Source organism: Dermacentor andersoni, chromosome 1 (genome assembly GCF_023375885.2).
Source record: "Dermacentor andersoni chromosome 1, qqDerAnde1_hic_scaffold, whole genome shotgun sequence".
NCBI classification, from domain to species: Eukaryota; Metazoa; Arthropoda; class Arachnida; order Ixodida; family Ixodidae; genus Dermacentor; species Dermacentor andersoni.
Window position 1 is genome coordinate 338,219,319 of NC_092814.1, and position 72,089 is coordinate 338,291,407.

Below are 72,089 nucleotides of genomic sequence, written 5' to 3' on the forward strand. Positions count from 1 at the left end.
GGGTGTGCATTCAAAGAAGAGGCGCTTGCAGTAACCGAGGACCACACTGAAGTCGTCCTATTTTGCGTCCTTTTGTTCTTGCATGGGTTAAAGCGTTGCGTGCTTGGGCGCACGTATATATAATCGCAAGCGGAATAAAGGTTTTGAATCAGTTGCTGATCGTCTGACACCGAGTCACGTTCATTACAGTTGGCGACAACGTACCTTGCGTAAAAATTACGTAGACCGTCCTGTTATATAAAAAACGGCGACATTCTACGTATAAAAAAAAAGGCGGACGTGAGCTCTGTGTTTGAAATACGGAGCACCGTCCGTAATTTCACGTGGAAAGCAATTGAACACGTTAAGGGCTAAAAATAAACACGCAATGAATATAAAGAAAAGATCCTACCCACTCTCACCGGCAGTTACATAATATCACTATAGGTAACGCTCCTTGAACATTATTCATAGGTGAATCGTAAAAACACACAGGTTTTTAATGAGTAGCTGATCGTCTGGCTCAGAGCCACGTCGATCACATTTGGCGACAAGGTAGGCAGCGGACCGGCGCAGGCCTGACCAATGCGCGCGGGGCAATGCCAGTCAGCGGCTTCGAGGCGTACGTCGCGGGTAGAAGCGCGACATGGGACGGGTACGCAGAGAGACTGGAATTCTTTTGCGAAGCCAACAAGCTTTAAAGCACGCAGAAAAGCGGTCGGTTTTGCTCAGCTCCTGCGGAGTTGAAACGTACAGTCTTATTGTTGCACTGGTCAAACCCGCTAGGCTGACAGCTGCAACCTACGATAACATCAAGAAAGCGGTCCGCGAACGCGTGCATCCGAAACCGTGGGTACTGGGCAGATGATTTTTATTTTCGAAGCGTAACCAAGCTCATGGTGACAGCGTCGGAGACTACGTGACACCGCTGACAAAACTGGCTGAAAACTGTGGTTTTGGAGACAGTACGCTTCCATTGGTCGAGATGATGAGAGACCGTTTCGTCTTCGGCATCAGCAACGAGGCGGCGCAACAACGCCTACTGGCAGAAGGGAACGTAACATTCGCTGTGGCGTACGGCTTGGCTCTGACAGCGGTAGCAACTCAGCGACAGCAACGAGAAATCAGGACACAGAGCCACAGTGGCGCGAGCTGCACGGATGACGCGGCCGTCCACGAAACTCGCTCAAGTCAAGGCAACCGGCTTTGACCACAGAAACCGCCTGCTACCGATGCAACGGTAAGCACAGTTCTAAAACTTGCAAATTTGGTTAGGCGGCATGTCATTACTGCAAGAAAACAGGCCATAGAGGACACTCTCCAGTCTGCAGCCACCCTGACCAAAAATCATGCAGCCAGTATCGGTCTTTCTTGCTCCCCAGAAAAATCCGAACTACTACTCATCAGACCTCGTAATCGCTGCTCCCCATGCTACCGCATAACGATCGAGCTGGACGGACGCCCAGTGCCGGAGGTTGAAACCCTCCGCATACTGTGACTCCATATCCAGTATGGTGGTAAAAACACCACCACCCTGAATAAACTCAAGCAGATTGCAGGTGCGATTTCACACCTCATTCGCCGGGTTTCAGCCCACCACGGAGGCATGAAGGAGCGCGACCTATGTCGCCTCATCCATGCCTTCATCCTCAGCCGTGTGCTTTACACAACCCCAAATTTACACTTATTCCGACACGATACTAATGCCCTAGATGCCTTAATACGCAAGGCGTACAAAGTAACACTAAATCTACCCCTTAACACACCCACAGACCGACAACTCGGCCTGGGCCTCCACAACACTATCGGGGAACTTGTAGAAGCGCACCGACAGGCGCAATACATTCGCCTGACATAGACACCACTGGGCAGCACATCCTGGATTCCCTCGGGATCCGGATACCGGCCAACGACCCTACACTACTCGCCACCCCACGCCACATCCACCGGGAGCTGCTTATTAAGCCGCTCCCGAGGAACATGCTCCCACAACATCACGAGGAGCGCCGCCGAGCTCGAGCTAAGGCGCTCCATCGCTATTACGGCCCCGAACCGGACGCCGTATGGGTGGACGCCGCATGCATGGGAGAGCAAGCGGTTGCCGCCGTGGTGGACTCCTCCCTCTCCCCACTCATCAGACTACCCCTCCCCCCCCCGCACTTCCCCAGAAGCTGCAGAGGAAGCTGCGATTGCCATTCCCATCACCCATACGGAAGCCCGGTACATAATAACAGATTCAAAAACAGCTATACTAAATTTTGCACGAGGCCGAGTCCATGTTCCTGCTTTTTACATACTGTACTCGCCCGTTACACCTCCACCCCGCCATGCGGAGCTTATACGGGTGCCTGCGCACTCCGGGAATCCCGGAAACGAGGCTGCCAACCTTTTAGCCCGAGGTTCTATTAACCGGGCTCAGGTGGCCTCCGATCGGGGTTTCACGAAGGAGCGCATGCACTTTTTCAGCGATCCGACGCAGGCTTATAGAGCCGCACGTCAGATCTACCCCCCACCTCACCCATCCCTAGACAACAGACATGCGACAATTTGGAGGCGACTGCAGACCCACACACTCCCCTCCCCTGTCACCCTATCCCATTACCATCCCTCTCTCCCCACCCCCACCTACGCCCTCTGTCCCGAACCGTTCGCATCCGCCATCCACATCCTCTCGCTTTGCCCGGCGGACCCTCCCCCGCGGCGCCTGGAGCACCTGACATCGTGGGAGGACTGGGAGAAATCGTGCTCCGCTCTGAGGACCCGGCAACGCAGACCATCGCAACCAGCCGGGCTGCCAGTGTTTTGGACCTACGGAACATAAACACTTGAGTGGAGTACGGTCGTGCGGGGACCCAGGGGCCTGCGTGCCCCGAACACCTTTGTTTGATTAAAGTTTTTAATAACAACAGGCCATATCGCCAGAACTTGTCTCTTCCGAAAGTAATCGCAGTCAAGTCTAAAGCAGACTGCTCTACAGAAGCAAGGGGAAAAACCAGGCAAGAAAGCAAAACCAGGCAAGCAGACCTCTTCACGAAGTAGAACAGCTTTACTCTGTTTACGAAGATCACGAGCTCGCAAAGTTTATCGCCATTATACTGATTCAAGAAAAAGAAGTGTAGATGAAAGTAGACTCAGGGGCGTCACACAGGCTGGTCAGTCAAGGAACGTTTCGAGCGATCGAAGGTAGCCCCGGCAAAATTCCACTTCAGAGTTCTTAAACGCACCTCGTGACTCGGACTGAAGAGCCACTTGAAATGCTGGGAATGGCAATAGTAAAAGTGCGCTCTAAAGAAAAGTGTGTGAAATAGCCATTACTACAAGTGAGCAATCAAGGCGGTAAGAAGTCTGCTGGGAAGAGGCTTTAAGGCCTTAGGAATCGAAGTTGAAGAAATAAATAATTGCTGGCTCTCCCAAAATCGAGAGTTGATGCAAGCATGAAATGTCAACCGGCAAAGCAGATTGGTTGGAGAGGATAGCAGCCCCAATCTTGAAATGGGTGTTGGGCATAGTCGCAACGAAACACCGCACCACACCAGAGCATACGAACCTGTTTTGAACTGACTCTCATTGCGAGTGTCGTCTTAGCCAAACAGCCATCCGCGACACGCAGGACGCTGCCGGCTTGGTCACACAGCGTGGCGCGTGACCAAGCCACGGATCTCTTCAGTCGGCGCATGACCTGCGCCACGGAACTCACGGACCGCAGGACACCCTGTCTCAGCGCCAATGGATGACTAGTCCGACAAAAAGACAGCATCCTCAGACTCGCAGCTGCCCGATCCACGGATAAAATCAGCCGCAAACGCAGCGCAATCCCGCGAGATTTGCGATCTATCGAAGCGCGCGCGCCGCCACCTCGAGGCGGCCATTTTTGCTTTCTACTTTGACGGTCAAGAAACCTCGTAGTGCGTTAAAAAAAATTAATACCTTGTGGGGAAAAAGCGGACTGCTTAAAAAACAATCAGACTGGGATACATAGCGCAACAAAATATGACACAGGGACAAGCAGAACACAGGGGTGCTATGCAGGATGCGCCGAGTTTGGCGAAACTCGGGATCTTCACGAACTCTGGCGACACCCGAAGATGAAAGCACGAATGGTACCGAGACACAGTTTATCTTTCGACAAGCCTCCGGTTTCATTGGTTTATCTGGATTCACTCTGGCTGGCTATCATTCCTTGGGCGTTGCCTTCTGGGCGGTCGACAAACTGGGGCTCACGTGATCATACCGTCGGTGCATGGTCGTGCCTTCTTTCACTTGTTTGTCGTTCCACCGAGTGCATTAAATACACAAGCGAGTTATAAAGCAAACGCATTTAGTACAATATTATTACTTAGTTTAACGTGGTTTAGAAGCATTTTAAAGCTTACAACATGTACACCGAATACGCATTAATTTGTAATTTAGTACGCTTCGCATTATACCACGAGGGAACGCTCTGGTGGCGTCATCACATCCATTCACCGGGCGAGCATGGCGGCTAAGCATCGGAGGCGCACAGTGTAAACAAACTAGTACAACGAGCTTGCAGTGTGCATAGTGATCAGGCTCGACGATGACCACTATTTCTTGGATAGTTCTGTTCCTCCGTGAGCAATCTTTCCGTGCACGCCGAAAGACTGCCAATAGCTTCGGCGATTTTGCAGATCGCAACGCGCACCTACTGTTCACGGCGCAGTGCTGAAGGAACAACTTGTCCGGTGCTGCTTCTGCGAGTGCGCCGAGTTCCTCCACTCTGCGTGACTGCGAGCGTCATGAATATTACATAGTGTGGGCAAAAGGTAGACATCCTATATAGCTATGATGCGACAAGGAGGTGGTACCGACGATGGATCTCGCTACCAACACAGTGAAGGCGACTTCAACAAACTGCAGATAAGCATATTTCTACTGTTTCATATTTAGCATAATAAGAGTGCATGGATTAAGTCACTTTCGTAGTAACGAACTGAATGTCCAGCAGTTTAAAGAAGGCAGTGAGAACCAATGAGTGCTCGTGCTTTTACATGCAAGTGGGCCCGCGAAAATATGGAAAAGATGAAGGTAACCTTCACTAACTTGGTGAGATAACAGAAATTCATGAGTGACATTAAGCCCGCAAAATTTATGGAAGAGTATCTTTATCCAGGTGAAATATCAATAGCAGGTACTGATATAAAGCAGGAAACTTATATAAAAATTTCATGGGTTGAACAGCACATGGAAGGCATTACCGAATTGTGATCGCCACGTTACCGATATCCTTGAAAGAAGTTTAGAGCCATTGCACTCTACCGGTTATGCAATATGAGACATAAACCTGGAGGTTAACCAAGAAACTTGAGATGTCAAGGACTGTGCAGAAAGCGAAGTAAAAAAAATTGTTGGAGATACCATTAAAGCAGGAAGACAGTGGCGTAGTAAACCGTGGCAACTGATATGCTAGTTGAGACTAAGAAAAAAAAAGGAATCGGCAGGCAGGCCATGGACGTATTCGATGACTTGGTGCCAATTCATAACAGGTGATTACATAAGCGTGTCAGAATGGATGTCAAGGAGAGAGAACTACACTTGAGGATGGTAGAAAATTGCGTAATGGGTCAAAATATGATGTTTGTAGGCATAGGATGCAATCAGCTGGTATAAGTCGGGATTGTAGGGTGAGGCATTTGTTTTGCAGCGAACAAAAATAGGTTTGTAGTGCTGACAGTAGAGACTCGTGAAGGTGCGGGGCCACCTCAGCTGCTGGCGCACTAATCAACATGACAATTGGCTCTGAAAAAGAAAACCCTAGTTATGAAAAATAAAGCAACGTTGTCCCAACACATTGTTCTATTATGCATACTACACTAAATGCTTCCACAGTTAAGGGCACTTAGTACTATTAGTGCAACGAGCATTTTTCTTTGTAAATAATGGTTTGTATGCGGCTGATTCATTCCAGTACACTTTTTTGCAGGAAAACATTCTGCTGCTGGAGGCACTCAACCGCCTGGTGGCAGTAGGCGAGCGCCAGGCACGTGCTCTTGAGAGTATGGCAGAGGTCCAGAGAGCTGCTCTGCAACAGTAGTATCGGTGCCCTCACTGCTCTCCTGTTGAGCCCACAGAAGGCACCTTATAAAGGAGCTTTCAGTTTAATATTTTGTTTATTATTCAAGAACATGAATAACATTATTGCAGTAAACATTGTGCTGTGCATATCAGGAGACTTGTAACATGCACTTGGTGTCCCTTCAAAATAGGCAGAAACGTAAGACAACCTGTGCCACTCTTGGACCATGTAAATAAAAAATACACTAATGCAGCATACACGTCATTGTGCTGTTTGTTCTTTTTATGAGCAAGAATACAGTGCGTGTTGATTAGCCACAAGATGAACCGTGTGTAATTCACAAGGAAGACAGGAAACAGCAGGAGCTTAATAATGCTATCACCTATAGACTGTGCATATGACTTCAACACTCCCCGATTCAAATGTGCCATTACATGCATGTTCGATACCACATATTCTTTAACATTGTCTTATAATCGCATGTACTATATTTCACACATCATAGCACACTTCTGATGTATCCATTTCATAGGCCAAATAATTGTACACTTTGTACTTTGTGTTGTATGAAAAGCAGCATCCTTTACAGTCGGATAAAACTTCAGAAGACAGGAGAGGCCCGGCCAGATGACCAAAGCGCAGCAGCCGATTGTCTCCACGTCTAAAGAAATAGTCCCTCTCCACGAGCAGGTATTAGTCTGTCCGGCGGCACGATGTCAGTCTAGAGTGCGCGCCCATTGGTGCAGGTTTGTGTTCACCTGCCTTAAAGTGCAGTTTCCGCAGCCTCATAAAGTTGTATCCGACTATAAAAACACGTAATGCCTTGCACCAGTTGCATAGACTTCTGCAACTTGATAGCACACAGTGCAGGAGCAGAAATCTATAAAGGCATCCAAGCAAAGCTGGTTGGCCACACTTCCATTATGAGGCGCTGTAAAAATGGTCTCGCCAAATATTCCCATGACGTCCTTGAAAAAGAGGTGGTGTTTGGCACTTCTTTAGAATCAAAAACAGATTACAGTGAATGTTGTGTAGCACGTCAAAACAAACTGAGCTTGGTTATCTGCACAGCATGTAATGGGAGGTTGTGCTTCACATAGGAAACAAACTGCTCTGTCCAGTACAGTATTGAGGCCGGTATGGCACCTAGTATGTCAACAGTGTCAATATACAAATTACACTTTTCACAGGCCATTGATTTCACCATTATTTTTGTATGATGGTTGTTTCAGTCAGTGCTTGTATTACATGAGCAGGTGGATTTGAAAGCAAAGCTTTGTTTGCAAACCTTCAGACTTCCATAATTGTGTGGCAAGGCACTGGCATGTTGTCGAATAGCTCACACTTCCTCGGTCCTGCACCAAAGAAGCCCAATGCTCTATTCGAAGTTGGATCGCACAACAATTCAGCGGCACACAAAGAAGAGTAACACACACAGCAAAGCATTCTGCTGGTGTATTTCTCTTCTTTGTGTCCTGTCGAATTGTTGTGCAATTAAACTTCAAGCTTCCATACCAATACACCCAGTCTTCAACCTCACCAATGCTCTAGTTATTAGGCCACAATGGTGCACATCTTTGAAATTTCCCAGCACAATTTAGCTCTCCAAAAAATCACAAATGTTAAGTTTTGCAGCACAGGTGTATGTATGCTGGTGCCATATTCTTTACCACTAAACTCGCAGGAATCAAAGGGGCAAGCAATAACCAGCCTTGCTGCTGCCGTTACCATTATTATCATGGCACCAATGAAAAGACAGTGCCACGTTTCAGTAAAGGGAGTACCGGAGGGAAAGGTGTGATAGCGAAGGCTTACAATAAATATAACAGTTACGAGACATGTTCAATGCCAATACATGCCGCATGTCGCTCAGCCTACTTTGGCATTGCGGCAAGCGTTTACTCGTTTGAGCATATCACGTTTTGTGTAATCATTGCTCTAAAGCTGTACAAATGGTCTATCTGCTCTGCAATTTTTATTTTTAATCATAGTGGGTTAAATACCCAATTTTTATTGGCATCTGCACCACATTTCTCCCAATATGTAATTTTGCCTTGGTGGTTCATGACATCTTCACGTACAGAGAGTTCTGCAGAGCATTCGATGTGCATTGTTCTACTGCTTAAGAATTAGAGCCGCATTATGAGACGAAAACATACAATTTATCCATCCAGATTAGCGCCGCCCCCCCCCCCCCCCCCCCCCCAAAAAAAAAGAATATACACTGACCCTCTGGCACATGCATCGACATTGAACAGAGCAAACAATCTGAGGTATTTTCTTCATGCAAGCCAACACACTAAGATTCTCAATGCATTTTCATTTCGCCACAAATGCATAGGCACAACCGGCTTGGCGCAACATCCACATCTCGCGCTGCAACAAATTGTGCAATGCCTCGCTGTTTCATAGTGCGGCCGATAGATTACGCATGCCAAAAATTCAGCATTGTGCATACTAAGTAACTTCACCAATGAAGAACCCCAAGTTCTTTATGAGATTAGGATTCATAGGTTACTTCACACAATTTGTGATATCCATTTATGTATTTATACTTAATTAACCTCTTTCCCAAGTGAGCCATTTGGAAGGCACCCTGACAGACAAGTATAACAATCGGCAAAAAGTCATCAACCAGCGAAAAAGTCAGTATCATAAGCAGCCGCATGTGAGATGTCGCTAACACAAAATTTAAGTCGGCTACACAAAGGTGACAAACTTGGTAATATGGCGTGTCTAAACATTGCTTCAATGTTAATCACAGTAACGCTGACATTGAAGGCACCTTAATTCCTACGTACGCTCCGTCCACACACCCGACTACGTTCGTAATGTTCCCACGAAGTAGGAAGCATTCTTTTATATATGCCCGCTCAGCCGCAGTATTCTGGAAAGCTAGCCACCGCTTACGCACTGCCGCATCGATAAGCGCGTCAGACACATCTCTGACACAGTGGCTAACAGTAGTTTGATGGCGTCCAATGTAACGCTCGGCGCCGACGTTTCCCTGAAAATTCCCAGTCCCGTAGAAACGGAGGGCACAGATGACTTGCTCTACGACATTGAGCGAATGAAGCCCGCCACACTGTCTCCGCAGACGAGAGTCTTCGCCTAGCTCGTCACACAGCCAGCGCAGTGATGTCTTCGACAGGCGAAGATGACGCTGAAACTCCCCGTCGGTCATGTAGGTGAACGGGTCCGGACGGTCATACTGACGCTTGCTGCCTCTGGATGCAATGAAAGAGGCTGCTGCTGCCGCCGCCATGCTCCCGAGTTGAACTCGGAGGGGGTTTCGCGATGTACGAGTTTAGCACGAGTTCGCCTGTCAATCAAAACCAGAGGTCACGCCCCGCGCGAGGCATGTAACTCTTGCGCGCGCACCCACTACAGTCGGGCCACGCCCAACTTATCTTCCGGCAACAGCGACGCGGTGTCGAGCTGAGAGGCATCAACAATCTTGACCGCCGACATAAAACACGCACAACGCACTGTCATCGGTCATGTACTGAGCACCACTATCAAAAACAAAGCGTTGACTGTCGCTGGCTTATGCATACATTTTCTCGGGCTGAGATGGCCGCACAACACGGTTTCATTGCCTGCATTGTGGCGCGTAGCGCACAGTAAATAATTATCGGCACGTCACTGTAGCTGCTTGCAAGGCGTCGATGCGCCGAGTGGGACGACGATGCTGAGGAGTGCGTATTGCAGCAGTCGTTTGAGATGGCTGCTCTGTCATCGGTGATGAAAGGGAGCCACAGCGTCGTTAACACGATTAGCGTCCGAGAATCGCTCGCTCCTCTAGACCCAGTGCAATGGCATTTCCTCATCACAAGCACTGCGCACTCAACAGTTCCAACACCTCTCTCCGTTCGAAATCTGATTTCATACCTGCACACAAGAGCCCTCACCTGCCAAAATGCGAGTGCTGCGGTGTCGTTACGATATCCATCTGCGATCGCTGCTGGCTCCAGCAGAGGTAATCCGCAAGCATCTTCGACTGCACAACACACTCATATACTGCGTACATGCGCTCAGAGGCACCTTCACTGGGCAAGCGATGACAAGCGATGAATTGTGTCGCTGGGGAAGCACGCACTTTTCGCAATGTATCACAGAGGCTTCGCGCACAAAGATAAACTGGTACATTTTCACTGAACTGCGTCACTACGCACTCTAAAATAACATACCGCCATTTCGCAGCGACAGCCGTTGTGTCGTTTTTAGTTGGTAAAGCGGGGGCCTTAATAGCCTAGTGAAGCGCCTGCGATGAACAGCCGTACCGCGGCGCTGCGTTTCTATTCCCCTAATAGAAAAAGAGTGGCCGTGACCCTCCATGGGTCATGACCGACTTTATTGAGAATAGCACTGCAGCGCCCCTAGGCGCCTTATCACCGTATGAAAGCCCTCGTGCGTGCGACCGCTTCAATGTACGCTTATAAGCTTTCGCGTCACTGTCGCCACTCGCGGCAAGAAGTGCAAAATTTAATAATTTGCTCGATCTGCGTTTGTCATCACAAATTTCTAGCGTTGAAAACAAAAAACAGATACTAAAAGAAATAAAAATGTTCGTTATTCTATTTGTTGTATTTTAACGTATTCATTTGAGTGAAAGTGTAGGTGCAAGAATGCGCCCCATGTACTCTGTTCGCATTCGATGGAGGATAGAAAGATAGCGCCCGAAAGAAGAGGCCCGCCCTTGACGCGCCCGGGAAAGGCGTGGCAAGCGGCTCACGGCAAGTGTGCAGACAGACAGCGAAACAGTCACGGTATTGCTAAGTTGCGATAATCCGTTGATAACTATACGCGGCGCTGGCGCGTTTCGTTGTGCAGCCTTCTGCGCTTGAAACGTGGAAGCAGCGTGCCGCGCAGGGTGCGCTCATGTTGTCATTCGCGGTTTTTTGTCTACATATTTTTTTGCCTGCACCTTCGGCGCGTTTCGGGCTATCTCCGTTCACTGACTGCCGTCGAGCAAACTCGGGTAAAACTCGGGTGAACGAGAAACTCGGCGCATCCTGCATAGCACCCCAGGTCCTGTGTTCTGCTTGTCCCTGTGTCATATTTTGTTGCGCTATGTATCCCAGTCTGAATGTATCCCACCAACACGCCCAAACTTCTTCTCTGTTAACAAACAAAAATATTATTATTCACGTCCTTTGGCTCAGAGTGTGTGTGAGCGGCGCGGAAGTACTCGAAAGCGGCGTTTCAAACAATCGAGAGTGGGTGCGCATTTTTTCTTGCTACTTTGACCATCTTGAAAACTTCGGAGCGTGTTTAAAAATCTCCGCCTGGGGGAAAAAGCAAACTGCTTAGAAAACAAAAGAGTAGTTATCCTCCTTCACGTCCTATGGCGCAGATTGTCTCGAAATTCTGTGTTTCGGAAAGTCTCGAAACTGGCGTTTCAAACCATCGCTAGCGAGCTCTCTATACACCACAGTGGTACACTGTCCGTATATCAAAGCGATCCCAAAGCAATAGCCATTTTGTGAACAAATAATAAATAAAAAAACAACCAAAAGAACTTTAAAAATAAAAAAAGGCATTGAGTATGTAATTTACTAAAACAGCAAACAAGTCGTGAAAAAAACGAAATTAATCGTGATGTGCATCCTTTATTTTCAATCAACTTATTTATTATCGACATATTTATCACCATATCAAGGGCTTTCCAGCTTACTTTAGCGACAGTTTTGAAGTATGCGAATGCCGCGTAGCTGGAGAGAACCAAGGTAATGTTGTTTGCCTTCGCTTGGAGTTTCTGAAATTATTTTTTTCAATCCGTCAACCCCGACATTTATTCATCCGACGATTGTAAAGCGTGCGGAGCCAGAGCGACGCTGCAGTACATGATGTGGGAATGCACTGGTAGCGAGCACCAGGACTCCCCGACGAACGGGGTAGATATAACAGTCTCGAACCCAGTGGCGCGTTGGGGGATGGCCCTGCTCAGCCACGACCTCACTGATCAACGGTGAGCCGTCCGGCACGCCGAGGAAGCCGCCCGTGTCCAAGGACTGGAGCCCGTCACCTAGGCTGGTGTGCTTATGGCCCCACCCCGCCGAAATCGCCGGGCATTTAGAATAAAGTTTTCGCTCCGTCTCATTATATAGCTAGCCTTCATTAATTAATCAACTTCTCAAATATTACCATTAGATTAAAAGTGCCAATGAGAAAATCATAGTGCGACGTGAAAAACTCCCTATACAGCTTTATCTTGGTCAAAACGTGCTACATAAATGTGTTTTTCCGAGCGTGAAAGAAGCCCGCATATGCACGGAAAATTGCCGTGCGGCTGTCCACTCGAGGCGCGTTGCGTGTATTCGCATGGTTATGATTTAAGAGACAACCACACAGCTTTCTTGGGTGCGCTCACCTACGCATTTCCATTACGCTTTGGACGTAAATATTAGTGAAAGAGCAGGAACGTTTCAGACTTCCGAAATATTCTCGTGTGTGCATATTCTAAGCCTTGAACTATAACAATGCATCAAATTTTTTATTCTTGTAAGTTTATGTCCTTCTTTATTGTTGTTATTTACCAACGCAAAATATTTTTTTCTCACTTTACGGTCACCCTAGAAAAATTACGGTAATTTTTAGGGGAAATAGGTCCCTCAGACGAATTGGAATCTCCAATAAAAAAAAGATTGACCCTGGGTGGTCGCATATGCCGAAAAAAATCGACCCTCATACGGTTAGTTCAGGTGGCTTCTCATCTTTCTGTCTTTTTTTTTTTTTTCGTTTAACTTCACCTACTGCGGGGGTTTCGCGAATATTTGTATGCTATACGGAAATGGCAGTTAGTGCATAAATTAGTGAATCTTATCAGGAAGAAGTGAATAAAAAAATGACGTATGAAAAGGTAAAATAATCTCACTGAAACAGCTATAAATTCCTCAACTTCTTCCCGTCTCAAACTTCTTTTTCTGTTCCCTCCTTCCTAAAGAGTAGGCAGGTGTTTTCACCTCTAGATGGCTGTTGCCAGCCTGCTCCATAAATATTTCCTTTTGCGTGCAATGTATTTGTGTTTTCATATCGATAATTATAGTAATAGTAATATTTATAATAATGACAGTAATAAGAATAATCCCCTGGAGAAGAGGCAACTGCTCAAGATATTTCCTAGAATGTGTTCCATGCGCGTGGACAGAAGAAAATGAAGAACGCAGCAGCCAGCTCTCTCGTGCACTGCGCATCCGGCTCCATTCTGCGGCAGCAGCTGGGCTTCTTCGTTCCGCAGTACCTCATCTAACTTATCCAGCGAGACTTTAGGGTCCGGCAAGTGGGAAAGCCTTCTCTGCACCCGAGTCACTGTCAACGCCGATCAGTACTCAAGCGAGGCCTCGTGTTTCATCGTGATACAACGGCTTCAGTCCGATTCTAGCACCTTGCACCGGGATACAAAGATGACTGGCCGCGGATTTCGGCATGCAGCTCAGCGAGACGACAAATGCGGTGGCGCTCGGAGACCAGCAACAGTGTCCGCACACGGCTACTCGCGGCCTCAATTTTCTCGTCGGTGGCCCAAACGCGGCAGGCATCCCGGGATCCTTCCTTCTCGCGGCTGCCCCGTGTCGGCGTTCCTTGGGTGCAGGCACGGCTGCCCACGCGCCTTTGCTAACAAAACAGCGGACAGGTGAATATTTGTACAAGTTCTGTAACCGAAACGATAGTGTATCTAAGCGAGATAGCTGAGAAGTATAGGCTTCCTGCAGTGCACCGGCGAGAGTGCGCGCTCATCTTGGTGGCACCAGTGCACAGGCCTGCTATAGACAGGGCGCTCGTTTAGGCCACCGGGTAAGACATGCCGCTTCTGAGCCTGGGTTCGTAGGTCCGAAAGTCACTGCCCTTACCGTTTTTAATTTCGAATGTATCGTGTATTTCATATATTATTTCATCCTAGCGATTACCGAGGCGAAGTTTGAACGAAGGCAAGAGCTGGCGCGGACCACGAACGCGCGGACAATGCTGGCTTCCGGAAGCAAGAGGGACGTGATGTCATTGCCTATGCCCTCTCCCCTCACCAACTCTTGACGCGGAAACGCAGCAGCAGGTCAACCCTATCTCCCGCTCTGCTCCGTCTACGCGCGTGCGTGGCGTGACGTCACAACCAATGGGAATATAGGTGCCGTTTCTGTACTACAGGCGCCATCTTTTTCGGTCAGCGGACCATTTGAGGCTATTTCATCAGAAAAAATAATTGAAAGCCGAAATTATTGGATTTTTTGTTACCATCGTGTTATTCAAGTGTTTAGTATTGGAATTCCTTGTGCAAACGAAAAATGTTATAGTAGAGACCAAAAAAACTATAAACTATTCTTTAGCAATAGTGATGCAAAATGTGCGACTTATGGCGAAATTTTATATTCCAGTTTAAAGCACGGCCAACGAGTCAGCCCAAGACATTCTGGTCGCGGATCTGCTGGTGCAATCTCGGCGTGGCTTCTCGCTAGATCTGCACCAACAAACACGATGACCCACAGGAGGCGGAACAAGCTCGCAGCTGGCATAGCGTGTCATCCCAGGCGATCTCTACACCAGCCCCATGTTGTCAAAGCCTCCGCCCACCGCCTGACCATCGCAGGAGCACTGTGCAGTACTGGCCACAGTTCCAGCGGTGGTGCTTGGCACAAGCGCGGCGTGCCTCGCTTTGAGTGCACCCACAGCTTGTGCGTGGCTGGCTCAGCACGTGGAGCCCAGATGACCGCCGTCATGGCCTTCGATGCGCTGCCCTCTTCCCTAGCCAGCCCCAGTGGAGCTTGCACATCCGCGAGGCCGAGCATTCCTCCGCTATACTGACTGTGGCCGAATAACTTTCAAGATATTTTCCCACTTTTCAAGCAGTACAAGGACGTCCTGGCGGTTGTTTCGGACGTTATAGGCTTCCATAAAATCGGCTCTGCAAACATCGATCCGGAAGCCGGAATGCGCCCGTGCAACTTTGCCGAAGTGGCGAATCTCGAGAATTCGGTGGATGACGCAGCTAGCCGTCGACGCGAACATTTCTGCGTTGGTTTTTTCCGCAGAGTCCTGCTGGAACTCGTACGCCGCTTCGTCGTAATTACAGCGAGGTGTTAAATTTTTTATGTTTTGTAAAAATATATTGTCACGTATGCGATATTTCTAGTTTTTCTGAATATTTTCTTTTCAAGGGGGACATCGTTTTTGCATTCCCGGCATTTACGCATACCTTGTTTTTACATGAGGTATGAGTTGGCACATCTTGACATATACCTAGCTAACAGAGAACAATTCCAATAAAAAGAGAAGAGAGGAAGCACGAAGCGCTGTGAGCTTTGTTTGGGCTTCGCTCTCTCTTTTCGCCTTTGTCGATCGTCCACTACGTACGTGAAGATGTACCAACTCGCTCCAAATCTCCACACCCGTCAACATAATTACTCTTTGCCTGACAGCTATAACATGCGACTTACTAGCTTACCCATACATCTGCTGCTTAGTCTTTACTTAGGACGTCCAATAGCTCTCATGTGAGGAAATCCTGAAGGTAATTCACTTTTTAAGATGTTCATTCAGATGGTCATTCAGAAGGTCAGTCAGCTTGCATTGCTTCCTAAAGTGAGATTGATTATACTTCCTAACTAGAAACTAACATAGCAGCAACAGGAGAACAAAGAATAAAGGTAAAAAAAAGATATATGCATTATCACAGAGCTTAGGCGTTATGCTAATATACTCTAAATACTCTTACAGTCACTCTGTATAGAAACGGAGAATGATCGAGTACACTGGCTTGCTTTTCAACGTGCAGCAACCTTTACGGGCCTTGACTTCTGCGCCATGGAGAAATGGGCAGAAAAGCTTTTGAACGGTTGGCACTCCCACAGTATATCCTTCGTATATGATGCCGTTCGAAGGCAACCTATGGGACAATTCTGCCCTAGCAGTTGCAAATTCACAATATTGTTATGAATAAGTTAATTATGAAGATACAATGAAATTAATTAAGGAATTTCAGTTTATTATTTGAAGATGTATTTCCATTTTTCGCGCTAGGAATGCCTGCCTCTACGAATAATACAGCTCGAATCCAAGAAATATGCTCTGTGGCATGGGCAATTTTTAGACATTCCTGAAAACAGAATGATCAGCCCGTAGATTCCAGCATTATTTCTTGATCTGCTTAATTAGTTTGTAACTACGTACGGTCTTAATGAGAAACAACAGCCGCAGTCTTTCGGTGCAGCTTAGCAGCAGCGTCGAGTTTTTCTACAAAATAAGTTTGCGCTGTATTCCTGCAATTATTTTTCGGTTGTGCAAGTGAACTTGAATCGGTTCGAAGTGGTTTGAACCGTCATTTTTTCGCTTCGAAGTTTAACTGGAAGTGAACTTTTATATGTGAACCGAAACGAAAACCGGAACAAAAAAGTTTCAGTTCGGCACTCTGCTGCCGAAGTCACAAAACGCGCGGTTTTCGGCGCACATGAGGAACGCGTGTGGCGCCGAGCATGCCTCCCTTGACATGGTGCGCATCACAAGTACTGGAGATGTGCTCGATCCACATCTTTGACCGAGCAATCGGAAACTTTAGAACTCTCGCTTATCCATCGTACTTCTCTGTCCATCACCCTCTGCTCGTCGCCAGCAACAACAGAGATGTTGCGGTGCTGTCTACTAGTGCTGTCGAACGAATGGACATTTCGTCGTATAAAGAGCACAAATGTATAAACATGCATATTATCTGCATCAATTCAAATTACTTAGCGCTCTATTGTAATTTTAATATGCATTTAGTCACCTACCAATCGACATGAAAATAAATTCTGCTTAGCTCGATGTCACATATTCGATCTCCCACACGGCCACTACAATTCAGTGGAGCTGTAATGCTGTTCTACATTTATATTTAACAAAAAAAGTTGCTACTTTAACTGTATTTGAACTTGAAACATTATTCAACTTATTATATCACACATACCTGTCTCTAGCTTGTCACTTCCACTATCCCAAGTATCCATCACGAACTAGCAGTATTTACACACACGTAACGAGAAACTGTGGTAATCCCATTGCCGCCGCCATTTTCCTTTTTTTTTTTTTTGGTCCGCAAGGTTCACCGTTATGTCGTGTTGGGACGGTGTGGCAAGACAGAGTGAAGGTACATGTTTGCGAGAGATACTTCACTCCTTGCCCTGTCAAAGCAGCGGTTGTCGAGGCATGCCACAAGTGTGTCAGTAGAATGCCAAGTGTGGTTTGCTCCCCTTGGAAATATAATTTATTCCCTCTAGAAGATCAGCAATGGGCCGTCCAGCAGGCTCGCGCAGCGGCCGCCAGGTACTCCCTGTCGGTCCCTGCGAGTGAAACGCCCACTGCGCGCTGACGTGCGTCCTGCAGGACTTTTATTAAAGTTTTTCCAATCCAATCCAATCCCTAGAAAGGTTCACTCTCACCCGCCGCAGTAATTTTATGGCTGTGGCATTGGGTAGCGGGGCCCGAGGTCGCTGGTTCGATCTCGTTGGCGGCAGCCACGTTCCAACGGAGCCGAAAATGCGGAAACGCTCGTGTGCTTACATTTATGTGCACGGTGAAGAAGGCGAGGTGGTCGAGATTAATCCGGGGTCCCACTCTACGTCATGCTACAAATTACGATCGCACTTTTGTCATGTAAAAGCGCAGCATTTGGTTATTTAACTAATTGAAGTTTCCGTCTTGCTGTCTGTGTGAATGCAGGCGTGTGACTTGCCCTTCGTGACGATGTTTTCGGACGAGCTGTTGAGGCCTCCGGTGACTGCATGCCGTAAAGCACTGCTTTGAAGGCGAGGATTGCTTCTTCAGGATAACGGCGGTCGCCATGCGTAAAACCCCTTGATCGACATATCTGACCCGTAGAAACCTCATGGATGAACTTTAGTTTCTTTTTTTTTTTTTTTTTTTGCTGATGACGGCGCCGAGGTCATAACAGGTGGCCAGGTGGAACGTCGTGGAGAAAGCTCTATGCGATTTCTTGTTTTCAGTTGCGCATCCTCTCGAGGGCAATCGTGCGTTGTTCTGCGTTTTGGCTTCAATTTCTTTCAAATTAGAAATATGCCTTTTTATCACAGTTAATTGCAAAGAAAATAAATTGGTGATTTATCCGACTGTACTCATTATAAAACTCAGAATCCGCCGATTCTGCATCAACCTGGTTTAATTTTCACAAATAAAACAGTCCTAAAAGTATTCCCGATGAATCTGTTAGCAGTCAGCGCATTATTTATCGACATCTCCTTGACAACCTTCCCAGCACCGGTGTCCTATTGACCGTGAAACACCAAGATACCCAACTTTTAACTCTATTTAGAGTTGGGAAGCATAATCCATGAAGACTGGATTTTGTTTATTTGTCGGATAAGGGTTGCCGATTGGCGAGTAAAAAAGGGCAAGAAAGATTTCTCGTTTTTTTAATTTCCTGCCCAAAGCGCGAAAAATGCCGCCACTTAGTGTGACGTCATCCATTTCAAAATATTTTCTCACCTTTGGGCCATATGTTTTCAGTAAAGATAATATTGCCACTGGATTGAGTATTTTGTTCCTTTAAGGCTGACCGTACGAGTAATTTCCCCTACGTTGTCCTTGGTGTCTTTGTTCGTTGGCTTCTTACAATATGATTAATAAAAGTAAGACCCCTCGGTTCTCTTTCCTCTCATCTATTACATAACGAGGATCTCGAAGCCCCTTCACCCAAATTTCCTTCACCCAAAAAGATCACGTACTCGTGACCCCTGCGGCAGCAAGGATGGTAAACATCCGCCGCCAGTTTGTGTGGGTGGCGCCGGCTAAAACTCCCAAGGCTAATTGCAGTAGAAAGACATAAATACCTCAGAAAAAGGATGGGAAAACGGCGCCGTGGTAGCTATGATGGTAAGAGCATCGCACGCCTAATGCCGAGACGTGCGTTCGTATCCCTCCCGCGGCCAGTTGTTTTCTTCATCCACTTTCATTTCGATTTGCTTAGAATTTCTTTAAGTCAATTAGCAAGTACGAGTAATTTCCCCTATGTTGTCCTTGGTGTCGGTGTGTTGGCTTCTTATGAGATGATTAACAACAATGGAGCGCTTAGTTTCTCTTTCTTCTCGGTCATATATATATATATATATATATATATATATATATATATATATATATATATATATATATATACCACTTCTCACACATATTCCTAAAGCGCCGCCAAATTAATGTTGAGACTTGACAGCTATTCGGTGGGCAACATTTTGTTGCCTTTTCCACTCCTTTTGGATGGCGGTAGTTACCGCCGTCTCCTGAGATGTGAAGGCCAGGTTCCTCATAAATTCAGTGCCCGCGCAATTAACTCAACATGCATTCAGTTGTCACGGTCTATTCAATGGTCACGCGCATCCTTGTTGCTTCGTTAGTTCAACCTTCTTCGTCTCGACTGATCCAGGGACCAGGAAAGCGATTCAGTTCGTGGTATGCTGGTCTGTATGCACGTGGAACGAGTTGCGGCCAGAGAAAATGCTAATCGCATTTAACTTTTCTTTTTCTTTCATTATTTCCTCGAAAGACGGCTCGCCGCGGCGCTGACCTCGGAACCATATACCCGTGATATGGGTTAGATAAGTTGGAAAATAAAATAATGCGAGACAGCGTCCATCATCAAACCCTGCAGTAACCCTTAAACGCATAGGTACTATGACTGTCGCCCGCTAACTCGTCTGGTTTTCCCCTAATTGTACAGCACTTTTCGTGCAAAATTGGCAACTGGAAACAAGAGTCTCAAGGAAAGGAGAAATTAAGCAATCTACTAAGCGAGTGGGCCGAGACAACAGCCAAACAGAAAGGAAAAGCGAAAATTACCAATTTAGCCATTGTTTATGAATATATTTATGGATCAATATTTCTTTATTTAATATGGAAACAGAGAAAACGCCGCCGGAAGTGAAGGACAATTCCGTGTGTTCTGAATGACGCTTCTGCAGTGATCATTAGAACCGCCTAACGCAGCAACTTCTCTGCTGTGCTTATGTAAGTGTTTTTCTAACCTTCCACGGTGGGCGCAGTACGTGTAGAATTGCACCTTCCTGCGCCATACGCGGTTGTACGCAACTAACAAATAACAATACGAGTCGGTTGTGGCACTTGTTGGAGCAGCAAGCGAGGGATCCAAAAGAACTGTGATCGTTCGGCAAATATATATTTCTGTATAATTTTCCAGAGCTAATTCCAAAAACTCTACTGTAGTCGGATACAACTTAAGCCTGCAATGAAGTCCCGCCCACGCCCTCATAACCGCCAGCCACTGTTCCTCCGCGAGGCTGCAACTAATTCGTACTTCAAAAATTTCTGTCACCCAAATAAGGCGATAACTACAAAAATAAAATTATTAGCGCGTCGTTTCATACCTTTTCCCTCGCCTATTGTTGTGGAATGGCGAAAGCCTAATTCTTTATTCAACTGAAATAACACACTTGCTTCGCTGCAACTATTTGTTGTGAAGTTTCACTTCAGTTGGCAGTGAAGTTTCATGAGTAAAATGGCTGCAGCAGTGAAATGAACTGCACCGCAGAATTTTGAAGACTCCATACATTTTGTCCATGTCTATTGCACACCTCATAACTTCTGCCGATGAAAACACTCTTCAAGAGCAGCAGAGTCTCCGAAGGTATCAAGTACGACGCCATTTTGAAAAGGCCGCATGACGACGATTTTGTTTGCTTCTGTCATTGGCTGGCGGAGTAACCTAACTCCGCGCGGTCCGTGTGCCTTTGTTACCAACAGCTGTTTATTTAAGATCTATTCTACTAAACCAATCTTTATTTTACACTTTTGCTTCTTTGCCTGTTCTTGGCAGTGTTCTTCCTGTGCTTCTTTTCTGCGCGCGTCCATTTGACGTGGTTCTTTCTTTGCCAAGTAAAGGAGAGGTTTATTGCACAGGCATACGTGTAAACAACACCTTATTTCATTTCTCTTTTGTGGGTTTACGCGTTTTTATGGCATATGATGGACTTTATGAACATTTGTACTAGTAAATGTACCCCCCCTCATTTGCATAGAAAAGTTACCTTCGGTTGGACACCCCGCCCCCCCGAAAAAAAATCCTGGGTACGTGCCTGATATATATATATATATATATATATATATATATATATATATATATATATATATATATATATATATATATATATATATATATATATATTGCCTTGCATAATACATCACTTCTATAGGCATTTGCGACTAGCTAATGGCTACACATCCGGATACATCTATCACTCCTCATGTTACACTAACATTTAAGATTATTCAGACAGAGTAGATATAATAATTTATCAATATGTGATATTCATTCCTTAACTAATCTCATTTACCATTTAGCCGTATTTCCCTTTGCATATCACATTGTCTCCTGCTAAATAATTAGGAGTCACAAGGAGCGTAATTAACGACAACCAGAAAAAAAACTCTGACGGATACAAACACATTTTTTCTTGCGTTTCTCATCTTGAGAGTTTCTCCGTCCCTGTTGATCATGCTGTCGTTGAACATGACCAATAGTTCTTATTCTCCTAAGTGTAATTTTCATTTCGCTTGTTTTAGAGGACGCGAACTCGTCTGCAATAAAAGTTTCTTCACTCACTCACTCACTCCGAGCACTTGACATGAACGGCGCATCAACTCGATTCTTCGTCGTTTTTCGTTGAGTAAATTTGTTTCGCGGAACAGTACGGCGGCTTAAGAACGGGTCAACCACGCGTCACGTGATGCAGCTTCGAGACGGCGAGCCACGAACAAGGCGTGACTATGAACTCGCGCTGACGCTCACGCGGATCGCGCGAGGTACGATCCAGCCACCGGCCCTGCTCGGTTCCAGGGATTGCGCCCAGCATCGCGTCCAAACACAGAGACAGTCCAGCTCCGCGGCCCATAATGGCGATGATGCCGATGGACCTGAGGCGACGGCGACGCTCCAGCGATAACGTAAGGCACTTCCCTCTCTCTCAGTTTTGTTGCTGGCTTCGGTAAAGAAAAGCTTTCTTCCGACGCCACGGTGTGTAGCCGTGGGTGTATGTCGCTGTGCTGCTGTAAATCATTCTGTAGCCCGTCTTTAAGCAAGGTGTCAACCGCGGACCCAAATGCACATCGTGCAGCGTGAAGTAACTCACTGTGCATTAAATCCAGGCGAATCTAAAAAAGAACGCACATATGCGGACTAGTTGCTTTCATACCACATCACGTGTGAAGTTAAGTTGGTTGTACTTCAAAATAACCGCGGCTGGCGCGCGGATTTGATTTACGCCACGGCAAGGCACGGACAAAACAGGCCAATACCATTACTTACATAATAATGTCACTTGCGTATTTAACGCAGTTACGGTTGAAATGAAACCGTCCGACGTCCCAAAATTACGTTTCTCCGTTACGTGACAGCGGAGGGGTCGCTACAAGGCGTCCTCTAGTGCTCGATAGTGCCTGTGAGACAGAGCAGCTAATACTCTCACGTCGAGTGACGCGCTACAAAAGTTCATTTACATCAGCATGGTTCTCTCCCCTGATTGGCCGAACACCAGCGGCAGCTTCGCGAAAAATATATCAAGTAGATATGCTGTAGGTTGTGATAATAAGGCCGTTCTGCCGCCATTTGCAGGAGAGCCAACATATTTTTGACAAACTGTACACACGAGCGCTTTCTCGGAAAGCAGATGAATACACCTGAATTCTTGCTCGAATGATACCCGCCGTGGTTCCTCAGTGGTTATGGGGATGGGCTGCTGCGCACGCGGCCGCATTTCGATGGGGGCGAAAACACCCGTGTCCTTAGCTTTAGGTGCACAAAGAAACCCAGGTGGTCGAAATTTCCGGACTCCTCGACTACCGCGTGCCTCAGAAACTCGTTTCGGCACGTAGAATCCCTAATTAAATTTTTTTTTTGCTCCAATGATGCTGGTCGATGAATATTTTTGAAATAGACAAATGCCAAATAGCGCATAGCCAGTGTATGCGTCTGCTATTTTCGCATGCACTAGTCAACGCCAGACCTCTTTGTTAACAAACAGGCAACTTCTGGGTAGGTCTTTCAAAAAGAGCTCCTTAGTCATCGCCCGTGCCCGTCCAGCTTGCTATTCGGGATTGGAGCACCTACCACATAAACGACATGTTATCGCTGTGCAAGGCGAAAAGCAGACAGGCGTACGAGCCCGACGTATGTTTTTCCCCAGGTTTGCATGATGATACCATGGAGAGGCCTACGAGAGTACCCCGATTGCCTGGTCGGCAGCTGTCCCGGCCTGTGCTCGTCGGTGAACCAGCTCGTTTCCAACCGTCGCTGCCTGCGGGTGATCCGGAGCCATCCCCGGGTGGACCTCGGCATGTCGTGCACAGCCAGCGCGGCCGACAGCGGCTTCTTCCTTTCGGAGCGGCCCCCGTGCAACAAATCCCTGCGGGTCGTCAACATGGAGCTGCGCGAAGGTTGGCTGGCCGCGGCTTGCCTGTGCAGAGGCGTTGTTCCTGCAGCATACAACTTGCAGCGCAGGCACTCGTTCGTGATGGCCCACAGGCTGCTAATGGACTGTCGCTCCATCAACTTCGTGGAGCTCTGCGAGTGGCACATGTCTCCAAATCAGTTTCTCTTCCAGAACGAGTTCCAACTGCGCCGAAAACTGAGGCACGCCAAGCCCTGCTACCACCTACTGCATGAGTACCCGCCTAGGAATCTGACTGACTCGCTCCGCTAGTCGGTAACCACACTCAACATGCTGGAGACTGGGAGCATCTACTTTTCGAGTGTCGGCTTTCACGAGGCAAGTGAACTGCCCGACATGTTCGAGGCCATGCGCGTGCTCGTCGTTCTTGAGAACAAGAGTGACGTGTCCGATGGCGAGGCTCTGATACGCTGCTGTGCCACCTATCGTAGTCAGCGCGAGATCCACGTCGACAAGGTGATCAAAGTGGCCAACTGCTGCTATGCGCTGTCGGAACTGGTGTCCCGTAGCGCGGTCATCGAGAAGCTCGTCGAGAGCCGCTGTGCACCGGGTAAACACAGTACGCCTCACGTGTTCGCGGCGCTCATGGGTTCTCGGGCAATCGTAGATCGGTGCCAGCTGCTCGGAAAGTTCGAGATGCAGAACTTCGAGGAGAACGACGCAGACATCCCAAATCTATCTAGAGAACTGAGAGTCAGCGCGAAGGGGAAGATACCGATGGTCTCATGCGCCGCTGCCTCCCCGGGCGTCCAGTTGTCTGTCTCGCCTGAGATTTGGCACAATGCGACGCTCGCCGAAATTTATATCAGCGGTTATTTGGTGCACGTTGACAACTTACGAAAGAGCGCGATCGAGGAAAATGCGACGCTCAAGAAGCTAACACTCAGCCAGACGTGTCTTAGCGGTGGTGGCGGCTTGGGGCTTGCAGATGCCCAGTCGGGGTACTGGACGCTGGAGCTGCCGAGCCTCAGCACGGTGATGCAGACGGGACTGCCAAATTTCTGCACGGAAGTCGGCGAGAGAAACCTGAGACTCAGTGCAGAGTTCAGTGGCTGCGATGCTGTGACCAACGACCTGATCGATTGTCTGCAGTGCGGCACCAAGATCTCGCACGCCACATTTGAACCACCCGTTTTTCTGCCCCGGTCTGGGTAGCAGGAATCCGATCAGGGATTCTACTACGGAAACGCCAACATCTCGGGTCTCGTGGTTCGGATGGGTCGAGTGATCGACTGTAGCGTGACCGTCCTGCTGTCCACCGTGTTCACCGAATGGCGCTACCCCCGGGACGCAGAGCTGGCCTTCGCCACGCAGACTTCTCAAGCTGGGACGCAGCGCAGAGCTATCGGCAAGAGCCCCAGCCTGTGCTCCCTCTTCTTTGACGGCTGGACGTTCGATCACCGCGTGGCGACCGCCATAAGTGACATGCTGCCGAAAAGTAGCACCCTAAACCATGTCACGTTCGACGTGGTGTTACCGGAACGCGCCCAGAATCCGCCGACGACGGGCCGCGAGGCCTGGAAACAAAATGCACGATCTTGTCCATCAGCGGCTAAGAGCAACGCTAACACGCGATGAGCGTGTGCCGCATTAGCGACGGGGTTCCTCTTGCCGTCCGGGTATACACCTCTCAGATGGTAGCTCCGCTACTGAGGAAGCTGCTCGAGAGCGGCTGGCTGCTCGTTAACATGTGCCCACTGGCTGGCCTGACCGAAGCCGAATCGGCTGAGAGTACCAGGACAACGGTACCAGGACATGAACTTCGTGGTAATCGCTGGTGTCGCCAGGACAAACTTGACTGCTATTGCGACCCAGCCACTCACCAGCAGAGTGAAATTAAATTCGATAACTGGATGAAGGTAACGTCATAGCGGTGCCTTCATTAAATGCGCGAGATATGACTGCGGTCATGCGCCACTGTACACCTCGCTGAGATTGCTTGTTGTAGCGAATCCGACGGCGCTGCATTACGGCTGGCCGTTCGAATAGTGCTGGAGATAACTTAGCCGCAGTACTAGCTGCAGACGGAGAGAAACTCGGAACATTAGGAGTGCCGTTTTATATATGATCTTTGTATCGTTCTTCTGCTGTAATGCACGCTAATGAGTTTTTGTTTAATAAAAGGTTTGTGGCAACATGCGCTACTGGGAATGGCACTGGAAAAACTCGTTTCCGGGCTTTGGCCTTTACTGCCACGTTCATATTTGACGACACTATTAGTCATGATCAAGTTTGAAAGCGCAATATTATTGTATGTAAATTTCTTGCAATACTGCTGAATATTCAGCTTCACTTCTATTCAGTGTTGTTTTTCTCGACAACGCAGTTTTAGTGTGGTTTTTTTTTTTGAGCCGTACATGGCAACTATAGCTGCAGACAAACTTTTTTTTTTTTACACAAATCTTGGGATACCAACATTAATGCAGCATATTGGTCGCAGTGAAAAGTTTATGTACTCAGTTTTTTTGTTTTTTTTCGGGGACATAACACGTTCTCTTTCTTTAATGCGCGACAACTCTTTCGGCCTTAGCGCGTCGTTCTACTTGAGCTTAACGTGCCAGAATTCTTTTGGTGTGCAGTAACGCAAAGTCCGATAGTTATGATGGTATTGTTAAGAGCTGGCAATATTTTGTTAAAATCCCTATAGCAACAAGGATTTCTGAAGTATAATGAAATCACTCGCAATAAAGGGTTAACAAAGAAAATTTTTTTTTTGTCTGGACAAGGCCATAGCGTTACATTGTAGCTGCACGGAGTTGAACTCGCTACCCAAAGGGCCATCACCCAAACTGATTCCTTGCCAAATTGAGTAACATGGCAGTTTGGGTGGCGTGCATGTGGTATTCGCTACAGCCAGTTCAAGATAACAGCATCGTAGGCGCGCTTATTTCAGGGGCAATGGCAAGTACATTCATGTAGTTAAACTACGTTTGCATGTCGATGTCACTTTTAAGCACTTCTAAATGGTCGTTGTTGCTGGCCATGTAATTGTATATGGCAGGCAATATCATGGTGGCAGTGGAAAGTGTAGTGCCATCAACCCTGAAGTCGGGGCTTTGAACGTGCTTATGTAAATCCTCCTCTGCACCCACACCATTGAATCCGACAAGGATGAGATATGTTCATAAAAGCACTAGCGAGGGCTGGGAGTAAGAAAGAATCAGAAGAGCCCCAATACCCAGGTCCAGATAATAGCGTCGTCGACAGTGTCGTTTCGGTGGTATGAGTAAATACGTTCACCTACATAATAGCTACGTTAATGTATAGCTGCCGCTACCTAAAACTTGTAAAATGGTCATTATTAATCATTATGTAGTCATTCATCACTACATAATGCGCTTATTACAGACAGATACCTATCCGAACCCCGCCACCTTACACATCATCTACCCGGACGTCTACCCAGACAATGCGTGCCCCTCGTGCGGGGTCACGGCGACACTCGCACACGCGCTCTGGGAGTGCAGAAACGCTCCGCCCGACTCTACCTCCGACAAGTGGGAGAGGACGATACGAAGTCCGCTCCAAGAAGATCAGCAATGGGCCGTCCAGCAGGCTCGCGCAGCGGCCGCCAGGTACTCCCTGTCGGTCCCTGCGTGGGAGACGCCCACTGCGCGCTGACGTGCGTCCTGCAGGACTTCTATTAAAGTTTTTCCAATCCAATTCATGACAGGAAATTTCATGGCGGCAGTAGCAGGCATGGTGTAATGAGACTTGAAGTAGGAGCTTTGAAAATGGTATGTGGAGCAATAGTTTTACGTCGACATAAAGTTAGGTTATTACAAACTTATGAGTTGAAAACTATTTGGTTCTGTAAACTTGTGATTACAAATAAATACTACTACAGCTGTGATTCTGATTGTCGGGTGGCGATTTCCGTGGATTTTATCCGAGTGTCATTCGCACAAACGTAATTCGCAATATGAGGCCCCATGGAAGGCGTACAGCTGTCCTCCTATACCAAGGCAAATGCGAAATAATAGGAGGCATTATTGTTTGCGTGTGCAGTGTGAGAAAACAACTTTGATTACACGCAATAGTTACTTCGTGTATATGTAACTTCATTTTTGACGAGCGATAGAAGTGTCATAATTCTTTCAGTCAATTTAATCGCATGTTTTTTTTTAGAATTGCAATGATACAGAAGACTACACTTTGAACATGCGTGATGCACGTTTTGGATACAATTTTTGAAGTCTTTATGAATGTTTTTTGTTGTTGATATTGTTACGTGTAGAAAGACAAAGACGGAAGAGGCTATTTACTGGCTATTTACACTGGGCTGGAGCCAGAGCGCAAGGCCGACATTCGCTCGCGCCAAGGGCACAGACCCACTTTGTCGTCGTTCTCGCGGCGGCTCGTCTCTTGAGTATCTCCCGATAATATCGTAATACTACACCCCGGCGTCAAAAGCGCCGTTACGGTGCTCTTAAATGTCTCAGGCGCGTGGAGAGTTGTAGGACTTGAGTCGGGCGACGTGGACAATGTCACTGGTTGTCACAGCGGAGGACGTGGTGGGGGTGGCTAGAACAATTCCATAGGTGACAACGGTCACTTGGCGGAGCGCGCGATATGGGCCTGTATAAAAGGAAAGCAGTTTCTCACAAAGGCCAACTTTACGCGATGGTGACCAAAGCAACACGAGGGTGCCGGGCACAATATTGTTGCGCGCGCGAGTGAAATTTTCTCCTGGCGATTGTTTAATTTCCTGCGTTAGCTTTATCGTAACTCCCAAATTCACAAGTATATCTTGTTTTGTATGCTCCATTACTTACTTTCTTTCATGTTTGCTTGTATATGATCTTAATGTGGTGCGCCTCGTTGCTTTAGAAGATGTATACTTATAAATAACACGAAGTCCCCATACAGTCATCGACTATGGGACCTCCTGTGTATTATTGTTTTCTATAACCTGTAAGCTATCAAGAATAAAGCAATTCCAATATCAATGCAATTTTAAAAGTTACTTTAGGAACACACAGACACATACACACACACACACACACATATATATATATATATATATGTATATATATATATGCATACACGACCATATAGAGTCAACAGGCCAATGAAGCCAAGGAAAGCGTTCGGGAGATTAGCTGTGGTTGAAGTTGAAATGTAAGCAATAATGAGGAAATAGGAAAATACGTAAGAATGCACGAAGAGATAACTAGTCATCGGTGGGAGAGAAACTCCGCACCTGTCGGCGTGCGTTGCACGTAATCGCCCTATAATATTTACTGCTGTGACTTGGAACTTGCCAACCCCCATAGGTGCAAATCGAGGTGGTAAGAGCAAGCTTACCGTTTTCTTAAGTCTCAATTTTGAATCTCCCTGCACATCTACGCTCAGGTGTAAACCAAATATATTTGCTTGCCGTAGGTCACGCACGTTCTTTGAAATCATACCAGGCTAAATGCGAGCTTTTGATGGATGCTATTAGTGTCCTGAAACGGTTAGCAACCGATGGCATTGAGTTTCATACATCAAGCGACAAAGAACTGTTTCATGGGTTTGTCGCACGCTTCACAGGCGACGCCCTTGCAGCAAGTAGTATAGTTGGGTTCAAAGAATCATTTAGTCCGAATGTCTATCGTTCCTGCAGAACGTGTTCCTTGCTCTCAAAGGAGATATGGAACAACGAATGTCACTCACAGTGCCCTCTGATAGGCGAAAACTAGATTGAAATTCAGCTGAAGACAATCGGAAACGCTCGAGATGACAAAAAAGAAAGAGATTATCGGTGGAGTATGGGATCAATGGCATATCAGTGCTGAGAATGTTACCGCATTTTCGAGTAACTAAAGAGCTCTCGTATGATCCTATGCATGTTCTTCCAGAATGGATCATTCCTAGAGAAGTCACTCGGTTAGTGCGCGTCGCCATGAAGAGTGTGGGGATTTGGGGAATTCGACGCACCATTGCGCGGGCGCCTTTCACCTATGTTCTGCAACCCTTAAGCCACATCGTCCTCGCTCCGAACCAGTTGTCAGCGGTGGCGCTCCAATCGCGGAGGTTCGCGGTGAGGGCGGAGCTAGTGACGTCACGGAGCGGCCCTGGTGGCTACTGCCGAGAAAGTAGCGGCTCTCTTTCTCCTTGGGACAGCGCACGGTACATACATGCTTCCTCTCGTCCACCGACACCTTTGTGACTAGGACTGAGCTCACGCACGGCGCCTTTGCCTGTGCGGGGAGCGCGTACCTCGTGTTGATCCTATCCCGACGCTAAGCCGAAGAACGGGTGCCTAGTGCTCGCGCGAGGTCGTACCACGCCGAGCGACACTTATCGGAGGCCCAAGCCGAAGGATATTGCCCGAGCTCTCGCGAGTTGGCCCATCGGTTATCGCGAGAGCAAGTAGCATAGCCACCAGGACTTTTCCTAGCGGCGTGTCCCAGCTTGAGCCTGTACTCTCGCATAGACGTGCTACAGGCGCCCCTAACTGTATTTTCCACAATTGGTGCGGGACCCCTTTGGTTCACCGCCGTCCCGGGACCGGGCATTTGTTCAGTGTCGGGTGCCGTCGGACACAATAAACAGTTTCCGTCAACTTCGGGCAATACTGTGTTCTTGCGTGGGTCGCTCGGTAGCCCCTTGTGCCCTGAACTCGCGCGCAGCGGCGCTAAAGGCTGACGGCTGACGCGGCTCTGTGGCTCGCTAAGCTCGAACCCGCGGTGGCACGTACTCTTGTGAGACCCTAAGACCCCACAAGAGGGAAGGCGATTTTCGCGACAGCACCTTAATAACGCTCTAACAGAGATCAAATTTCACTTCTACGTCTAAAAAAGCGACCACCCTATGGGCTATTCTAAGCGTGACTTGCATCGTATCGCCTCGGCGAGCGGCACATCCGCTTTGGTTCTGCACTTGGCTCTCGCATTGCAACCGCTGTTGCCGCCCGCAGTGTGAAGAATTTGTGAGATGCCTCGTGCTATCGGCTCAAATAACTCAAGTGTTGTTTGTCAACAATTGCCAACGCTTTAAACAACCTGTGATCTAGAAGAGCTGATAGCAGAGCACCACCAACTATAGTGTTTGGGCCATGGCGTTGATGCGCACACCGATTCCGTGAAGTCGATAGCTACAATCACGCATTGCCGGTGGTGAGCTGCCTGTAAGCACGCAGTATGTGCCGTGCCGTACAATATGGAGAGAGTAGCCAGTGAATTGATGAAAGCTTGTCTTTATCTTTTACTTACTGCCTCAACTATAAATCGCATTCCGTATTTATAGTAAACATGGCAAGCTGACGTTACGCTGTCGCAGTGAAGTTTTCCATAGTTTTCACATGTGCAAGATGAAAATTGAAAGTTCACTTTAAAATTAGCTATTTACGGGCGGGCATTAGTACACTCTCCAAGCAGCCGCCAAGCCCATAAATACGGTACAGCAACTATATCCTTCAGCTTTAATTGAAATGGTTTATGACGGCCACAAACGCTTCTTACAGAGCAGGAGAATGCCGCATCAAGTAAAATCCTTTCTTCCACTTTCACTAAGCGTTCGGAAGGTCGCCAGTCACGGATGGCATGCATGAGCGGTTAGCGTGAAAGCGCACAACGCCTAAAACAAGCATACAAAAAATACCCTTCACTCCCACTTCGCAAGCGTTGCGCCTCCCGCGGGTCTTGCTTAGGAAGCGCGATTTTTTAAAGCGTGCAAGTGGACACACTTTAAAGCAAGCGTGGACACACTAAAGTGTCCACGCTTGCCAAGCGTGGACACTTTAGAGTGTCGGAGAAAAATCGCCGCCCCTTCCAGTCCGTGAAAATGGTCGAACAGCGAAGCTGTGTCTCTTACACCGAGTGTTCTACCATGCAGCTCAAACTTCGCAAGCAGTCTATTTTATAAATCTTCTGTTTCACCATTCTTTCACCTCATTTTCGCTTTTGCTTGCTTCGCGTGGTACGCATGCTTTGAGAGAGTTTTATTTATTTATTTATTTATTTATTTATTTATTTATTTATTTATTCCGCGTGAGGCAGGCCCTACGACGACGAGCCCGTTCACGAAACCTCTCGCCGACTCTCGCGTTAGGCAGCTTCTTCCTCAGGAGTACGCACTATTCGGGGTCTTCCCATAGTTGTAGCTCGGATAGAATGTGCGGAACCACTAATCCAAAGCTCCGTATATTGGGCGTAAGGCCCACCACTGGAGATGCGGGCGCTGCAAACCTTTTGGCGATTGATTGGATTGGTTTGATGATTGACGTGGTTGCCGGCACTCCTTGCTGTCGCAAGAAGTATCGGCAGCCACGCGCTGCTATAGTATCGCGTTTCAGTCGCAGTGCCCCGTTGGTTGTGCGCAAACCGCCAGCATAACATTTGTTTCTTTCGCGGCAGGGCGGAATCAATCGTCGATATTTTCCATGCCGATCTGACTCTGTCGGGAAAAAGGCACCGTGTCACAACCGTATAAGATTCGTGTATAAGATAGCATTCTCACATGGGTAAATGGGACTTCACAACCCCTTTCCCTCTGTTGAGCTCTTCTTTTTCTCTCCCGCTAGATCACGTGGAACCTATTTAGCGAAGTCCGACAACGACGGCTCAGGGTCCGCATAAACAGCTTCGCTGTAAAACAACTCCATCTTTTGTAGATCTAGACAGCGTATTTTCGCTTCAGAAAACGAGTAGAGGGCCACTGTAGTTCCAATCGGTACGTGATATCAAGGATTTATAATTAAATTTTTACATAGAGTTTCCACTTTATATACGGGGTTTTACCTGCCAAAACCACGATCTGATTATGACACACGTAGTAGTGGGGGACTCCGGAAATTTGGACCGGTTGTGGTTCTTTAATTTTCGCATTTCGCCCCCATCGAAGTGCTGCCGCCGTGGCGGTTGCAATTTGTTTGTAATAATTCACCGTATGCAAAGCACCCTGATATCTACCTGTGCTTTTTCCTTCCACACATCTTGTCCTCTCGAAAAGAGGTAACTTCGCAAGATATTTCCTCCAATGTGATTGACGCGGGTGAGTAGAAGAAAATGAAGAACGCAGCAGGCAGCTGTCTCGTGCACTGCGCGCCATCCGCCATTTTCCACGCGCACTGCTCCCGTCTACCAGCAACTAGTTTGTTCGTTCCGCAGTGCTCAATGTTAAAAAATACGCCTAGGTTGTAGGACGGGCCCACCGCCAAAGCCTGCTTTACCGCCGAGTTATTGCTAGCGCCGAGCTGTGCTGTAGCGACGCTTCGTGTCGATCATGAAGCTACGTTCTCAATCGGACACCCCGGCTCTGCACAAGGATGCAACGACGACAGGCCGCGGATTTCGCCACGCAGCTCAGCAAGACGACAGGTGCGGCCTCGCTCAGCGATCAGCAACAGCGTCCGTACAAGGCTACGCCCGGTCTCAAACTTCTTGTGGGCTCACGATACCCCGCAAGCATCGCGGGATTTTTCGTATTGGCGGCTGTCACGTATCGGCGTTCCTTTGGTCCGGGGACGGCTGCCCACGCGCCTTCCTCAACGGAACAGCTGACAGGTGAGTATTCGTACGTGTTCTCTAAGCGAAAGGAAAGTCTTTCTCAGAGAGAATGTTGAAAAGGTAGCCTTTAGATGCAGTGCTATATCGAGAAGTGGCGCTCTACTTGATAGCACCGCACATCGAGGCCCGCAGAAACTGTCGCGATAGTGATTTGAGCGGCATTTCGAATTCTTGTTCTAACTTAGTGGTAATTGTAAGAGAAACCTGCGTGTGATTTGTAAACTGGGTGCGTAGACTCCTCAAACTTGTTCCTGCGCAAGTTGAGTGTAATATATCTGTATTTCAGTCACAGCAAAAAGACAAACTCAAAAAGAGCACACTCCGCAATCTACCTGTAACACTGGCGTGTCTTTCGTGTGTGTGTGTGTGTGTGTGTGTGTGTGCGTGTGCGTGTGCGTGTGCGTGTGTGTGTGCGTGTGCGTGTGCGTGTGTGTGTGTGTGTGTGTGTGTGTGTGTGTGTGTGTGTGTGTGTGTGTGTGTGTGTGTGTGTGTGTGTGTGTGTGTGTGTGTGTGTGTGTGTGTGTGTGTGTGTGTGTGTGTGTGTGTGTGTGTGTGTGTGTGTGTGTGTGTGTGTGTGTGTGTGTGTGTGTGCGTGTGTGCGTGTGCGGTAGCCTTATCGGACTCTCTATGCTGCTTTGAAGCAGCAGCCCAGCAGGCGTCGGCTTTTCGCTCGTAAGGTCGTATTTGCCATTGGAAGGCCGCCTTCGGTAATAAAATGTACGAAATTATGATCGGCTGGCATCGGCCCCCGAGCACAGTTCCGGCTTAATGGTAATTTTGTGAATATGCTCCCCGCATTCAAGTGCCAGTTATACCATTATTACAGCCGAGCTGTCTTAGACAAATTTTCATTGTTTCGTCATGGGCGTAGGCAAAAAATGTTGGCGGCGTCTGTAGAGGTAGAATAGCTTAAACATAAGGCAAATTCTATCAGCGAATGTGTCCCAGCTCTGCTTGAGGCCAGACATGTGAAAACCTGTGATGGATGATGGTTTTTTGCATTGCGATCTACGCAAGGAATGATAGCGCGGCCGTTGCTATCTATGCTTTACCGATGATCGGCCTAAGCCTTTCCGTGAGATGTGCCGACTCCGGCTCCGTACTGACTGGGGACGGAATCGTCGTCGCCACCGTATACGTTCATCCCGGAACGTTAAAGACGGACCTTGAAGGTTTTGTAATCGACACGTTTGGGTCGATCCTCCGGGTGTACCCCAATAGCGCCGTCATTGCGGATGATTTACCCGTCGATGTGTCACGCCCCGACGGAAACTGGTTCTTGCCGTTTCTCTTGGAACGGTTTGGCCTTCAACGGTTCCCCAAGACCAATGTCGCCACTACTCCCCACCAGTGGTGCATAGACCTAATATTCGCTAGGAACATCTGCACCAGAGCCCACGCTGCGGCTTCACGGCCAGAGCCCATAGCCGTATGTCATGGCGACCATAAAGCCACAATGACTGCGGTCAGGAGATAAACGCAAATGCAAATAAACCTAACAACGCGCCTACTTGTGTTATATAGATATGTTGTTTTCTTTTATTTCCTTTACAAAGATATACAGGTGCGCTGGTGATTCACATTTAAAGAGTGGAACGGCTCTGAATTTTCTAACGAAGGAGACTGGGCTCAAAATATTTTCGGAAAATAGTGACGATTTCATGTCGTGTTGCTTTTGTGTAATTTAGGCATTTAATATCTAAATTTATTAAAAGAGCCTATCTTGTTAAACAATATGATCCGATTATTAACATGATTAGAATTATGATCTGATTATTAGGCGCGGTGGAGTGGGATACCCTACACCCCACACCAGCTCGCATATCGCATTTCGCCCTGATACTGATATACATTTCGCCCACTGATATAGAGCGGCCGGTAAAATATTACACAGCACAAGAAATAAACTTCGTAATATTCTTAAGCAACGTTGATGTGAACATCCTGATGTATTGTAAAATCTAAATATTTCAGCGGAATGGACCACCGAGCAGACGGCCCGTGTCATAATGGTCGCGGATCGGCTGGCGCTCATACGGCGTCGCTTTTCGTTCCCGCTTCAGCAACCAAGACGATGGCTCACAGGAGGCGGAACGAGCTCGCAGCCGGCACAACGCCTCATCCCAGGAGACCTCTACACCAGCCCCGTGTTGTCGAGGCCTCCGCCCACCGCCTGACCATCGCACGACCACTACGCAGTCCTGGCCAGTGTTCCAGCGGTGGTGCTTGGCGCAGGGGTGGCGTGGCTCGCTTTGAGTGCACCCACACCTTGCGCGTGTCTAGCTCCACGCGTGGAGTCGAGGGGCCCGTCGTCATGGCCTTCGACGCGCTGTCCTGTCCCACGGCGAGCACCGCGAGACCTTCAACACACGTGCGGGGCGTTCCAGTTCCGCCACGCCGAGCACTGCGCCGCTATACCGACTGGGGCGGAGTAGTTTTCGCAAAAATTCTCGCATTTTTTTCAAGCAGTACAAGGACGTCCTGGCTGCCGTTGTGGAGGTTATAGGCTTCCATAAAATCGGCTCTGCGATCGCTGACCTGGAAGCGTGGCTTCGCCGTGGAAATTTTGTCGACGGCGTGCCACTAGAGAATTTGGCGGATGACGCAGCTCCCCGTTGACGCGGATATTCCTGCGCTGTCTTTTTCCGTACACTCTTTCGGGAACTCATATATCGCTTTTCGCTAATTACCGCGAGATCGTGCATGTTGTCCTGTTCTCTAAAAATACATTTTCACGTATGCGATATCTTTAGTTTGGGCTGAATATCTTCTTTTTACAGGACACCATTGTTGTATTCTAGGAATTTAAACATATACCTTGTTGTTATAAGAGGCATGAACTGGCATATTTTGACGTCGCATATACCTAGCGCATATTAACCAAAGGCAATAAAAGTAGAAGAGGCGGCTCACAGTTCGTAGAATTGTGAGCTTTGTCTCCCGTCGCTCTCTGCTTTCATCGTTTATCCTCCACGAAATACGTGAAGTCAAGATGTACCACCTCGCTCAAATCATCCGCGTGGTTGATCAGTGGCTATGGTGTTGGGCTGCTGAGCACGAGGTAGCGGGATCGAATCCCGGCCACGGCGGCCGCATTTCGATGGGGGGAAAACGCCCGTGTACTTAGATTTCGGTGCACGTTAAGGAACACTAGGCGGTCAAAATTTCCGGTGTCCTCCACTACGGCGTGCCTGACAATCGGAAAGTGGTTTTGGCACGTAAAACCCCATATATTTTTTTGTTTCACCTCGCTCGAATCGCTACACTAGTGAGGTAAATTGCTCTTTGCCTGGTAGGTATGCCATGTGACCTACTAGCTTATAGGTATGTGTGCTCATTAGTTTTTTGTTAGGATGCCTCATCACCCTCAATTCAGGCACAAACGCAGGAAGCGCACTTTTAAATAGGTCGGTGGACTCATTAGACTTCCCAATTGTGGGACTCATTAGACTTCCCAATTGAAAACTAAGCAAGCAGCCGCAGGACAGAAAATACTGATCAAGCAAAAACAAAAGAATCGGCATCATATTGGACTCCTACAAATGTTAAGGCGAAAGCCTGCTGCACACTTGGTAATGCGTTAGTTATGCAATCACAGGGGTCAAACTTCTTGAAAGATATGCGCTGCAGTGGGAAGTAAACTGATGGCGCTGTATGTCTACCTTCTCAATGACTTATGCGAGCTCCTAATGCTCTGCCAAACGGTTCTTTCTTTCTTCCTTTTCGTCTTAATTTCGTTCTTTCACTCTTTCTTTCTTGCTTGCTTGCTTGGTTTCTTCACTCCTTCTTTGTTCTTTCTTACTTTCGTTCTTTCTTTCTTTCTTTCTTTCTTTCGTTCGTTCGTTCGTTCGTTCTTGCTTACTTGCTTGGTTTTTTCTCTCCTTCTTTGTTCTTTGGTTGTTTCTTTCCCTCGTTCTTTATTTCTTTCCTTCTTTCGTTCTTCCATTTTTTCGTTTCTTTCATACTCAGCCATTGGATCTTTGCTTGGGGGTATGACCATTCCTGATGTTAATGTTTCGTTTCTCTCTTTCCTTCATTCTTTTTTCTTTCGTGTCTTCATTCATATACAGCTATGGCATCTTTGCTTGCTTACGGTGGTATGAGCCACAGCAGATTATTTTTTTTTCTGGTATGAGCCGTTCCTGATGATGATATTTTTGTAGCACTCGTCAACTTCTTCTTTACCACTCGACGTGATGCTGATATATTTGAACCACTCCACTAGACGCCGCTTTTTTCGGGTATGAGCCATTCCAACGAACCACTTCAGGCTCTGGTCTTATGAGAAAGCTTTAGCTCGGGCCCAACTCCGACGCGGCCTATTCAAATACATGTAAAAGCGCAAAAACGTTTTTCTGAGATAACCCCTGGACTGATTTTAATGAAATTTGCTGCATTTTAGAGAGCAAGCTAAATTCTAGTGACTGTTGGTCACGGAATTTCTATTTAGGTCTTCAATTTTGTTAATAAGATTTTCAAAAATTCGAAAGTTTAAAAACAATAGAGGCACGAAGTTTACAGATTCATAGCTCTGCATAAAAAAACAGATATCTTGGTTCTGTAAGCGGGATCCATCAGATCAATGAAAGCGGACAAATTCGGTACATCATTTCACATCTTACGTGATTTTGTTACATTGTATACAAGGGTTCTGCAAAAGCTATATTTCCATATTACTAAATTTTTTAATTCATGTATAACATATCAGTTTCGTCCGCTTTAGATGTACTATTATATGCAATTCACGGAATTGTGTTATCAGTTTTCGTTGCGGAGTTAAAGAGTTCTAAACTTGATAGTTTCCTGTTCAGAAAATTTTCGATTTTTGCCAATTTTTAATAAAAAACTGACAGCCTAAATCAAAAATCCGAAACCAACAGTCACTAGATGCAACAAACCTTTTCAAATGTGGTGCGGTGGTTCACGAGAAAAACGAAATCTGTTTTTAAGTGTATTTAGATAGGAGCACCCGAGCTAAAGCTTCCTCTCAATAGATATATTGATTGCCGCTGAGCCTAGGCGTTATGTGATTATATATATATATATATATATATATATATATAGGGGCCCGATATTTATTAGTCATATCATAAGAAGCCAACAAACACTGACACCAAGGACAACATAGGGGAAATTACTTGAGCTTCATAAATGAAATAAAGAAACGATAAATTGATGCATGGAAATTAAAGTGGATGAAAAAACACGATCAACTTTATTTTCCATTAATTTATTGTTTCTTTATTTCATTTATTAAGCACAAGTAATTTCCCCTATGTTGTCCTTGGTGTCAGTGCTTGTTGGCTTCTTCTGATATGACTACATATATATATATATATATATATATATATACAGTCGCTCTTTATAAAACCAAGACGATTCGAGTAGACTGGATTGGTTTTCAAGCTGCAACCTTCTTTATAGGCCTCCTCCTCTGCGCCATGCAGAAAGAGACAGCTACCGACGTTCAACGCTTGTTATTCCCACAAAGCGTGCTTTATATGCAGTGCGGTTTGAATGCAACATATGGAACAATTCATTTGTTATCGTAGTGTTAGTTGGCGGTAAAGATTGACTGCAGTGCTGCCCTGCACTGACTGCCATTGAGAAGTTACAGCTGGGTTTGTTGCTGCACCATTTATTGCGGGTGCGACACAGTCACGCTGCAGGCGATCGATGCCTGGAGGCTGCGAGGCATGATAGGAATTCTACAGGTGTCCCCGTGGCTTGATTTCATTTTCTCCAGTGAACGCCTTAAGTACCTCAATATCCCATTGGCCTTAAATAAACGCGTCATCATCATCATCATCATCATCATCATCACATCCAACAAGCAAAAAATCCACTGGCTCACCCGCCTCGTACTGCAGGCCCTACAATCACTCAGCAAAGTGAAGTGTACAGTGTATACATTCGCTGGAATCACGGATACAATGTACAGAAACGCGGCGTCTAGTGGAATGCTAGAAAAAAAAAGAAGCACGTGACCGTCTAAACCACTCAAACCGCCGTAAGCAAAGCTTATACCCCCGTAAGGTGCAGGCTACAAACCCGAACCCAAGTTAAAAGAACAGCGCATAGATTCACTGAAATCGCCCATACAACACAGCACAGCATAAATTCCAATCACCTGCTGAAAGCATGCAACATAAAGTCGAAGAGAAACGTCGTTGGCGCTAGTCTGACTCCGCTATACGAGCGCGCAAAGCCACAGCTAAGCGTCGAAGACGAGCCGAAGGAGCTGAACTGCGAAAGGAGCAACGCGACGATGCGAGACGGCGCATTACCTCGCGTGCAGCAGGCTTTCACCTTCACATGTTGCAGGAGCGTAACATGCTGGCGAAATGTGATTCTGTGATTACGCTAGCCTATCTCATAAGCTAGCGTAATCTATTATAAGGAAGTTGCTTCAGACAACGGGAATTATTGTGGCCTGGTCAACTCCAAGTGTGTCCTCCAAGTATATCCTCCAAGTGTGTCCTAGTAAGGAGCTATGCGTCACTGTGTCCGTCTTCCACTGATGCAGCAGTGTCAGACACGAAGCGGGATGCGTGATGCCCTTAGCGTGGGTAATGTGCTAATACCAAGTCCTTTAGCTTTAGTAGCCCTTTTCTGTAGAAGATAGCAACTATTTAAGAAAGCCGCGAAATTTTAGTCAATAACGCAAATTGAGCAAAGTGCACTAGGATAAATAATTTGACTTACTAATTGTCTTAATAAAAGGTCTCACTACAACACAGTTTGGCAAGTGCGTGGGAGAAATGTCGACGTCATCAATGCCAGTGAAAATGGGGACTTCTTAATATTACGCAGACTAGCAGTGCAAAGACGATATACATTTGAGTGGTTGCATACACAGTTTACTTTGATTCAGGAGGAAGAAGAAGTGAGTTCGAGGCATACGTCCCATGAAAGACAGAAGCTCTTAAAACGTCTTGAAATGGCTACAAACGGCTATAGACGTCTTGGTCTACGATAAGACTGAAAATATAATCTCTTCTAAACATAGCACAAGTGCCTCATATACGCTAGTACATATTCTATCTGACGAAACAACAGACTACTGGGGTTAACAGAGTCTGTTTTGTTAAACGCATTCAGAATGACCAACTCAAAAGCCTTTTTAGATGTTGTCTAAAAGTGCCCGAAATTCCAAGCGGCACGTTAGGGGCGCGCTGAGTGTCGGCGTTAACGAATAAAACATGCCAGGGACAAAACGATCTCCTCAAACGAGTATGTTATCGTTTTCAAACCAGGACGCGCACACGACGCCTCGCAACCATTCTTCCATGCTCGCGCAGCAGGGGCTGACATCAGGAATGAATGATGAATAAAACTTTATGTACAACGGTTAGGAGAGAAACGCCGGTGTCCGAGTGATCGCAGCGATCTTCAGCAGTGATCACAGCCCTGTGGAAGTTATACAGATAGGTTCTAAACCTGTTAGCCATCTCCGTCCACGCTGAAAAATCTGGGAGGCAGGAAGTTGGGAAAAAAGAAAAAAGATTCGGAGGACGCTTAAGCTTCGCCTTTAAGAGTGGAACGCTTAGCATTCAAAGATGGCTGACTCCTTCTTATGCTTCCCCTCAACTGCAGCGTATGTAACTGTAATGTTTACCGGGAAACGCTCGCGGCGAACGCTATGCTCGAAGGCGGGCTTTCTGGTAGAAACGCGGCCTCTTCCATGGGCCGCAATGGGGTGGAGGCCAGTACCACCTGGAAGTGTTTCAAGGAAGCGGGGGCGCCACTCCGCGGACTCCGAGATATTTACCCGCCCTCGTACGCAAAGGACGGACGCTTTGTCTGCTCTATGCGTTGTAGGGAACACTGGAAAACGGCTTTGTTAGAGTTTTCGCGTAGCAGAATTATCTTTTCTCGTATTTTCAAATTACAATACGAGAGCTATCGCGTCAGTAGGTTGTGTGTGACTCGTAGTTTGCGAATTTTTCGTATTTTACCTAGAGAAATTTAAATAGTTCAGTCAATTCTTTGCGTAACATGGAAGGCCAGGTTATGCGTGGTTCGAAACAATTGATACCGTAGTGACGTGAGACGTCCGACGCGGGACGCCGAATGTTCTGTGACACGGTCTCGTTAACGCTATCGCGTTGAAACGGTCGCTGGCGCACGCAATGTCTCGGTCGCGTGTTCGGTTGAGTACAGCCGCAATCAATTTGAAGGTGATCGCTTGAGCGTCGACCGGCGGGCCTTCCAAGCAGCATAGCGGCCGATTTCGGAACTGCGAAGATAAAGATTGCGCTACCTTCGTCCCCTTTTACGCTCGTCCAGGCTGCAACCGTCACCCCCAAGACTAACTCGCCACATTTTTGTGCTTATTACCCTTTCATGGCAAGATGTGTGTGCGTCCCTGCCTCATGCATACATTGGCTAACAATGACGCCTCTGTGCAATAGCTGATAAGGCAGTCGAAATGAATTCGCAGGTTATCTCGTGAAGGGTGACGAAAAGCTGCGAGTTGCCAGACGGGAGTGACAGCTGCTCAGCGAACAGCAAAAGAGAGAGAAGGAAGCCGTCTGATGTTTCCCTCTTGACTGACGGTGATGACGTAACGTGGCGCTGCTCCTAGTTTCGGCCGCCTCTCGAGCGATCACCTTCAAATTGATCGCGACTGTACATTGTGCTAGTTGTGTGCGGTTTTCAGCTGATTTTGTACATTTATTAGATATTAACTGGTATCATTTAGCTGTGCTGCGGCTGTTTCCGGTGTGTATTGCATCATTCTTTCGTGACATTGGCTGTATTGTGCGTTTTCGCCGACGTCATTCTACCACAATGGCGGGATCTGCGTTCGCCGCCTTCGTTGTTCTCGATGCATGTGCGTATGTCACACCGTTCGAATAACATTTTTTCTGCTAAGTGATTGAACAATGGTTGAATTTTTCCATGCGTTAACCGCCACAATTAATAATGCTTGGGCTCTCCTACCCTGTCGGTTTTCGTCACTTTAACTTTTTAAACGAGGGCCCTGCTTGTTTGTAGCCTTCGTGGTTAACGTAGCACGAAACAACCGAAGGCAGTGCACTAAAAGAGGACGCGCTTGCCGTAACCAAGGACCACATTGATGTCGTCCTATTTTACGTCCTTTTCTTCTTGCATGGGTTAAAGCGTTTCGAGCTTGGGCGCGCGTTCATATAATCGCATGCTGAATAACTGTTCTCAATCAGTTGCTGATCATGTGGCCCCGAGTCACAAGTTGGCGACGAGGTAGGCAGCGGGCCAGCGCATGCCTATCCAATGCGTGCGGGTCATTGCTAGTCAGCGGTTTCGAGGCGTACGTCTCGGGTACAAACGCGTCATCGGACGGGTACGCAGAGCGACTGGAAATGTTCTGCAAAGCCAACAAGCTCTCAAAGGACGAAGAAAGCGGGCGGTTTTGCTCAGTTCCTGCGCAGAAGAAACGAACAGTAACATCGTGACGATGGTCAAACTCGAAAGGTCGAGAGCGGCAACCTACGATAGCATCAAGAAGTCGGTCCGCGAACACATGCATCCGAAGCCGTCGGTTCTGGGATTTCCTTTATTTTTATTTTACAAGCGTAACCAAGCCCAAGGTGAAACCGTCGTAGACTACGTGACAGCGCTGAGAGAATTGGCTGAAAACTGCGGTTCTGGAGGCGAGACTCTTCCATTGGACGAGATGATGAGGGACCGTTTCGTCTTCGGCATCAGCAACGAGGCGGTGCAACAACGCCTACTGCCAGAAGGGAACGTAACATTCGCTGTGGCGAACGGCTCGGCTATGACAGCAGAAGCAACTCAGCGACAGCAACGAAAACAGACGACACAGAGCCACAGTGACGCGAGCTGCACGAACCACGCGGCCGTCCACGAAACTCGCAGAAGGCAACCGGCTTTGTCCACAATAGTCGCCTGCTACCGCTGCAACGGTAAGCATAGGTCCGAAATTTCCAAGTTTAGTTATGCAGCATGTCACTACTGCAAGAAAACATGCCGTAACGTCAGAACTTGTCTCTTTGGAAAGTAAACGCAGTCAAGTCTAAAGCGGACTGCTGCACAATTTGGAAAGTAAACGCAGTCAAGTCTAAAGCGGACTGCTGCACAATAGCAAAGAAAAAAAAACAGGAAAGAAAGCAAAACCAGGCAAGCAGACCGATTCACAATGTTGAACAGCTTTCCTCCGTTTACGAAGTTAACGAGCTCGCATAGTTTATCGCCACTGTACTGATTCAAGGAACAGAAGTGCAGATGAAAGTATACTCACACTTGGTGGTCAGTCAACAAACGTTTCGAGCGATTGAAGGCAGCGAAGGCGAAATTCCGGTTCAGAGTACTGAAACGCAGCTCGTGACTTGGAGGAAAGAGCCACTTGAGATGCTGGGAAAGGCAGTCGGAGAAATGTGCTTCAAAGAAAAGTGCGCAAAATTGCCTTTACTAGTAGTGAGCAAACAAGGCGGGAAGAAGTCTGCAGGGAAGATGATATAAGGCTTTAGGAATGAAAGTTCTAAACGTATATAATTGCTGGCTTTGCCGTAATCCAGAGTAGATGTAAGCATGAAATGACTACTGGCAAAGTATATTAGTTGATGATGATACTAGCCCAAATCTTGAAATTGGTATCGTGCATGGTCGCAACTGCACACCATACCATACCATACGAAATTGTTTCGAACTGAACCTCATTGCGAGAGTCATCCCAGCCAAACAGCCATCAGCGGCGTACCGGACGCTGCCGGCTTGCTCATACAGCGTAGCGCCATCTCTCGAGCCGGCGCATAACCCGCGCCGCGGCACTCACGAACCGCTGGTGTTGCGCAGGCAACCCTGTACCAGCGCCAAAACATGACGGTAAATTGTATGGTGCACTGTGTCTGCCTTTTGAACGTCGCTATTGGAAATGACAAAAAAATGGCAGCGTAATATATGTTATAGCTTGAGTAATATTGTGAGCAAACAGAAAAAACTTCATAGCTATATTTCTTGGTACTTCTTTGGGAGTAACTAGCGCACGTAATGCGGCACTGTACACAAGGTTGGGGGCCACAGACCGAATTTTCTCAAGTTTTGACTGCTTGCTCGGATCATCTCGCTTTGTTTTCACAAATTTATTGGCTCAAGGTCACTTGAAAGTCGCCAAACACGGTGGCTAAAAGCATTTCAAATAGATGTGAGCACCCCTACAAAGACATGAGCGATTTCTTAACGCTCCGACACTTCCTAATACTGTGGCTAAAAGCATGAAATGGTTTTACCACAGCGTTAGCAAGTGTCGGAGGGTTCAGAAATCGTTCAGCGCTTTGAAGAGGTGTTAGCTGGTGATCTGCCACGCTGCACTCATATCCCGTGCAAACAGATCTAAAAGACGAAGCACAACCGGTGTTTTTGAAGAGCAGAGCAGTGCGTTCGCACTGCGAGATGACGTCGCAGCAGAAATAGATTGAGTAGTTAAACAAGGTGCGTGTGAACCACTACAGCACTCTACTTGGGCAAACCCCATCGTAGTCGTGAGAAAGCGAGCTGCTTCCATAGGCTTGTGCGGTGATTATCGCAGCACGGTGAACAAGGCTGTTCAAAGCAGAGTCTATCCTTTGCCCACAACCGAGGAGGAGCTTGCATCACACGGGACAACCGAATTTTACGGCGGAGCTGTTATGCTATAAGTTCTGTCAGTTTGTGTGCGTAGGCAAAAAATATGGCGGCCATCCTAGAGCTAAAAGTAGTAAAGCATGAAGCGAAGGCGTATAGCCGGGTGTGCCCCAGCTGCGTTTAATCGCGAGAAGTAACAAAATGTATTGTGATAAAAAAATATCGTAATAAAAAAATAAGACCGGTATGGACAGTGTTTAGTGTGGATTGGGGTTTTACCCGCAAATTCACGCAAAATTGCCACGCGACTGTCCGCACGAAACACTTTGAGTGTATTCACATGCTTCTTTCACGCTCGGGAAAACACATATGTAGCACGTATTGAACAACAGGAAGCTGTATCGGTAGTTTTTCGTGTCGCTCTACAATTTTATCATTGAGACTTTTCATCTAACTATAATATTTGAGAAGTTGATTACGACTAATTATCTGATTCGACGGAATTAAAAAATAATTAGAGTATCTTCAAGGGAAGCCTAGCAACGTTACCTTGGTTCTGTCCAGCTACGTGGCATTCGCATATTTTTAAACTCTGGCTAAAGTTAGCTGGGACCTCCTGCCTCCGCTGGTCAGCCACCTTCACAGAGTGGAATGGCTAGGAATTTTTCACGAAGCTGAATTTGACTCAGGCCTATAAACAGCTTGTCTGGATGACGAATCAGCTACAGTCTTTGCTGTGAACACAAAGAAGGGCTTCAGTTTGCGGCTGAAGCATATGCAGTACTGTCGGCGATAAAACATTTAAAAACTTTTAAAATAATTACTGACCTTCTAAATGTGGTTAGAGCTCTTATGTCGATCTGTAAATGTAAAAATCCTCTACTTTATAATCTTTATGCACTCCTGAGCACGACATGCACAGTTAACCATCATGCAACAATATGCTAGGTGCCAGGCCACAGAGGAATTAAGGGCAATGGTCTCGCAAACGAAGCCAACACACGCAGAGCAACACTAGCTTTTAATCCTTCCACTGCTGTACCCGCTATAAACGTAAAGCCCTTAATTCCTAGAAAACTAAGATACTATTGGCAACGCGCGTGGGATGCTGAAGCTTCTAACAGTCTCCACCTGATCAAGTCATTTGTAGCGACTGCACTCCCCACAATAAAATCAAGACAAGCCGATGCCTTCTTTCGTCAAATGTGGTATGGAGCACACATCCGGCGCACACAATTGCCTACTCACTGGCAGCGTATCCACACTATGTGCAACGTGTGGGGAAAGGCTGACTGTCTTCCACGTGTATGTGCAGCATAGGAAAGCCGAAACTGAACGGAAAAAAGTATGTACTTTGCGCAAGCCTTTTTTTACCCTCTGCACCCAGCATTGTTTCTTGGCTCCAACATTTTTAAATGCGAAAGTTCTTAATTATGTACGCGCTGAGGTGCTACAAGTTATTAGCCCAGAAATCTCGTAGCGTTCCTCTAACCAGTGAGTGCTCATGTGATTGTATTTTTTGTAGAGCACACGCCTCCGTATCCTTGCGTTTAAGGGACATCCTGAGGTGGTAGTGCAAGTTCCATGTTCTTAAATTTCATTCCATGGCACACAGTCATGTTCATTATTTTAGTAGCTATCTATTTTAAGCTCTACACAGCGATTGATCGTTAGGCCCATTTACCACTAAGTAACATCTACCCATCGCAATACATCGGTCCATCAAATTGACAGATCATTGACACCACATCACCACTTACATGGCGCTCTTTGCGCATATCTGGCCCTTGCGCCGTCAAACAAAACACAGAATCATCATCCGTCTAACATTATAGAACAGCCGTCATGAGCGAGCTTTCCTAAAGTTCAACGGCATTCGTTCGGTATTCACAGCGCCTTTTCATCCCGCTAGTAATTTACGGGTGAAACGAATGATACGCGAAGTAAAAGTATCCTTGAATAAACAGTTGGGAAACGAAAGCCAGTCAAGGTTATCTCGCCTCTCATTGAAACAACATAACACCTCGCATTCAGTGACTGGAAAGAGCCCGGCGGAGTTGATCATGGGTAGGAAATTGCGCTCAGCCTTCGACAAGCTGCAACCAGACCGCTACCGCGTGGCCTCCAGCGTTGTAGTGAAATGACTGCGTGTTGTTGATTGTGTCTATGGTGGAAGTTTAGTCGTCGCTGGATCCCAGTGGAAACAGGGTGAAGTCATTGAAGTCAAGGGTCCAATCTCCTACCTGGCGAGGATAACTAATGGCGACGTGTCACGCAGGCACCGCAACCAACGTCGGCGCGCATGGCGAACAGTGGAGCCTTCAGGGCCACTACCGGACTACCACTTCAGCCTTCCTTCGGTATGAGCACTTAAGACGTCATGCCCGGCGCCGCCAGTCCGAGTCCTCTCTACACGGCTGAAGGCAAAGAATTGACAAGACCTACATGTATCCGACGACCAGTCGTTCGTTATTGACTATTATCTGGTCATAAACGTAACCGAGAACAGTGTTATGACGCGGCACCAAACTCTGCTTTCTCATTGTTACACATGTAAGCCACGTGGCAACTACGTCATCGGTTTGCTGAACATATAATCGCACGCGGAACAAAGGTTTTCAATAAGTTGCTCATAGTCTGTCTCTTGGACATGTGCATTACACAATAATTATTTTTTGGCAAAAAATTATCAAGATTAATTGATGGCGTTCCATCCGCTATTCCGACAACGTATCAGTAGACTAGCAAACGTCGTAACACAGACGGAGCCCTCAGAGCAGTGCTAGACAGTCCTGTTGCCATGATATTTCTGTTCTCCTCTTGCATTATCCGTCTCATTCTTGAGCAATCGTCTTTGGCGTGTGTCAGTCATTGTAGGATGTAGGAATATTGAAAAACCCCGGGAACGAACGTATTAGGTTGCTTATTTAGCTGTATTGCTCTTTTTTGGCCCGCAAGTAGCAGCTTGAAAACAAGTTCTATTCGTTGTTTCTTTAAACAATGGAGTGTTATATCTTCACAAAAGTTGAGGGCCAATACCAGTGGGAACATGATTTCTCGAAATTAATAATACTTTTTTAACATGGTGTCTGTGCTTGTAGTGCATAAACGACAACCTACAATGCAAACTGACACCGGTGCCTTTTTGCGCCAATGTTATCCGTAAGAGAGTCGCACACAACGTTCGAAGTACGACCCTCCAGAGTTATTGTGCTTCCAATGCGACCGGGCTCCTTGGCCACTTCTAAACTTTGTACAAGAAAATGACATCGCTACCCTTTTGTCCAGCGTTTTTTAACGAGGCACAAAACGTTGCTATATTTGTTTTGTATGCTTTATATTATACTGTGATCTGTACGACCTGCGTTTTTTATTGTATTTCTGCCTGACTATCCTGTTCGTGCTAGGTAACTCTATACTTTGTTGTTGTTTTAGTTTGGTCCAGGTTGCTTCTCATCTTTCTCTTTTTTTCATTTAATTTCATTTTCCTTCTATGATGGCACATGCTTACTGCGGGGGTTTGGCGAATATTCGTATGGTATATGGAAATGCCAGTTAGTGCATAGATTAGCAAAACTTACGTGAAAGAAATGAATAAACATTGACGTATGAAAAACGTATGATTATCTCCCTGAAACAGCTATAAATTCCTCCTCAACTTCTCTTCTTCCCGTCTCAAACTTATTTTTCTGTTTCCTCCTTCCTAAAGAGAAGGCAGGTGTTTTCCACCTCTAGATGGCTGTTGCCAGCCTGCTCCATCAATATTTCCTTCTGTGTGCAATGTATGTATGTCTTCACATCAGTAATTCAAGTAATAGTGTTATTAATAATAATAGCAGTAACAAGAACAAGTCCTTGAAGAGGTAACTACTCAAGATATTTCCTCGAATGTGTTCGATGCGCGTGGACAAAAGAAAATGAAGAACGAAGCAGCCAGCTCTCTCGTGCACTGCGAATCCGGCTTCATTTTGTGGCAGTAACTAGGCTTCTTGGTTCCGCAAAGCTTCATGTAAAATATCCGGCAAGACTTTAGGGCCCAGCAAGTTGGAAAGCCTTCTGTGCAGCCAAGTCACTGTCAACGTCGTTCTATACTCTTGCGAAGCGTCGTGTGAATCGTGATACAACGGCCTCAGTCCGATTCCAGCACCTTGCACCAGGGTGCAAAGATGACTGGCCACGGATTTCGACACGCACTTCAGCAAGACAACACGTGCGGCGGCACTCAGGCACCAGCAACAGTGTCCGCACACGGCTACTGGCGGGCTCAACTTTCTCGTGGGCGCCCGAAACGCGGCAGGCATCCCGGGATCCTTCCTTCTCGCGGCTGCCCCGTTCCGGCGTTCCTTTGGTCCAGGCATGGTTGGCCACGCGCCTTTGTCAACGGAACAGCGGACAGGTGAATATTTGTACAAGTTCTGTAACCGAAACGATAGTGTTTCTGATCGAGATAGCCGAAAAGTGTAGGGTTCATGCAGTGCTCCTGTGAAAGCTCGCGCTCATCTCGGTGGACCCATAGGCCAAGGGACGCGGGGGAGCATCGCGCGAGCGCGATTTTAGGGTTATCTCGAGTACTTTCTCTCACTCAGTGGTAATTTGAATATAAACCTGCGTGTTCTTTGCACGCTGGTTCCGAGGATCCTCAAACTTGTACAGGCATGGGCACGCTGGTATTTACTTAAGTACGTTACATGTACTGCAGAAAGACAAAACCAACAACACACGACAATGCGCTTGCATTACGTGGGCGTGTTCTTGTGGCTGCATTATTGGATTGTCCGTAATATTTTCAAGAACAGCAGCCGAGGAAGGACGGGCCTTTTTCTTGTAACGCAAGTGTTTGCCACTGGCAGGTTCTTCTCGCTAATGAAATGTCGAAAATCATGGTTGGCTGACCTCTGCTGTGGAGAACACTTCTAGGGTAAGGACAATTTTTGGAATATAGCTACCAGGAGCCAAGTGCATGTTTTACGTTTAAAGGCTTCGATTGGCCTTCAATAATCTATAAAAAACAGACACGGACATCTAAGCACTTATGAGTTGTCAATGCGAATGCATGAACGCACAATTGATCGCTGCTGAGGTGTCCTTCGAGTTATGAACTCCTCGCGGGCCAGCCAGTCACCAACTTGGCCAGCCAGTATGGCCAACGCCTCCTAGATTGCACAAGGCCGGTGCACTTCGATGCATGACGTCATGCTACCTTGCTCAAATGCTATAGAATCTAATAAAGACGCTGCCGAGTAATGCGCGGTGATTTCTATGTCACTGGTTTCGTCAAGGCACCATTGGCAATGGAAATTTCGGTCCAAGTAGCATGATGTCAGTAAGCAGAGTGCACAGGCCTGCTTTAGACGAGCTGCTCGTTTAGTCCGGTAGGTAAGAAATGCGGTTTCTGCGCCTGAGGTGGTATTTTCGAAAGTCACTACCGTTAACGTCTTTCATTTCGAATTTAACCCGTAGTTAATATATTGGGTTCTTCATAAGGATCATCGAGGCGAAGTTAGAACGCGGGCGATGGCTTGCGCGGAGCAGCGACGCGAGGATGACTCCGGCTTTCGAGAACGAGGTTGATCTGGCGTCGGGCCTATGCGCTCTCCCCTCACGCAACTCATGGCGCGGCAATGCAGCACACACTACAATAACTTAAACCCTTAAAAGGGAACAAGGGTGTAAATGTGTCTATAACTCGCAACGCTAAGGTGTTAATTATATAAATCACCCTTTAAGGGTGTGAGATATAGACACATTTACACCCTTTTTCACTTTTAAGGGTGTAAATTATTTTACAGTGCAGCAGGTGTCCCCTATCACCCGCTCTGCTCCGTCGACGCGCGCGTGACGTGACGTCACAGCCAATGGGAATTTACGTGATGTTTCTCTGCTACAGACGCCGGATTTTTCGGTCAGTGGACCATTTGCGGCTACTGCATCAAAAATAATTATTCAAGTTTGTTACCATCGTGTTATTTAAGTGTTTAGGAATTCATTGCGCGAACTAAAGTTATTATAGTAGAAAACGAATACACCTTAATCTAATCGTCAGCAACAGTGATGCAGAGTCCGATTTATTGCGAAATCTTGATATTTCAGCGGGAAGCACCGCCAGCGAGTCAGCCCAAGACATTCTGGTGGCGGATCTGGTGGTGCAATCTCGCCTTCGCTTCTGGCTGCATCTGCCGCAGCCAAGACGATGGTTCAGACGAGGCGGATCGAGCTCGCACCTGGTACAGTGTGCCATTCCACGAGCCCCCAACGCCGGTTTCTTGAAAACTCCGCCCTCCGCCTGACCATCGCAGGAGCACCGCGCAGTCCTGGCCACAGTTCCAGCAATGGTGCTTGGCGCAAGGGCGGCGTGTCTTGCTTCAAGTGCACCTACAGCTTTTGCGTGGCTGGCTGCGCGCGTGCAGAAGAAGGGCCCGCCGTCATGTCCTTCGACGCGCTGCGCTCCGCAGCCAGCCCCACAGGAGCTTCAAAAGACGGGAAGTTCCAGTTCCGCGTGGCACAGCACTACACCGCCAGTACTCCACCGCCATTCTGACTGTGGCGGAGTAATTTTCACACATATTATCGTACTTTTCAAGCAGTACAAGGACGTACTGGCTGTCCTTTCGAACGTTATAGGCTTCCATAAAATCGGCTATGCAAACGCCCATCCGGAAGCCTGAATGCGCGCGCTAAACTTTGCCGAGGAGGCGACTTTCGAGTATTCGGTGGATGACGCAGCTCGCCGTTGGCGCGAACAGTTCTGCCTTGCTTTCTTCCATAGAGTCCTTCTGGAACTCGTACAACGTTTCGTCGTAATTACAGCGAGGTGTTACATTTTTTATGTTTTGTAAAAATACATTTTCATGCATGCGATATTTGTAGTTTGTCCTAAATATTTTCTTTCGGGGGGACATTGTTCTTGCATTCTCGGCATTTACACCTGTCTTGTTATTATTCCATGCATCATCTGGCACATTTTCAGTTTTTGTATAGCTAGTGAACATTGATCAAAGGGGACAAAATAAGGAGAATGACACACGAAGCGATGTGAGCTTTGTTTGGGCTTCGCTCTCTCCCATCGCCTTTGTCGATCGTCCACTACGTACGTGAAGATGTACCAATTCGCTCAAATCGGCACACCTGTCAGTTTAACTACTCTTTGCCTGACAGGTATAACATGCGCCTTACTAGCTTACACGTGTATCTGGTGCTTAGTTTTTAGCTAGCACGTCCCTTCACTCTCACTTCAGCAACTCCTGAAGGCAATGTACTTTTTGAGATGATCATTGAGATGGTCAGTGAGGTTGCATTGCTTCCTCAAGTCAGATTGACTATAATTCCTAACTAGAAAGTAAGAGCAACAGCAGAACTGCAATGAATAAAGCGTAAAAAATAAATATCTGCATTGTCTCAGTGCTTAGACGTTATGCTAATATACTCTCAATACTCGTACACTCGTTCTGTATAAAAACTGAGTGTGATTGAGTACACGGGCTCGCTTTTCAACCTGTAGCAATCTTTACGGGCCGTGTCCTCTGCGCCATGGAGAAATACGCAGTAGAAGCATTTGAACGCTTAGCATTCCTTCGAAACTTCCATCAAATGTGGTCATGTTTGAAGGCAATGTATGGGACAATCCTGCCGTTCCACTTCACAATTCTTGGAAATTCACCATCTTATTATGAAGAAGTTAAGCTGTTATACTGAAGTTAATTAGGCAGTTTCTTGTAAAAAGTTGAATATGTGGTTTGATTTATTGCGCTAGGAATGCCTGCTGTTCGAATAATCCAGCTCAAATCCAAGAAATATGCAATCTGACATGGCCAATTTTTAAACATTGCAGAAATCTTTAAAACGATCAGCCCGTAGATTCCAATATTATTGTTTGATCTCCTTAATTATGTTGTAACTACGTACGGCCTTAATGACAAACAAAAGCCGCATTCTTTCAGTGGAGCTGAGCAGCAGCGACCATTTTTTGCACAAAATATGTTTCTGCGGTTTTCCTGTAATTATATTTCCGTTATGCAGATAAACTTGAACCGGTTTGAACGGGTTTGAACTGTTACATTTTTACTCCGCACCAGAACCGCAACTGAATCGTTCGGTGTGAACCGAAACGAAAACCAGAACAAAAAGTTTCGGTTCGCCACTGTGCTCTCGAAGCCCCAAAAGGCGTAGTTTTCGGCGCACTTGAGGGAGGCGTTTGGCGCCGAGCGGGCCTCCCTCGACATGGTGTCCATCGCAATGACTGGAGGTTTGCTGAATCACATCTTTGCCCGAGAAATCAGAAACTTTAGACCTCACAGGTATGCATGCGCCGTACTTCTCTCTGCATCACCCTCTGCTCGTCACCAGCAACGTCACAGAAGTTGCGCAGCTGTCTACTAGGGCTGTGAAACCGATGTACATTTCGTCCTATACTGTACAGATGTACAGAGCATACATTTCCTCGCATACATTCAAACGTGCAGGGTTGATTTTTAAATATGTATTAGACAGCTGCTAAACTAGAGGAAAATAAATTCTGCTTAGCTCGATGTCGCAGATTCGACGACTCCATTTCAGTGGAGGCGTAATGCTGTTTTACATTTATTAAAAAAATACTAGTATAACAGTGTTTGAACTTGAAACATTTTTCAACTTAATATATCACACAAACCTGTCTCTGGCTTGTCAATTTCACCATCACAAGCACTCATCATGAATAGGCAATATTTGCACACCTGTCACGAGGAAGAATGTTAATGTAATTGCCGGCTCCAATCATGTCTTAATACGCCGCCAAATTTTTTTGTTGTTGTTGTTCGTTAGGTTCACCATTACGGCGAGTTGGGACGTGGTGGTAAGACAGAGTGATGGTACATGTTTTCGAGAAATAGTTCACGCCTTGCCATGTCAAAGCAGCGGTTGTCGAGGCATGCCACAAGTGTGTCACTAGAATGCCAAGTGTAGTTTGCTCCCCTTGGAAATATAGTTTATCCCCAGAAAGGTTCACTCTCACCCGCCGCAGTAGTTTTGTAGCTGTGGCATTGCGTATATCGCGGGGCTCCAGGTCGCCGGTTAAATCTGGCTGGCGGCAGTGACGCTTCAACGGAGGTGGAAATGCGGAAACGCTCGTGTGCTTACATTTATGTCCACGGTGAAGGAGGCCAGGTGGTCGAAATTATTCCGGAGTCCCCCTCTGCGACGTGCTTCAAATTACGATCGCAGTTTTGCTAGGTAAAGTCACATCATTTTTTTTATTTACCTAATTAGGGTATCGCGCTTGCTGTCCGTGTCAACGCAGGCCTTTGACTTCGCCTTTGTCACGATGTTCTTGGAAGAGCTGTTGCGGCCTCCGCCAACGGCATGCCGTAAACCACTGCGAACGAGTGGGCCTAGAGAGCCCCAGGCGGTCAAATCTGCCTCTATGGGGTGCCTCATAATCAGATGGTGTTTTTGGCGCGTAACTTCCGCAACTTTTTTATTGCACATGACGGGGTATGTTTATGTAGATGACCGGGGTAGTTGGAGAAATATGGGAGAGGCCTTTGCCCTGCAGTGGGCGTAACCAGGCTGATGATGATGATGATAATGATGATGATGTTTATGTAGAACATCTGAGAGGAATCGTCATAACAGTGAAGTTTCCTGTTTTTACGTTTACAAGTGGCCACGTGGACCGAAATAACGACCGTCAAATCATTCCTACAATTTACCTTATTGCACACATGGCGCCGCGAATCGCAGCTCGTACTTCAACCTGCCAGGGATGCAGTGGGGCAGAGGGAAGAAAAACTCGCCGTAGCGCGATACATCAGCCTGCGTGAAACTGCGAATGGCAGTGAGCTCTTAAGAAGACGCCACTGCGATGGCGGCTTCATTTTACGCCACGCTTTTACGTCAGAGAGGGGACGGACGAAGTTCCGTGCTTTGTGTTGGCGCATGCGTAATTACGCAAATATAAGAAATAATTTGACGCCAGTAAATACAGCGAAGCGATACAGGGCTAGCCGATACGTCCATCCTTCGATCTATCGTCTGTGCGCCGAAAAGTCCTCTGGCGCAACCCCATGCGCATGGGCGAAAAAAAAGAGGCGCCAGATTGTCTACGACAGCAGTGACGTCGTTGCTGTCCGTCGCAGCCGAGCGCGCGCGCAGCAGTTTCTTTCTGGCTCCGAAATGGGTAGCCCACGCGTCATACGTAGTCCTGAGGAGCAGGCACCTTTCCGTCAGCAGCACCGTGAGCATCACCGTGAGCAGAACCGTGAACGAGCTCCTCTACGCCATCCCGATGCTGCAGCCCGTGCACAAGAACGGGCTCGTGCAGGCGAGCGCAAGCAGCAACTGCGCACCGAGGATCCGGCAGCCTACCAAGCCGTCGTTTAATGAACTGTCGGGATTAACCCAGCGACAAACATCGGGGCCCCACGTTTAGCTTCACTGCTTGACCATCTGTACGGAGTGCTTGGGCCGTGATTTTTTTGTCCTACATCGCCATTGCTAGATGAAGAAACCTAGAAGTAGAGTATTACGTCGATTGCCTGAACCATTCTGTAAACAAGTGCTTAAAGAATGTTGTTTGATATTCTTGGTTCAATGTTGGTTCAATGTTCGTTGTAGAATGTATAATTTATGCATTGCAATTTTTATTGGCCTTCAAGCGCCGTATCTTGCGTGCGAAGACTAAGAAATATACACCAAGTCTTTTATAGGCAGCGAATGCTCAAGTTCGGTAATAAATGGCTGTTTGCGTATCTCATATCGCAGAAAATCCAAGGACGAGACAGCGGCAACCATACCGGTTAACCTGCTGCTCGTGATTCCATCGAAGCCCTTGGAGGGAGCCAGAAGTCCTTCCTTGCTGTCTTGGGAAATAGTGCAAGCTAAGCTGCCGTGGAGCGTCATTTTACTGATTGGCAGCGGGTTCTCCATCGCCGAAGGCATGCGGGGGAGGAGCAGTTCGCAATTTCCAGATGCGCTGTATGCAACGCTATTGTGACGCCTATGGTTCCGCCTACTGATGATATTGCATTTTTATTAATGCGACGACAAGGGTCGCTTTCTGAAATATCAATTGATAAGATTGCTTTTGATGTTAAGCATGCCAAGAAAAAAAAATCACATTACCCTTCTACGGTAACTCCTCATTATTTCGGACACGTACAGCTCAAAAAAATATTTACATTAGTGCATTATTTGTCTAATACTGAAGAAAACGCGTCTTTACCTTGGAACTTTCTAGAAAAATATGTAACTTGCAACAGCTGCAAGCCCTTTATCCATATGCAAATGACAATGTGAAGACTTTTTGGCAAATATTGACGGCTAACCAAGTTCCATGAAGTCCATATATTATATGGAACGTATAATAACAAACATCGTCGTACCACACAGACAAGTGTATTACCTCTCCCATGCACAATTTACTTGGCCAATGAAGATGTCCTATGACTGTGGCCTAGCGTGCTCTCACAGCGGCTTCAGTCCTGTGAAACTGCGCTCTCCTGGGCGCCCGCAGGTAAGATTGTCGCTGACGTGATGGTGACATGCAAGTATGCCTGCATTCTCGTGCTATAGCAGTGGCGGTGCGCTTATTCGATGACCCGCCCATACCGATGTGCGCCGTACGAAACGATGGAAGGGACATTCCTTTTACTTAGTTTTTCTTTTATATCGTGACATGTAGCTATCTAACACACAGACGTATGAAGATATCGTGTTGAATGAACCGGCCGACTAAACATGGCTGTTTACAGTGACCAACGCCAACGCTGCAAGGGGATAAAAACAGCACGGGACGTGCTGCTATGGCACTGTTCACGTTGAATATAGATTACTAATCACCGGACTCATCAACCTTACTAAAGACAGCTGGTGAATTATAATGCATTCTTCATTCTGTTCTAGTCACGGCCTTCGAGCTGAAACAGATGGGGTGCTTTAACGTAAAGCAATTCCAATCCGCCTCTATTCTTTCTCTGTCATTAGCCCTTCCCACTTAGTCAAACACTTCGGCGTCATGCCGAAGCCTGTCACGCGATGTCACGAAAACTACGAAGACAGTTTTCTGATATTAGGTTGCCGAGGGATTACCTATGATGAGGCCTGAGAAATAAAAAAAATGATTTCCGATTCGCCTAAATTAGATAAATTAGGGATCCGCTACCACACACTACACGGAGACAAATGGGACATAGCCAAAGAAATAAGGGCCAAACTCATGGTACCCCCCCTTACCCAAGAAGATGCATCCTGTACACCACGACGGCAGAAGAAAGAGCAGAGCAAAAAACATCGCGAAGAACTACGGAAGAAACAAGGACGCGTTCTTTGTAGACGCTGCACGTTACAAACACAAACGAAGCTTTGTCGCAGCAGTACTTAACCACCACAGATAATGCTGCACAAGCTCGACTATAAACACGACCCGCATCGAAACGGCGGAGGAAGTGGCTGTAGCGTTAGCCATAGCACAAACCAACGCATACTATATAATCAGTGATTCCCAGACTGAAGTACGCAACTTCGGGAACGGCCGGATCTCAGCTGAGGTGCTAAACATACTCAGAAAAGGCAAACCAACAAGGGAAGACCGATGCGTCCAAATCCTATGGATACCAGCCCACAACGCCGACTCAACGGGAGAGGACAACCCTAACGCAGCGGCACACAACGTAGCTCGAGGACTCACTTTCCGAGCTGCGACGAACGTAGACCTCTCGACAGGGCCCTCCGAAGTATGGGAATGGGAAGACAGAATGGCCATGTTCAACGACGTCACCAACGATTACAACATACAAAGATGCACTAATCCACCACCCCATTCACAACTCACTAGATCGCAAGCTGTCCAGTGGCGACAACTACAAACCGAATCATACAAGCGTCCTATACTAATGCACGCTATTTATCCAGACATATACACCGCAGATAGATGCAAAGTGTGTGGCCCCAGAGCCACGCTAGAACACATGCTATGGGAATGCCAGGGAGTAATACAGGACAATGAAAGCGAAGCCTCCATCGACAGCCTCCGCGCGCAATTGCAGGCCGCGCTGCTCACCTAGAACCTGGAAGACCAACTCTGGGCAGTCCAGCGGGCCAAGGAAGCCGCCGAGAGGCAAGAACTCTTGGACATAACCTCGGTGGATTCCCCAGCCCACTAACTCGCCGGACGTGAATCGTTCTGAATCGAAATGAAGTTTTCTCACTCACTCCCTCTACGCCCTTTCCGTCTTAGCTCTCTGCTATAGGTCAAAAATTCTGTGGCTGTACCCAGTTCACCTGATTGCTACGCGTCGTCACAAAACCGCGAAAACTCCCCACGTCAAAGTGAGGTGTACAATGTAAAGATGCATTGTTGTACCAAACAAAACTAAGATATTTTCAGAATAGCCGGAAATATCTCTGTTACAGAAAGGAATTGAAGATGCGAGCCCTTTGATCTATCTGGCACTGGCTACTTGTAGCTTCCGGAAAGCGTGGACGTCTTTGTTTAGCATAAATATTTGGGTGGCGGAATAACGTTTTCGAGGGTTTCGGCACTGATACTCCATCATTCTGTCAACTCTTCTTGGCGAAACATCCCTTTTAGAGGCGACTTAACTCCCCGCTGCATACTGCCGCGATTTTCGACGAGCCCCCGCAACCTAAGCAAGGGGAAATTGTCCAATCACCGACGCCGGCACTACTCTCATCACTCGCTCATCTGCTTTCACTAAACTAGCGCGGCTCCACGGACATCCTCTCCACTTCTGTGCGCTTTCATGCCTCTTGTCAGAAAATTAGATAAGAAAATCCTGCCAAGGTTGGCAATGCTATGTTCGCTTTGAAATCAAACTAAAGTGACGTTTTATCGGTGTAGACAGCGTTTTATTGGGCAGTTCAAACAACCCTGTGGGTCACCGCCCGATGCTTGGGTAAGCGTTTACCTAAATTTTATGTCAATAGATTAGAATAAAATAAAAATGGGATAGTTTTACGTTACAGGCCCAGGCTTTGCAACGCGTTGAAACTTCAGCTTGTCATTGTATGCGTTTTCTTTATAACACTTCAGCTTCGAATAGAATGGCTTCTTTGGGTCCTTGCTGTAAAAAAGTTCGAAAGAGTGGCACCTTTAAATTCTTCATCTGCGCGCAAACTTGGCGCACGCATAATTGCCTTAGAAGGCGCAGTCATTTGGGAATATAATGTTAACAGCTGATCTTTTTCTTTCTTTTATTACAGCATCTGCATCTTAAGTGAACCAGGAGCTAGGATGCAGGTGATGACAATGCAATTTTGCAAACGTAACGTCTGACTAAATGGGCATTTATTTCCCGCGTGTTACAATTCATCTCTTGTAGCGCTCTGTAGATTCGGGTCCTTTCCATTGGTGTAGAAAGTAACCTGTAAATAGCGGAGGAGGCTTGGAACAGTCAGACGCAGGCTTCTGTAAACTTAGTGGCAACCACAGCTATATCACAGGCAGTGGGCGCGCGATGAAATCTCGGCCGCGGCAGCAGCCTTTCTTTGAGGGGAAAGTGCCAGAACATTGTGTACCTGCGCATTTGGTGCACGTTAAAGAGCCTCACATGGTCGAAATAATTGCTCAGAGGCCCACTACGGCATGCATCATCATTATATAGCGTTCATGGTACGTAAAACCTCAAAATGCATTTTTTTTCAAGGCCAGTGGGCATAGTTTACAATAGCGCAATACATCGTGCAATGCCGCTGGCAAGCGAGCAGGTGCAGATTGCGAGGCACATTTCACTTAGCACACTATCCGTTTACCCGAAATCTTCGACTTTCACCCATGTCGTCGAGCGTACTGGCCGGCATCGCCTAGGCGATTGGTTAGTTACGTGGCGTGAAATTGTTCGTTAAGTTTACCTAATCGCCCATGCCACACGGTGAAGGAGAGAACTTTGTCCAACCCTTCTGTGACATAAAAATGTGGCGTAAAATGAAGCACCGCCCTCTTCCCACGTGCTCATTCCAATTCGCGGTTTGTGCAACTCGTGTTTGGGCGCTAAGTCACTTGAGCACCAGGGGTGAGACAGACAAATTTATCGCGCTACAGCGAGTTTTTCTTTTACGCTACCCCAGTACGTATCAGGTAGGTTGAAGTACGAGCCGCGCTTCGTGATGCCGTGTGCGTAATCAAATGAACTGGACGAATGATTTGACGCTCGTTATTTCGGGACACGCGGCCACTTCTAAGCGTAGCAACACGGAACTGCACTGTTATGACGATTCCTCTCAACACTTCACCATGAACATATGCCGTCAAGCGCATTAGAAAATTAAGTTATTGGGTGTTACGCGCCAAAAACGCCAGCTGATTACAAGGTACCACATAGTGATAGGTTTGAGTGCCTGGGGCTCTTCAACGTGCATCGAGTGCGCGGTACGCGGGCGTTTTGTCCGGGATTCGATTTCGCGACCTCGTGCTTAGCAGCGCAACGCCGTAGCCACTACGCCACCAAGGCGGGTGCCGTCAAGTGCGTAGCTAAGAAGGTAATATAATGTAACTTTATTAATCTCTTGGTGCCTGATTTCTTTTAAATTCGTGCAGCAATTGCAAACTTTGTGATTTATTTGGATTTTACCATTTTATGACAAACTACACTGGAAAACTTCATTGCAATGCCACATTTATCAAAATTGGCATCTCCTGAATTCTCGACACTGGCCACTTGTTCCATCTCTAGCCAATGGTAAAAATTTATTCATACGGGAACGCACTTAACTAAAGGCTGGTTCTTGTCTTCTGAAACACTTTTCATCTTAATAAAGCTTATAAAGTCGCTCTTACAGGTCACAAGTGCTCATCAATATTGGGCAGGGAGTTCTTGCGTTTACTGAGGCTGAGTAGGGCACTGCACTTGGAGCACACGAAAACCATCTGTTCGTTACAGTTGGTCTGCACATCTGTCGCGTGCCTTTCTGTAAGTGCCCCGTGGCCCGCATGCTTATGCTGGCGTCCCAAGTTGGAGCTGGCTTCATTAGACGCATCCTCGACGCCACTAAAACTGTTTTCGTGGCCGCTTTTTTCATGAAGGAGCCGTCTGTGGAGAACACGCGAAGACCAAAACTGGCCCGTGATATCCGTGAGGTAATGTGTAGTCGAAAATTATGCGGTATGTCGTGGATACTCAAAACTCGGTTAATTAGTGAATGGGTCAATTTGGTTTCTCTTAAGCATTTATTAAATGAACCCGGAAAAAAAAGAAACTATATACAGTTGAAACTCGATTTGACGAAGTTATTACCGCGCTCGAGTTATTTTGTTAAGTCGAGAAGTTTGTAAAGTAGAGAAAGCAATTTTTTGGTCTTTCGAAATCTAAAAGTGTAAGGCAGCGTCACGCAAAATCAACCGCGGCATCGTATTTGCCGAGAATCGAGTCACCTGTTGCATAAACAATAAAATAAAAGCAACCACCGCCACCCCTACAGAGGCGGTGTTTAGCAGTTCCTTGCATGGGTGCGGCTCGCATCCCCGTTAAAATAAAGCTTTGGCCGCGAATAGAGCGCCTAGATATTATAACCCGTTATCTTTAGAGCGCACGGTCGAAGAAAAACCCGTCTATATCAATATTAGAAAGAAATCACTGCTTCTTTATCTAATCCGTTTCAGGAAAAACTTCGTTAAATAGAATTCGGTCAAGTTAGTTTGGGCAATTCTTGTTGATGACAATATTAAACTCTATGAGCACCGTCCGGGGAATGGAAATTTCTTCATTAGATTGATAACTTCGTAAAATCGGGTTTCGTTAGATCGAGTTTTAACTGTATACTAAAGCACTACAGGACGACACTACAATTAACGCAGTTAATTATCGCAGTTAATTAACGAGATTAAAGGTTTAAAAAGCGGACTAGACGAGACTAACAATTCGATTTCTGAACTAAACAGAGGAATGCATGCCGTCGAGAGCCACTGTCAACACATCGAGGACCTGCAGCGACAGGTTGAAACATTTAAGGCTTCTGCGGCCATGACGACACGGGCAATCTCCGATATAGAAGCGCGCATCGATGACGCAGAAAACCGAGCCCGCCGCAACAACCTTGTCTTCTTCGGTATCCCTTACCCAAGTGCGTCTGCATCCGCCGCTCAAGCAGAGGGAGAAATCATTCGGCTTTGCGCCGACCAATTAAACATAACCGTGCATCCTGAGGCGATTGAACGTGCGCATCATCTCGGCCGCCATTCTGATAACCGAAACCGTCCTATAATCGTAAAGTTCCTTTTTTATAAAACAAAAGAAAAAATTCTGTCTAACGGCCGCAAGTTGAAAGGGACTAACTATAGCATTCGCGAAGACTACTCTCGTACTGTGCAGAATGCCCGGAAACATCTTTTGGCTTTTGCAAGGACCAAGTCAGCTGCATTTTCATTACGCTACAAAACTCTGTTTATAGGATCTGCTAAGTACATGTACGACGAAACCACAAAATGTGTAAAAGAAATCCAATAGCAATCGCTGCATTACCGTCATCCAACACACCGTTCTATAACGACAACCCGCCCTAACAGTACTATTTCAACAATATATTCTAACATACGTAGCTTCCTTTCCAAACGTGACGTTGTATCTAATCTGGTTTTATCATCTGGATGTAACTTGTTAATACTTACCGAAACCTGGCTAACCGCTGACGTATCCGACACGGAGATCATGGATGACCTACCCGGTTTCCACGTCTTCCGTAACGATCGCCAGCACTCTAGAGGCGGCGGGGTGCTCATCGCCGTTAGTAATACGATACCCTGCTCCGTTGTTCACAACCCAAGTGACCTAGAAATATTATGGCTACTCTTTCGTGCAACTCCGAAAACTATTTTACTTGGCGTTTGCTACCGCCCCCCGCGAGCAGACACTAGCTTCACTGACAAGCTCAACCGCGTCCTAGATGTACTAGTGAAAAAATACAGTAACGCTCAGATTTTGCTCTTTGGAGACTTTAATTTCCCTAATATCAATTGGGATAACTATCCACCTTCGTCACATAGTACAACCGAAAATGATTTCCTCGAAGTCTGCTTTAATTTCAACTTGACCCAGCTAGTCTTAGAACCAATACGCATAGTGAATTACTCGGCCAACATTTTAGATCTCATATTAACTAACAATCCGTCTAGCCTATCTTCGATATCCTATCTCCCGGCAATTAGCGACCATAAAGTAATCCACACTGTCTTTAACTTTACCTTTCCAAAACGAGAATCGTGGAATAAAATAATACGCCTATACGATAAAGGCAACTACGAAGCCATTAACAACGAACTAATGCTCTTCTACCCCACTTTCAGTGATGAATTCCACAACCACACACTTCAAGCCAATTGGTCGATCTTCCAACAAAAAATCACCGACCTTGCTAATAACCACATTCCAGTTGTTTCAGTACCGACTATCAGCAATAAACCTTGGTTCACAAAAAAATTATCAGCTTTAGAAAACAGGAAGAAACGATTCTTTCGGTCGGCAAAGCAAACCAATTGTGCTGTGGCCTGGGACAAATATTACGAGGCAGAGAAAGTTTATCTCTCGGCTATACGCCGCGAAAAACACTCCTTTTTCCATGACACGTTGCCTCGTGTACTAAGCAGTAACCCCCAGAAATTCTGGGAATTACTAAACCCCAAGCCACCGAATGCTATCACTATCGCCGACCATAACGATATAGTTATCCCCGAAAAAGAGCGTGCCGATGCATTTAACCGCGCGTTTTCATCAGTATTCACCACTGAACCTGATGCTCTGTTACCTATACCACCGTCAGCTGTGCAATCTGTTATGTCACCCATCGAATTCACTGAACATGGCATAACGTCAATAATTGAAAAGCTAAAACTCTCATCGTCATCGGGGGCGGATGGCATCAACTCTAAACTGTTAAAAAATACCAAACTCATCTGCGCATCGTACTTTAGATTAATCTTCTCACAGTCTTTATCCTCCGGTAGCATCCCCGGCACCTGGAAGGAACGGCAGGTCGTTCCAATCTACAAATCAGGTAATAAAATCTCGCCTCTTAACTACAGACCGATTTCGCTAACCAGCGTACCTTGCAAGATAATGGAGCACGTCATTTTCACCCAATTTATGCACTTCCTTGACACTAATAACTACTTTCACCCATCCCAACATGGTTTTCGTAAAGGTCTCTCGTGCGAAACGCAACTTGCTATGTTCGTCCATGATTTACACGTTAATCTTGATGCTAACACCCAAATCGATGCCATTATTCTGGATTATGCTAAAGCATTTGATAAGTTACCTCACCAACGCCTAATACTCAAGCTCTCCCAGCTGAACCTGCACCCTGATGTCTTAAATTGGGTTATTGAATTTCTCACTAACCGATCACAGTCAGTGCATGTCAACAATCGCACCTCCGCACCCCTCCCTGTAACTTCTGGCGTCCCACAAGGTAGCGTTCTAGGCCCCCTACTTTTTCTTATTTATATTAACGACCTTCCCCTTAATGTTTTTTCTCAAATCCGTATGTTCGCTGACGATTGTGTCATCTACCGCACAATTACTAATGACTCTGACCACGGTATTTTACAAAATGACCTTAATAAAGTGCAAGGCTGGTGCAACGACTGGTTAATGACCGTTAACGCCAATAAATGTAAAGTAATGTGTTTCACTCGCCGCCATCAGCCCTTATACTCAACGTATAATATTACTAATACTACCTCAGAAAAAGTGGACACATTTAAATACCTCGGCGTCACCCTTTCATACGACTTAGTCTGGTCTGCTCATGTAACGCGCATTACTGCATCCGCTAACCAAACACTGGGATTCCTAAAACGCCATCTGCGTCAAGCACCGCAACACGTCAAACTACTAGCATTCAAGACGCTCGTACGTCCAAAAATTGAATACGCATCCCCCATCTGGTCACCACATCAAACTTACCTTATCAATGCACTTGAGAGAATTCAGAATCGTGCGGCAAGATTCATTCATTCTTCGTATTCTTATAACACTAACGTATCACTACTTAAAGCACAGTCCGCCTTAAACACGCTATCATCCCGGCGTCGCATTGATTCGTTAATCCTGTTTCACAAGTTCTATTACAGTTCGCTTCATCATGCACCATATGTGTTGGCCCCACCCCCTCGCCATTCCCTGCGTACAGGGCATTCCTTGCAAGTAACCCGTCCACGCAGCCGAACTACAACCTTCTCTGCATCCTTCTTTTGCCGATCATCAAGCGACTGGAACGGCCTGCCCTGTCACATAACCGAAATCACCTGTTCAACGACGTTTGCTGATAAGCTTAATACTAATATTCTTCATTGAACTCATGTGGCCACCAATTTAAATGCACATGTGTAAACCCCACCCCTTATGTAATACCCCCATTGAGGGGTCTTTAAGGAAATAAAAATGGAGTGAAGTGAAGTGAAATTGCTCGTTTGCAGTTCCGCCAGACAGCGTTTTGGATTTGATATTAGTCATTCAGTTGGCGAAAGAACACAGAGAACACGCTATTAAGTCTTTTAATGAGCAAGTGAATGACTATTTCAAGAAGAGGTCGTATTATAAGGATGATAGCCCTGCCGTGCTCGCAAGTCTCCAGGTGGTGGTTCAGTGATTCCAAGGCGACCTTTGGTGAGCAGCCTGACTCTCTCTTGGGGCAGTGGACCAGTGAAGCGAGCGATCATTTTGGTCACGAGAGGAACCACAGGTACCACTTGCAACACCGGGATCTGTCGGCGACACAAGGAATAGTTGCCAGATCAGGGAGTGATGCCAGCCAGCCATAGACGCAGATGGAGCAGAAGACGTGTCGGCAGGGGCATTCCACACACCAGCTCCGGCAGTGGCCTGGGCTCGAAGTTCTCCACGGAGTAGACGGCCGGCTCACTCGGCATATCGGTGCGCTGGGTCGATCTCCGGCTACGACACGGTGCGGCCGGCGGTTGAGGAGCTAAATTGCCGAACTGGTCCTGTTCAGATGAACCCATTGCCCAGGTGCCGTTACATGAATGGGAGCTGCTAAACGCCGAGTTGTGGAAAGATCCCAGTCTCCAATACTGCGATGCAGAGCGCAGCTTACGCGGCTCTTCGTCGCCGCCATTCCGTGGTGAGGACGTGGTCCGGCGTTGGAGAGGCGCGCCCGGTCTTCGGTCGGCTTGGCCAGTTGCGGGTGCTGGAGGGCACCGTAGGTTGGACACGCCTGGTCGAACCGAACATTCCATGACAGAGCTCAGAAACGTCCCGACCTGAAGCAGCACTTCGTCTTCTGACCTCGCAGCTCGCGACACACGCGCCGGGGCGAGCCATATATATAAGGCGGCCGAAGAAGACGACCCTGCCTACTAATGTGCGCTTTCGAAAGATACCGAAATGTACCGCACATGCCCTGGCGAATGTGGGGTCCCGTAAGAGCCAGAGGAACCCCAGAAGAATACAAAGCAGCAGAAGGGCCACCTCTTGAATGCGGCGTTGTATACCACCAACGGACTATTGTTGGCACGTCATGGTTCAAAATTATAGTATTGGATAGAAGAAGCGAGGAATGTTGACTGTATACTGCACCAACTTTTTCTTTTGCTCACGAGGTGAAACTGAGAAATCGATCTGGCTATCGACACCAACCATCTGGGCGCCGTAGGCGGCACTTTTTTCTTCCGAAATATGCAGACTTACGTGTCCCTCGAGTGAAACGCGCCGGTTTTGTTTCACTAATCAACGTCCTAGGCTGCATACAATGTATTCTTCATTGATGACATCTTCATAAAGCTTCAAAAATCATATGCCCTTCGGTCCTATCAACTTCTTAGCGAGGTCAACTATCACATGGCACGCCTCACAAACAGTGGACTACACTCGGCCAAAACCTAAGTCATGCACCTTGCCTGCCTGAAGCCTTACAATCCACGAGCGACTTACTGACTTCTCCGGCAGGCTTCATTTGCTAACAGGGAAATGTCACGAGGCCTCGTAAAAAAGGGCAGAAGGAGCACGGATGACAAAAAAAAAATTATGCAGATCCCGTGTATTGTGGGAATCGATTTTTTTGGGGAATCGATCGCATTGAGGGAATCGATGCTTTGATTGACGATAATTAGTGGCGACGTTAACAGCTTAAGCTTAATTTCTTCAACGTTTAGGCTAATACGAGAGGGGGAGTCGATGTTAAACGCTACTTTGCGTGCATCACTGCTGTTTGTTTGTGTAGTACACAGAACACACAGGGAGAGGTGTTTGCTTGAGGCGTGGTTGTGCGTCATATTTTATAACCTCTAAGAAGGTTGAGCGTTGTCATTGCCTCACGTGGCACGTCGCACTGTGGCATAACTATTAAACTTGAATTTGATGACGGGGCTGCACCTGCCAAAAGCACGCTCTTATAATGAGACAAGCCGTAGTGGCGAACTCCGGATTAATTTGACACCGTGATGTTGTTTAACGTGTCCCAAAATCTAAGTGCACCTGCGTTTCTATTTCCCTCCTGTCGGATTGTGGCCGCCGCGATTGGGATCCAATCCACGACCCCTAGCAATGCCATAGCAGCAAAGCTAACGCGGCGGGCACAGAAGTGTTGATTTGACGGTCGACCGCGTCCGTAATGTCTCGTGGACCCTGCGGTGCGCTTTAATTAATGCGGCTCTGCTGCTGCGCGCCCCGCATAAGTTGCCCACTTGACATATTTGCATGGCGTTTATTTTGAGAAATAGCAGCAACGTACTGTACCACACCTTGAAATTAAGCTTATCCTGTGTCCCCGCAACCACTGTTTCATTGTCTTCTCACATTACCTCCCCCCTCTCTTGTATGGGAACTGCCTCTTCTCAACCCTCTTCTTCTCCTCTCTACAGTCCTATCGGCGTCCCCTCTGGCCACGCAAGTTAGTAAAAAGGGAAGGGCTGCAGTTTCTGCAATGCTTCTGAGGGGAGTCACGGATAATTACAGCTGTCAAGCGGCCAAAGGTGCGACGGCCAGGGAGCCCCAGAGGGTAGTGTGCACGTTCGACGCGATGGGGTGAAAACGAGTTTCTCCCGTCACTTTTCCTCTCCTACTCGCGCCTGTCATATTTATACACACTCTGAACCAACTCCGGACGAGGTGTGCACGACAGCAGCAGTCACAGCAGCCCACAGTAGCAGCAGCAGCAGCAGCAGTAGTGGGCAAGTCAAAGGAAAAGTCAAATAAAGCTTCACTTTAAAAGACGGAGGGTGGAGAAAGGGCACGACAACGTTCGGTGGGCTACCTTTGGACCGCTCCCGGAAAAACACCAACCGACTCCCTTGATGTGCCTTGCATTTCCAAGTCAAAGGTTCGCGCGTAATAATAAAATCCAACGTGGAATAAAGCTTTTTCTGCAGTTGCTGATCATCTGGCTTCGAGTCATGTCCATTACACAAAACTAATAAGATTTGGCAAAAAAAGATTAACATTAACAGATGGCGTTCCATTCGCTATTCCAAAACACATCAATAAATAAGTAAACATCGCAAAAGAGAGCGCTCAGAGCACAGCTAGAATGTTATATTGCGATATTATTTCTGTTCCCGTCTTGGACTATCTGACTCATTCATGACAAATCCTCTTTGGTGGGTTTTAGTTATTACAGGTTGTAGGGATATTGAAAAACCCCTTCAACTAAACTCAGTAAGTTAGTTAACTGGAGGTATTGCTCTCTTTTTTCCCCTCAAGTAGCGTCCTAAAAACTAGTTTCATCAAGTGTATATTTAAACAGCAGAGTATTTTATTTTCAGAAAAGAAGTTCAGGGCCACTGAACTCCCACTGAGAACATCATTCCTCTAAATTTCAATAATTGTTTAACATGTTGTCATTTATTCAGTTCCATAAACCACAAGCTTCACTGCAAACTGACGCCGATCCTTTTTAACGTACATCTTATCCTTAGGACGCTCGCACACAACGGGCTAAGTACCACCCTCCAGAGTGGTTGTGTTTCCTAATGCAACCAAGCTCCTTGGCGACTTCTGAACTTTCTACAAGAAAGAAACATCACTACCCGTTTGTTGGGAATTTTTTTAGCGAAGCACAAAACCCATCTATTTTTTTTTTATATTATACATTTTACATTCTACTGTAATCCATATGGTATGGTATGAAGAACTTTATTTAGGTCCTGAGGGATCAGTCTGGGACTGATGCGAGAACTGCGTTATTTATTCTCTTTCTGCGTGACTATTCTGTTCCTACTGGGTCACGCTATGCTTGTCGTTGTTTTGCTTTGGTCAATGTGGCTTGTCATCTATCTCTTTTCTCGTTTAGTTTAATTTTCCTTCGCCAATTCCCCGCGCATACCTACTGCGGGGCATGGGCGAATATTCAAACAGTATTAGGAAATCGCAGTTAGTACATAAATAAGTGAAAATGATCAGGAAGAAATGAACCAAGGATGACGTATGAAACCCGTAAGAAAATCTCCTTGAAGCCACTATAAATTCCTCCTTACTTCGCTTCTTCCTGTCTTAAAGTTCTTTTTCTGTGCGCTTCTTCCTAAAGTGTAGGCAGCCGTTTGTTACCTATATACAGCGGTTGCCAGCCTGCTGCATCAATATTTCCTTCAGTGTGCAATATATCTTTTTCACGTGGATAAATATAATAACAGTAATACTACTAATAATATTAGTGCTAAGAATAAGCCCCTGAAAAAGAGGTAACTGCTCAAGATATTTCCTCGAATGTGTTCGATGCGCGTGGACAGAAAAAAATGAACGCGGCAGCCAACTCTCTCGTGCACTGCGCATCCGGCTTCATTTTGTGGAACCAGCAGCTAGGCTTCTTCGTTCCGCAGTGCTTCATCTAAAGTATCCGGCGAGACCTTAAGGCCCGGCAAGTGGGAAAGCCTTCTGTGCAGCCGAGTCACTGTCAACGCCGATCTATACTCTTGCGAAGCCTCGTGTTTCATCGTGATGCAACGGCGTACCTTGCACCAGGATACAACGATGACTGGCCACGGATTTCGACACGCACTTCAGCGAGACGACACGTGTGGCGGCACTCGGAGACCAGCAACAGTGTCCGCACACGGCTACTCGCGGGCTCAATTTTCTGGTCAGTGCCCGAAACGCGGCAGGCATCCCGGGATCATTCCTTCTCGCGGCTGCCCCGTTTCGACGTTGCTTTGGTCCAGGCACGGTTGGCCACGCGCCTTTGTCAACGTACAAGTTCTGTAACCGAAACGATAGTGTTTCTGATCGAGATAGCCGAAAAGTATAGGGTTCATGCAGTGCTCCGGCGAAAGCTCGCGCTCATCTCGGTGGCAGCATAGGCCAAGGGCTGCGGGGCACCGCCGCGCGAGCGCAATTTTAGGGTTATTTCGAGTAGTTCCTCTCACTCAGTGGTAATCTTAATATAAACCTGCGTGTTCTTTGTAACTGGTTGCGCAGGATCCTTAAACTTGTTCAGGAATGGCCACGTTGATATTTACTTAAGTACGTTACATGTACTGCAGAAAGACAAACGCAACAGCACCCGACAATGTGTTTGCATTACTTGGGTGTGTTCTTCTTGTGCTTGCATTATTGGATTGCCTGTAATATTTTAAAGTAACAGCAGCCGAGGAAGCATGGGCCTTTTTCTTGTACACCGAGTGTTTGCCATTAGCAGGTTGCTTTCGCTAATATAACGACCAAAATCATGGTTGGCTAATATCTGCTGTTGAGAACACTTCCAACGTAACGACAATTTTGCAATATAGCTACCAGGAGCTAAGTGCATGTTTCACGATTAAAGGCTTTGATTGGATATAAATAAATATAAGATACGCGGACATCGAAGCCCTTCGTGTGAGTTGTGAATGCGAATGTATAAATGCACAAATGATCACCGCTGAGTGGCCCTTCGAGTGATGAGCTCTTTAGCGGTCAAGCGAGCGACGCTCGGCCAACGCCTCCTAGGTAGCACAAGGCCGGTGCACCTCGATGCATGAAGTGACGCTACTTTGGCCAACTGCCATATAATATAGTAAGGACGCTGCCGATAAGGCGCGGTGATTTAGACGCCAACGCTTTCGTCATGCCGGGATTGGCAATGGCAATTTCGGTCCAATTAGTATGATGTCAGTAAGTAGACTGCACAGACCTGAGGCCCTATAACATGATACTATTCCAATATGTTTTTATTCCAATCTCCTGACGTCAAATTTGCGTAACCGCCGATGCCAGCATCGGGAGGTCACCCGCAGGGTTGTCTGAACAGACCAAACAAACGCTCTCCTCATTCATCGGAAGTCACTTCTCTTTCCTTGAAGAACGAATAACATTGCTTACGCTGAGCGCCTTGTCTTATCTAATTGACTGACAAGAGGTGAGGAGCACGCTCACGTGGAGAGGGATTCTATAGTGCCGAGCAAGTCGACTGATAATCGAGGACAGGATCAAGAGTGTGGTGCCGGCGTCTGCGGTTGGACCGCTTTCGCTTACTTACCTTACGGTGTCTCGTCAAAAATCGCGGCGGCATGCAACATAAGCTTAAGAATGACGCGGAAATGGATCTTCTGCTAAGAAGATTAGGCAGAACTAGGTCATAAACGTGCAGAAAGTGCTCGAAACCGTTAAACAGCTACGCAAAACGTTTTATTATACGCAATTAAACCCATGCCCTCCGGTAGGTGCGAGTCGCCGGTGCCTGAGTGATCGGTGGCAGCCATCTTTTATTCCTTTCGGAACAGGGCAGCCTATGGCTATTCAGAAGAAAATTCAGTTTTTTTCGGCATAATAATGCATCTTTATCGCATACAGGTCACTTTGACGCGTGAGTTCTTGCGGTTTTGGGACGTCGCGTGACAGGCAGGTGAAGTGGGCGCAGCACGAAAACTCTTGACCGATAGCCGAAGGCTAATGACGAAAACGGGTTGAATCAGAAATAACTATTTTTCTTTCGTTCGATCAAGTCATGCATAATCAATTTGAACACGTCATATCAGATGGGGAGCTATCTAGGTTTTCGTGACGTCGCATGAGAAAGCGGTTAAGTGGGAGTGTTTCAAAAATCTTTTTGACCAATCGCGAAAGGCTGATTTCAGAGTTGGAATAGAAAAGTTTGGAATAGTTTTACGTTATAGAGCCCCTGCTATAGACGAGGCGCTCGTCTATTCCAGTCCGTAAGACATGCTGCTTCTGAGCCTGACTGGTAGTTTCGAAAGTCACTACCGTTAACGTTTTTCATTTCGTATTGTATACTGTATTTCATATATTAAGTTCTATATAGGGATTATCGAGGCGAATTTAGAACGCGGACAAGAGCTGGCGTGGACTAAGAACGCGCGGATAACGCCATTTTCCGAGAGAGAGGGTGACGTGGCATCGTGCCTATGCCCTCTCCCCTCACGCAACGCATGGCGCGGCAACGCAGCAGCAGGTCAACCCGTTCGCCCGCTCTGCTCCGTCGACGCGCGTACGCGACGTGACGTCGCAGCCAATGGGAATTTAGGAGTTGTTTCTCCGCTACAGACGCCGGATTTTCGGTCAGTGGACCATTTGAGGCTATTGCAGCAAAAGGAACCATTGAAAGTGCAAACAATTTCATTTTTTGTTACCATCGTGTTATTTAGGTGTTTAGTACTGAAATTCATTGTACGAAGTAAAAGTAGCCTAGTAGAGAATAGAAAAC